The following is a 72089-nucleotide window of genomic DNA, read 5'->3' as shown; positions in this document are numbered from 1 at the left end:
AGACACAAACATATGAACAGATAATGTGATACGAGAACACTCATGGTACCCTCCCATTTGGCATAAATAAAGTTTTTCCCTCTCTAAATCCTTTTATTTTGTCATTCAGAAAGAAGCTCTGTGTAGTCAGCCATCCTGGGAGGAGAGGGTTGATAGCATGTCCAAAAGTGGAGAACAGATTGGTGGAGAGATGGGAAGCCTGTGAGCCTGCATAGAGTGGTTACTGAATATTCTGAGTTGACTTGGAGGAGCTTCTTCCATCTAAGGTTAGAAGCCAGTCACTGGGAAGAGTTCATCATAACTGAACTAGTGTACTGAGTAGAGAGGTTCAGAAAGGGAAAGGAAGAGAGTCTCAGAAAGTTATGGTGGAGAAAACCTTAGACAACATGCATGAAAGTGCATGTTAAACAGAAAAAAGTACAAAGTACATAAAAGGTGAAGATCATTGCATCACTAGTGGTCACAGTGATGGTAGCAGTTTGCAGGAGAGGTAGTGACATAGTATACCATTTCGTTGTTGTTGCTGCTGATAACTCTATTGACAAGGAGAATTCTGAATCTGTCATATATCTAAAGTACCAAGGGACCTTTTAGAAATAATATTAATAAATGAAAGGATTCTAATGACAGTAGAAACCTTGCTTGAGACAAGGAAGCAAAATTATCCAATGCAAGGATTTAAGTCCCATGAAGTTGAAGACGTCTACTTATTGGCTTATGGACTCCTACATTTGGAGTGAGCATTCCATGAATATTTGTCATATGGGAATTTTTATAATACACCTGAGGAGGATAGAAAGTGATAGTAGTGATAATTTTACAGTTGATTCTGAAAATCGGTGGTGGGAAACTTAAGTCACTGGGAGCAGCCTAAACATGTAATGATTTATAAGATTTTAGGATGTTGTCATATAAGCTATATTGCATATTAAAAACAATATAACAAATAAATCTTTGTGAAATAAACCTCAACCCCAATACACTCATTCTAAGTGCTGTCACAAGAAGTCAAAAGGATTTCTAAAAAAAAAACCATGTGTGTGTGTGTGTGTGTGTGTGTGTTTAAATTTTGAGGATATATCTGTATATCCTCAAACCCGTTCTCTTGGTCCTACATAGTCTGGTTCCTGGCTCTCTTCTCATAGCATGTGAACTACTGCTTCCCCATCTCATTAATTAATCTCATTAGTAATTAAGGTGATTATATTCATTCCTGAGATGTTTTTCAAAAAGGAAAAATATGAAGGACTTTTGGTGAAAAGGAATGAATTAGGGGGATAGTTATGGTAAAAGATACATTGTTAACTCAGTAACAGTGAGAAGGAAGAAAAATTGATTGAATCACAGTTTCTGAAGAGTAACCTTACTAAATTATTTTTTAATTTCCCTGTGGTGGTCAACCTCCATCACTAGCAGCATGGCACAGCATTATGTCATCTCCAATCCGATGTCTGTCATCAATTTGTAACTGATCTGGCTACATGTGCAGGTGCTGTCTTTAATATACCTTTGACAGTGCAAGCAGATTGTGGTTTTTGAATTCCAGTTGAATTATGTTACACTGATGATTAAAATCTTACAGTCTTTCCCATTGTTCCTCAGATAAGTTAAAGCCCTTTGGATGAACCACAAGGACCTACTTTCTGGTTCCTGACCTCCTCTCATCTCATCCACCGTCTGCCTTCGGTCTCAGCCCTGCTCATCCTGAACTATCACTCCTTCTTCTTTGCCATGTCATTCCCCACCACTCAAGTCTTTTCCAATCCTGTTCCATAAACCAGAAATGTTTTTCTCTCCCCAACTCACTCTTTCATTTATCAATTCTCATCCTTCTGCTTTTGATTTAGTTAATGCCTTCTCAAGAAATCATTCCCAGGAAACCCAGACCAGGTTAGTTAAGCCCCTAGGGCACAGTAACTGCTCTTTATAGTCCAGTTGCCACTTTCTGTACTTAAGTGATGTGGTCAGTGGTGGTCTTCTGGCTAGCCTATTTGACCCACAAGAGCAAGACCCAGGTTTATTTTGTCTGTCTAGCTGTTTGAGCACTAATACATGTACCCAGTGGTTACCTAATAATTAAGTGCACTTGAATGGAGACTTGATGAGTGTTTGGAACTGAAGAGAGGGAATATAAAGAAGAGGAGAGTACTGAGGATATCTCCACGGTTTCTTTCCTGGAACAGCCTATGCCTCACACCACCATGAACTAGGATTGAGAAAAACAGAAGAGCAATGGTTTCAGAGTACAGATGATGAACTTGGAACAAAGCTGATGAAAAAAGATGTGCCTCTATTACATCTGTGAAGTCATTTTGTAAGTGACTGATAAAGACTGGGGAAGAAGTCTGCTACAAGCATATTTGTGAAAATCACTAGGAAAAATGAAAGTGAGAGTCAGGGGAGTGAATGGAATCACAATCGTGAAAGATACTGAATGAGTAAGACTGGTCAAGGACAGACTGCTACTTAAGAGCAGAGGAAGGAAGACAGGGTAAACAAACTCCAGGGAGCATCTGAGGGTTAGACGAACAACAGGAAAGAGAAGTATTTTAAACCCAAGAGAGAAGAGCACTTCATGAAGATGAGAAGGATTTTAACAGCTTGTTCACGGTTATAGCTAAAATACCCTTGAAATTCTTAATTATTTCCTATGTTCAGACAGTGGAAAAAATGCAGAAAATGTGATGTTCAGTTTGACCACAGTTGGGAGATGATAATACTGTAAAGGTAGGTTAATTAGTGTTAGTGTCTTCAGTGTGATTTTATGAAATATCTACTTTTTTCCCTAGGACATGGGGCACTATGACCAGTTTCATTCTCATGGATCAGAAGTCAGCGAACTTTTTTTCATAAGGGTAAAGAGAAGAAAAATTTTTGACTTTGCCAGGCATACATTCTCACTGCCGTGTAGAGTCAAAGCAAGTGCAGACAATACATAAATTAATGGTAATGATTTTGTACAAATAAATCTTTATTAAAACTTTTGAGAATACACAAACAGTATGACTTTACTTCATGTAGAACCAGAGAAACAATAGTCGTACTCCATTTGTGTACAATGACTCAAAATAAAAAATAAAAAAAAAAACAAGTAGTGGGCCAAATATTATCCATGGACCAAAGTTTGCAACCACAAAAGTTGAAGATTTCACTTGCTTCTGTAATTACTCTGACTTTTTAAAAAATTATCTGAACATAAAACAGCAAAGAAAAGTTATCTTAAACTTTAAGCCTAGAAATATTTTTCTTCATTGATAAGAGAATTACTAGAAATTTCTCATTTGCTGAGTTTAATTATGACAAGATTACTCAGGTTATTGAGAGTTAATTCATTTTAACAATGTTAGTGGGCAAATTGAAATTCCTACACCAAAGCGCGTTAGTTTAGAACCTTAAGGGAACTATACTATTTTCCAAAGTTAATATTTTTTTTCTTTTTAGTTTCTATAGTTTCATGATAATTGTACAAAACGTTAGGATTCATTTTGACAGTAATAGAAATGCATGGAGTATAGATTGCTCCACTTCAGTTCTTAGTACTTGCCCTTATCTTTCCCTCCTCCTTCCCCTGTTCTCTTTTCCCTACCTTACTGATCTTTCGATTTATTTTCTTTTTTAAAAATTAGTATCATGTGGCATAATGGTGAGATTCACTGTAAATATTCATATGTGTACTTTGGAAAGTTAGATCAGCTTCATTCTACTGTTCTTCCCTTTTCCTGCCCATCCTCTCTCCCCTTCAATTCCCTTCTTTCAAAGCTAACATTTTTAAAAAATAGATTTCTTGTAATAAATATAGCTGTACAGTTAAAAGTAACAACCACTTGTTACAAAGCTGCATATCATAGAAGAGGACATGAATTTAAAGTCATAAAGAGCTGTGAAAATACACAATGAAACTTAAACATAAACCTTGCTACTTTTGCTAATTTTTTCCATTATGTTATTTTTCATAATCATTTATTTTATTTTTTAACTATTTTCTTTATTTGTTCTAATTATACATGACAGTAGAATGCATTTTGACACATCATAATAAATGGAATCTCCTTTCTCATTCTTCTGGTTGTACATGATGTAGAGTTACACAAGTCATGTAATCATATATGCACATAGGGTGAGTGTTCAATTCTTTCCACTATCCTTCCTAATCCCATACAGCCTCTCCTCCTTCAGTACCCTCTGTCTACTCCAAAATATGTCTATTCTCCCCCCTTATTGTGAATTAGCATATGTATATGAGAGAAAACATTTGACCCTTTGTTCTTTGGGATTAGCTTAATTTACGTAGCATGATATTGTCCAGTTCCATTCATTTACTGTCAAATGCCATAATTTCATTCTTCTTTAAGGCTCAGTAATATTTCATTATGTATATATACCACAAACTGTTTACCCATTCATCTGTTGAAGAGCACCTAGGTTGGTTCCACAGTCTAGATATTGTGCATTGAACTGCCATTAATATTAATGTGGAAGCACTCACTGTAGTATGCTGATTTTACATCCTTAGGGTATAAACCTAGCAGTGGGATGACTGGATCAAATGGTAATTCCATTCCAAGTTTTCTGAGGAATATTCATACTGCTTTCAATAATGGTTGCACCAATTTGCAGTCCCACCAATAATGTATGAGTGTACCTTTTTTTCGACATCCTCACCAACATTTATTTTTGTTCCATTGTGTTCTTAATCCCACAAAATTTAGTATTCCTTATTCCTTCTTATTGAACTGATAAGGAAAAATAATGGAGCTCTATAATTTTTTTCTGCTAAGATCTTTCTGCAGATTCCTCACTAATATAACTAATATTATTGGAATATATCACCTGTATCTTATTTCATCTTCATAAATAGCCTAGAGAAATTAAACATCTTAAGCAAATAATTGCATTACACCATTAGGAGGTATTATGATATAAGCAATTATGGTTGGTATTTCTTGAAGTATTTAGATTGGAGGAAGCATGAAAACTAGAAAACCATGCAGGACAATTTGGTAATAGCTCACATGAATCAAGTTAGTCAGGTGTTAAAACCATTAAAAATAAAAATAGGTAATACATAGATACAAATAGGAAATTTCAAAAATCAAACCAACAAGGCATTGTAACTATACCTGGAACAGCCCAAGATGTGGAACTGCTCATGGTATATCACTGCCTAGATACAGCTAGCCATTCTCTATCTATACCTCACCCATAATCCAGAGACCATCACAGAAACACCTTGTCAAGTTTCTAATGATGGCCTACCTAGGCTTATTTGCACACAACTAAGCACCACATCATTTTACAGCTTGCCTCCATGCCACAGAAGAAGTCACAGCCCAGAGAAGAACACAAGGCACCAGACTCAATTATAGTAAAGTAGCCGCCATCCAACTTATACATATTGTTCTCCATCACTATCAGAAACTAACTGCAGAATTAATGCAAACCGGATGTTCTCAGGCTGAGGCAAGTATTGAGCCTTGGTCTTGCTCTAACTTTTAAAAAGAGAGACATTGCCATTGCCACTTCCCAGGTGGTATGAAGGGATCATCCATTTACATATGTGGCATGAAGAAGATAGACTAGAAGATCAGAAATTATAAAAAGCCTCTGGAAAATATCTGGGAGCATTTAGTGGTTTCTGTTCAGCTAAAGAATGTAATGTGGAGAAAGATGAAATTGATCAGTTCTAGGAAGAAGCATTGTTTGCTTGGAGTTATGTTATAGCCTCTAATTATGTCAAAATTTCTTAATTTCAACCCATAGTTTATATCTAACCATCGGTTCTCCAATCCGCCACTTTTATTGGATTTTCTCCCACACAGCATCTTCCTAATATCTCAGGCATACTTTGCAACAATGTGTCATTACCCTGAACCACCTGATGGGCTGAGTTATCATCTCCACCATAATCACAGTGTCACAGTCTGATGATATTATACACACACACACAACATTCTCAGTTATTCTTTACATCCTCATTAATAATTAAAATTAACAGTGAATATTTGCTAATTGAATACCATATGCAGTTTCTTCCAGAGTGTCTGAAGGGAAAAAAGACATGAAAAATTCAGGATTATTGTGATATTTATAAATTTTCCACATGATTTTCTATAAACATGAGAGAAATATTTCAAAGTGAAAGTTTCTGTTAACTGTACTTGATATTCCCTTTCTAGGTCTCCTCTACTGTGTTGTGGAATTAAAGAATGGATTTTCTGTTTCTCCAAGAAATAAGCAACATGCTATGACGGAAGTCAGGGTCTGTCACTGGAAGCAAGAAAACTCCCGTCAGAAATGTGTCTATAGCCAGTTGCCACCAACATGCTTCTTATCAACAACACACGGCTCCACCTTTCCTCCTTTCTTCTGATGGGCATCCCAGGGTTGGAAGATGTGCACATCTGGATCCGCTTCCCCTTTTTGGCAGTGTACCTAATAGCCCTCCTGGGGAACATCATTATCCTGTTTGTGATTCAGACTGAGCACAGCCTCCACCAACCAATGTTCTACTTCCTGGCCATGTTGGCCTGCACTGATCTGGGCTTGTCCACAGCCACCATCCCCAAGATGCTGGGCATTTTCTGGTTCAACCTCAGAGAGATTGTGTTTGGTGCCTGCATCACACAGATGGACACCATCCACATATGCACAGGCCTGGAATCTGTGGTGCTGACAGTCATGGCCATAGATCGCTATATTGCCATCTGAAACCCCCTGAGATACAGCATGATCCTAACCCACAAGGTGGTAGCCATTCTGGGCATAGACATCATCATCAGGACTTTGGTGTTCATGATTCCGTTCATATTTCTTATCCTGAGATTACCTTTCTGTGGTGTCCGGATTATCCCCCATACCTACTGTGAACACATGGGTTTGGCAAAGTTAGCTTGTGCCAGTATTAGGGTCAATGCTATTTATGGCTTAATTGCTTTCTCAGTGGGATACATTGACCTTTCTGTGATTGGATTTTCCTATCTGCGAATTCTCCAAGCTGTCTTCCATCTCCCGTCCTGGGATACCCGGATGAAGGCACTCAGCACCTGCGGCTCCCACGTCTGTGTCATGTTGGCCTTCTACCTGCCAGCCCACTTTTCATTCATGACACACCGCTTTGGCCACAATATCCCTCACTATATTCACATACTTTTGAAAAATCTCTATGTGGTTGTTCCCCCTGCCCTTAACCCTGGGATCTATGGGGTCAGGACAAAACAGATAAGAGAGCAAGTACTAAGGATGCTAAATACTAAAAACCATTGACATTTAACCCCAAGAGGACCTTCCACAGTAGTCCCATAAGGCAATAAAGAGATCCCACCAGAGATAAAAATTAGAAATATTTTTGTTCAACTTCCATAATAAATCAATAATGAGATCAAAAATAAATTTAAAAAAATTTTGTTTAACTCCTCTGATATTCCCACACAAGCCAATCATATTATGTGTCCCTCCATGGCTCATAATTCCAGTACACCAGGCATATAACAGAGATTCCACAACAACCTCTTTACTCTAGTCCATGAAAAACAAAATAATGCTCATATTTAAACCTACTGATATCTCAGAATTCCTGAAGGGAGAAAGAGGTTTTACAAACACATGTTGCACCAACACATACCTTGAATAACTTCCATCCACATGCAGATTCTTCTCCATTCACATGTCAGGAGCTCAAGTTCATGAGTAGAAAAATGATGTGGGATTTCATGAAAACCAATCAGAATACAGTGGCCAAAGAAATTACCTGAGATTCATAAAATACACATTTAAATTTAGGCTCTGGTCTTATCTAGAAGGTTGACCTGAGAATTACACTTAAAACTCTTTAAGCATCAACATACCTGTCCATAAAATGTTACAAAACAATTGCAATTTGGTACTATGAACTTAAGAATACTGTAGTGAACATCTTCGCAACTTGCAAAACATTAGATGATTTGAGAAAAAGATAACCTACTAGTGTAGTGTTCCTTCCTTCTAGCATTCCTTCTAGACTTGACTTACTAAATCCAACACTAGTGCACAGTCCCTAGTCTAGCACAGGGGTCTTTGTGGACCTCCCAGTCCTTACCTCCGAGAGACTCTCAGTCAGGGGCTTGCAGGCCTCAAGAGTTTAGGGGGCTCTATCTGGGCTTGAGGGCTCAGAGAAAACCCTCATCTCACAGTCCTTGATGAGATGAGCTTCGAAAGAGACTCTAATCGTGGCTGCTACAAGAACATAAAGTAACTCTCACTATGGTGTGACAGCTTAATAAAACCATTGATTTGTTTGGGGATTCTAGGAGCTGCAAAAACATGAAACTGACTTCTAATTGGAAATAAGATCCTGGTTGAAACTCAGGGTAGGTTGAGCAGGAATACACAGAGAATGGGGCTAAGAGACAGTAATGTAAACAGAAAGAGGAAAAGTAAAGTTTGAAGAAATGGAAACTTATAAAAAGACAGGAAAAAAATATCCAGGAAATATTATCATTTTCAGTGCTGGGGATCAAACCCAGGGCTTCACACATCTCAGGCAAGGTCTCATCCCTAGCCCCACATTTTCTAAATGGAAATTTTGAAATAACAGAAAGAAGAGCTCAAAAGATTAGACAGATAACAGAACAAAGAATTGTTGCGCTCCCCGCCCGCAGAGAGACACGACACCTGGTTCTTTTCAGCCTTTTTATTGCGCGCACCCCCTTCCTCTCAGTTCTTTCTTTGTTCTCTTCTTTTGAGGAACTTACACTCCAATATAAACATTACTGTAACCAATCAGCATTTGAGCACGAGGGGAGAGCATGAACAGATACAGGCAGTAAATGCAGACATGCAGTGATCATGCACTGTCCACGAGGGAACTCAACCAATCCCTGGAACTTCCTCAAAATGATGTCAGTTGTTTGTGCAAAAGCCAACCATACTGGCAGCCTGCCAAGCGCCATCTTAGCCTTACCACACCTAGGGCCAGGGGTCCCGGGCACCCCGACAAAGAATGAAGATGACAGAAGAGTCATTTCATATTGTCTTCCAAATAAAATAGCATGCCAATATACCTTTGCTTTTTTTAATTGTTTGTTACATATTAATTACACCAAAGAGTAGGTTTCATTGTGGCATATTCACACATGTATACAACATAATTTGAGTTTCCTATACTACATTAGCTGTTCCACAGAAATAAAAAATTAGAAAATTTTCGAACTCAGTTTCAAAAACTAACATCATCCTTATGGCAAAATCAGATAAAAAAGAAGAAAAAAGAAGAATGAAACTAAGAAATTTTCAGGAGAAAAAGATACATAGGTTAACCCCTCATGCAAATGTGTTGAGAGCAGGGTGGTATCTGTGCTGCTAACTGTCTCAAGGACAAACAGGACTGCTGGGCCCCTGTGCTTTCCAAGGTTCTTAAGAGATATTTGTCCGAGGAATGTGCGGTTGCCTGGAGACCTTATTTGTCAAGGACGGGAGCAGGGCTTTTAGCCCCGACTCATCTCCTGCATAGTTCACCCCTTCCCTCCTCCCTTCTTCCACTAGGACCGTTCAGTTCTGGCAGGACCCAATGAGAATCAAATAGATTGGCCGGACCCAACCAGAGGAGGACTAATGTTTAGCTGTTCAAATGTTAACCAATTAAAAGAACACTGTAAAACTGCTTGCCTTTCATTATAAAAACCCTGCTAACGAGGGCTCGGGGCCTCTCTTAGCGTCACCGGTTAAGGACGCAGAGGACCAGGCTCGAGCTTGCTAATAAATGACTCTTTGCTGCTTGCATTGATCGTGGTCTCTGGTGGTCTTTGTGGGGTCTCGAGCCTTTGGGCACAACAAATGTAGACAAAATTATAAACTTGAAAAATCAATTTGCCTTATTTTTATTAACTCTAATTTTAATTTTTATATACCACCTCAATTTTACATGTTTTTGGATTAAAATGTGATATTTCAATACAAGTTTATATTTTCTAATGATCAGATCAGGGTAACTGATATATCTATAATCTCATTTATCATTTCTTTGTGTTGGGAACATTCACTATCTTCCCTACTAGCTGTTTTTAATATACAATTAAATGTTGTCACCATAGTTACCTTACTCTGCTGGAGATCATTTGACAGCATTCTTTTATACAATTGGACACCTGTACTTTTTATTTATTCTCTATCCATCTTCCCCAGTCTCCACCCTTCCCAGTCTCTACTAAGCACTATTCCACTTTCTACTCTCTATTTCTATTAGGTCAACATTTTTTATCTTCACATATAAGGAAGAGCATATAATATATGTCTTTCTGTACCTGGTTTATTTCACTTAATATTATTCCTCCAGTTGCTGCAAATGATAGAATTTCAGTATTTTAATGGCTGAATAATATTCCTTTGTGTATTTATATCACATTTGCTGTATCCCTCCACTCATCCATGAACATTTCTGTTGATTCCATGCCTTACATCATGAATAGTATTGCAATAAACATGTGAGTGCAAATATCTCATACAGATACAGATTTCTTCTCCTTTGGATATGTACCCAGTAGTGGAGTTATTGAATCCTGTGGTAATTTTCTGAGGAATTTCCAAACTGTTTTCTATAATGCCTCTACTAAGTTACATTCCCATCAACTGGGTTAAGAGAGATTCCTTTTCTCTGCATTCTTGACTGAGTTTGTTACTTTTAATCTTTTTGTTAATTCATTCTAATTGGAGTGAGATGATATTTAATTGTGGTTTTTATTTGTATACAAATTGTTTTAAATTAAGTTTATTCTTATTACAAAACCCAAAGAAAATAGATAGATTGTGGAATGTCTGGCTTTAAATGTTAACTACGTACCATGTGTACAATTGACTTTGAGGGGAATGAGAGGATAATTTCCAAGAGGTAGGCAATGTTCTACAAGAAATGAGCCTGGACTACAATCAGAGGCCCACAGGCAACTATTTTTTAAGATGCTATGAACAAAGGAAATTGTTTTTTTATAAAATAAGCACAAAACCAGCCATTATATGTATCTCTGCTCCAAATCCTGGGCACTGATTTGAGATAAAGATCTCGAGTAATTCTATATAACAGGCTCCAAACTGAATAGGAGCAAAGATTTAGTTATTGCTCATTAGAATCCCCCCCCCCAAATTACTGGGAAGCCTATTGTATAGTATTGGTAGTAATAATAACAATAATTACAACATCATAAGAACTACCAAGTGCTTTCCAAAAATGATCACATTTATTTCTTATAAAAAATAAACAAATAAGAAATATAAGATGCCAACAACTTATGCAACTTGTTAAATGGCAGACATGGGAGAAAATTCTGTCCTGCCTTGGATTCTTGACCACGAGGAAGGAACAGAGTCAGAAAAAAAAAAAATATTACCACAATTTCAGCCATATATTTTATCTGCAAGTTACTAATGGAGTAAATTATGGAAAAGATAAGAATAAGTAGTCTTTCTGGATGCACATACAAGTGGGGGATCAAATAAAATGTCTAATATAGACATGTGGACACAAGGGGTAACTGGAGGTGATAATGAGGGGAGAAGGGAGCAAATAGAAAAGAGAGGAACACATCAAGGCCATATAAAGAACAAGATTAGGACTCCTAATCTTGTTAGCATGCCAGTCAGGATTCCATTCCTAATACTAAAAGTCTGTTACTGGTTTCATTTGCTCTTGCAACAAATCTTGTGGCTTGCTTAAAAAACATGTCACAAGAGCAAAAACAGGATTCCTTGTAAATTTCATTCCAGTGATTCTATTTTGACAGGTATTGGAAAATTCAGAAGCTTCTTGGAATGTATTACAATTACTATGAGTTACCAGTATAGGAATTTACATGGTTGCATTTCTATGCATTGTGCCTACTCCTTATCCAATTTTTTTGGAAAATTGGAACTTGGTACCCACAGACGTTTGCACTAGAACCTTCTTGACTTAAAGTTTTGCTTTTGTGTAAATACTCACATATTTTTATTTCCTAAGTATCACATCCTCCTCATTCAACTAGTGCAAGGTGATCCACTCAGACTCTCCCTAAGACTTCAGTGGCACTAGTGACTGCTTTTTGAAGGATAGGACATAAAGAGTGAAGAGGAAAGCTTTCTCCCCCAAGAATAAAAAAAAGCTGGAATCCTGATTCTTCAGCCTCTTCAAGGTCAGCAAGAATACCTTTCCCTGGAGAAGCAGAAAAAGCTGAATTTAAGCATAATTTCTCCTTTCTGACATGCAAAGTATAGAATATTCAGTCAGATTCAGGAATATTTTTGCCTGGAAGAGTCTGGCAGCATGGAGAGATGAAGGCACCAAGTCACCACTATGATGCTAGACACCTGCCTACAACAGGGATTGTGGTGGGATGAGAGTGGGGTTTGCAACTGGGGAAGTTGTGTGGTTGAAGGCTGAGGATGGGGTCTTGAAGGCAAGTAGGGAAGAGGCCTTGGCTAGAGAGATAGTCTAAGTACGCTGAGGCGGCTCTGCTGTGAAGGAGCCCAAGTTAGTCATGTGGAGAAGCCTCAGCAGAGGAAGGCATCTGCCTAGCCATTTTGCTATTTTGAGCCATTCCAACCCAGGAGGCAGACTGATGAGTAAAGAAGTCATATTGGTCATTCCATCAACAGTAGATGCCATGGGGCCTAGAACTTCACTCTATGAATCTTGCTTTTAAAGAATGTGGGAAAACAGAAGAAATAAACGAAGCTGAAACAATGTGCCTGGGAGAAATTACGCAGTTAGGATCAAGAGGATCAAAAAGGCAAAAGACAGAAGGGGAAAGGACATGAGGATGAAATAGAGTCCACCGTATGCTGTGTTGCCCACCTCACCCCAGAAACAGCAGAAGCAGAGGTGGAAGGAGCTTTGGATCCCCAAACTGTAGTCCATGTTTCTCTGCAGGAAACTCAATGTTCTAGGGACCAGGTTCTCTTGGAATAATGTGTGCAGAGCAGAAGACTGGTTTCAGAGCTGGGATTCCACTCACTGAACCAGTTTCAATGAACCCTTTTCACCTTCCAGATTCAAGGTAATGGAATCCTACAAGGAATGGAATCCTGACTGGCATGCTACTCTGGGGTCATCTTTTTAGATCAACCACAAGAAATGATGATAAAGGTAAAGTTAAAGTTTAACATTCCCATAAACTAGCTTGCAGCCAAGATGGAATAAAAGGAACTGAATTCACCTTCCTAACTGAAACCAAGGAATCAAAACTGAGCGAAATGTACTGAGTAATGGTTTCTAATACACAAAACATCAGATAAGTAAGCGCAGGGAACCCTGGGGTGTGGGCAACAAGAGAGACCATTGTCCTAGTTTCCTGCCTTGACGGAGTTCCCAGGATACAGTGAAGGAGGAGGGATGGACCCTGGGTGGCATGCAGTGGAGTCCCTGAATTGGAGAGTTCTAGTTGGAAGCACATAAAGACTAATAAAGCTACACTCATAGGGCAGAGTTCTGGAGAAGAAAAAGGTGTACACCGAATGTTGAACATGTGCAGAGGTTCCTCAAGTGATAAGTGAAAGCATGTGAGGAAGCTTACAGGAGGTAGGGGGAGAAACGAGGATACCCTAAGGACTAGGAAAGCAAAATCCAGCTCTCCCATACAGCCTGAGAAAATACCTCTTCCATCAGTCAGAAAAGAAAAAAATTATAATTCATGGGGCTTGGAACAGAATTCTCAAAGGACTGTTTCCTCAGTTGTGAATCAAAACAAGTCTTAGAACAAAATTTGTTCTGGTCCCTCCTAACAAAGTCCAAAAGGGTTAAATTCTTTCCAAGTAACTTGCCTGCATTCACAGGAAAGCATAAGAATATTTTAAAACTTGAAATATGTAAAATACAGCATCTAACAAAGCAAAATCCAAAATGTATGATGTCCAGTAAAAATTTTCTAAATATGAATATAAGCAGAAAATAAAACCAAAAATAGGGTAAGGAAGGGAATTAATCAATCAAAATTAGCAATGGTTTTAGAATTAGAAAATAAGAATTTATAAACTATTAATATTTTGAGTCCCCTATATTAAAAAAAAATTAAGTAGAGTTGTAGAAGACATTCAAAGAATCAAGGTGAACTTCCAGAGATGAAAAGTAAGCTGACGGGATCAAGAGTAGATTGTCATTGCATTTGATAAAAAATAGGATTCGACTTCATAAAATTAAAACATTTCTATTAAATAACTTCCAGCATACACAAAAATTTCTCTTGCATTTTTATCATTAAAATTTTATGATAAATGCCATGGTGAGTTAACTTGGATTCACTCACTGGGGTAGGCAGTACCTATCCAATGAGCATTTGTGAGACTCCCACAGAACTTGTGAATGAGTTCACGGAATCCACAGAAGGGGCTGAATGTGCACGAACACATATGGATAAGTATGTAAGATCTGTACCCAGGAGGCCAACTGCTGCACACAGTCGACATAGGGTGGAATACCAGGGGAGAATTCAGAAAGAAAGAAAAACACTTTCTTTTTCCATCTGCCTGCTTGTCCTAGGAAGCCCTTTGGGCCCAGGGGGAAGGAGAATTGAGAAGTCCACAGAGGGTAGGGTCCCCGAGCCTCTAGAAGTATAACTGTCTGCAGAAACCTCTGGAACCAACCAGAGCTCCAGTGCCTGTGAACCTGACCCCGTGCTGCATCCCTTCTGAAGTCAATCTTGGCACAGGATGCTGAGGGGTGGCTGCACCAAGTTTAACCAGAACACAGAAGACCTGTCTCAGTCTGTGCTTCTCTTTCCTGAGTCAGTACTGCTGGAATAGTCTCAAAAGGGAGAAATACAGACCACCTCCACCTCAGGTTAGGAGGCACAAGTGAGGGTCTGTGCTCGGGGATCTTCACTCCTTTGTCCTCCTCTGGGCACTTTGGGGCACCATAAATATAGGGAAGCTGAAGTTTGTCCACTAGAGATTAATAGAAGGTAGAAGAACTGGGAAGATCATCTGGAACTCAGTTAAACAAATTTGGAGGTTTCAGTTATGAATATAGAAATTTAGGAGTCGTAAGACAAAGGATCTGCCTTTAATTATCCTGGATCATAGGGAAGAAATTAAATTTAGTCTATGTAACTTCAGAGGCAGGGTCAGAGACCACAACTGAGGGTCGTTGGCTTAAGAAAGTAGTAGTTCAACAGATTTCAGCACAATCCAGTCATTGGTGAAAGCTACTGCTGCCAAAAAAGGGAAATTATGCCAGAAAAGCAAGGAGCTACCTGTCACCACATGCACTCAATAGTAGCTCCAACTACATCTGTTGAGATGTCTTACATGCCTGAGTTTTATAAAACTGGATAATCTCTAACAACCTCTGAACCTCTCCAAACGAGGCTTCCCTGGTGCCAAGCTATGGGGATCCCACGCAGCCTGGGGAAATGCTTGAGCTTTGAGGACCTTGCTTTGATTTTAGACTTTCCACTTCCCCAGCTTCCTCATCCTGTCTCTGGCTGGAAACAGAGAACACAAGATCTTGGTCCTCAGCTCCAGTGCTGCACTGGCAAGCTTCCATTGCCAACCAAGACTAAAAGAGGAGGGGACACAAAAGCACAAGTACTTTCTCAGAAGCTTTGTTCCTAAGTCTGAGTAAGTTATTCAGTGCTTCTTAGATGGTTTATGAGTGAAGAACATGCAGAAATGTTCAGACAAAGAGAAAGAATGGAATTAGAAAATGTTGTCCTCAGAAACTCCATGCTAGTGCTAAAAGTAGTTAAGAGATGAAAAAAAAGCATATGTCACATTTCTTCCCCTAGGCTTCTCCACAGATATTCATGGCTGAAAAACCAGTCCTTCCATTTCACTTTACTCTCCGATAGCCATTTCCAGATCCTTTCTGATCATAACCAGGCAATTTTTCAATATTTTCAGGAATACTTCCTGATGCCTGGAGAAGAGAAGTTTGCAGGTAATAGTGTTTTTTTCAGGCTGTGATTCAGAAGAGGCAAATATAGAAATTCTGCAGATGATAATAATATTAGAGGATGAGCAAAGAATATGTGACAAATTTGCATGATGAATATAGTGTTCTGAGGGTATTTGAAATTATACAACCTGAAGTGTACATGTTAGGAATATAAGCAAAGTTCATAAGGACTGGGTCAATTGTGAAAAATCCTGGGCTTAGCAAGTTCTATTGGTTTATTCTTCAAAGTAACAAGTGAATATATTTCAAGAGCAAACTATGGACAGGATTTGGGGAACATAGTGCCCAGGGCACAGAGAAGGTTCTTTACCCCTCAACTCCAGACCAGAAGTATGTTCTATGGCTTATAATCTTAAGGACATTCTTCAGTTCTAGTATCTCTCACTCTCGATGGGTCACGCCATCAAGTACAGTGCAGAACTGCAAAAGAAGATAAAATGAGATGGGGGTGTAGGTATGTAGTTATAAAGTAGAAAATGAAATCAGAGAATGCAGCTATGAAAATATGTTTTGTAATTTTTATTGAACACTTAGGGTTTGCACTTAGAGGTTAAACCTAGGAAATCAATAAAAGAACCAATAAAAAAAGGTGGACTAAAGAGGAAATTGGACCCTTTGATCGGTGGGAACAGGATGGAGATATAGCTCCGTTGAAGAATGCTTGTCTAAGCACGTATGAGGCCCTGGGATCATTCCCAGGCACTGGGAATATGGCTAATTTGAACAGTGGAAGCAGGTGTCAGTGTTGCTACTGAGAGTCCAGATACCTAAAAACCATCCCTAGAATTGGGAGGCATAGAAAAATCTAAAAACATATAAAACAAGATGTCAAATAACAAGCACTACTAGACCACTGGTGACACAGGAAACAGGAGTCTTCATATTTTCACTAGATTTGAATCTGAAGAAATTACTTGCACTTCTATTTCTTCCACATTTGTATCCTATCACTTAAACCATTGAAAAGACACATAATACCACTGACTCCCAACTTACCCAGTGAAAGACAAATTACTAATATAGTCAACTTACCCAACCGACTTCAGAGCATCATGAGTCACAAACGAAGCAATATGTTAAAATTTAATTTGGATTTTCCAAAGACATTTCTAATATTCTCTATTATTAGCAAGAGAAAAAGAGTTGGGAGATGGTCTAAATTCCTTCTATGTATCAGGAGGAAGGCCATGGCTGGCAGACTTACTTGGGGAAGCAGAGGTGAAATGGAGAAGCCTAGGAAGGAATGTCCACCCTCCCTCCAGTGAGAGCAGCCAATGTGACTAAGAGTCTCCAGGATGAGGAGAAGCTGAGAGGAGTCAGCTCACAGACCTGGAACAGCATTTGGGGAAAGGAAATACATAACTGTAAAAATGTACTATTTGAATCTCTTGAATAAAGAGATTTATTTTTAAGTTCACAGTATAATTACAACTTCCTTGTCACCAAGAATCCACCCAACCTATTCCTTCTCTAAAGGATTCATTTTTTTATTGTAAACAAATGGGATACATGTTGTTTCTCTGTACATGGAGTAAAGGCATACCATTTGTGTAATCATAAATTTACCTAGGGTAATATTTTATTCATTCTGTTATTTTTTCCCTTCTCCGCCATACTTTGCACCCCTCTTTTTCCTCTATACAGTCCTTCCTTCCTCCATTCTTGTCCCCCTGCCTAACCCTAACCCTAAACCTAACCCTAACATTAACAATAACCCCTCCCACCCCCCATTATGTGTCATTAACTGCTTATCAGCAAGATCATTAGTCCCTTGGTTTTTTGAGATTGGCTTATCTCACTTAGCATGATATTCTCCAGTTTCATCCATTTGCCTGCAAATGCCATAATTTTATCATTCTTCATGGTGGAGGAATATTCCATTGTATATATATGAAACAGTTTCTTTATCCATCCATCAATTGAAGGACATCTAGGTTGGTTCCACAATCTGGCTATGGTGAAATGAGCAGCAATGAACATTGATGTGGCTATATCTCTGTAGTATGCTGATCCTAAGTCCTTTGGGTATAGGCCAAGGAGTGGGATAGCTTGGTCAAATGGTGGTTCCATTCCAAGCTTTCTGAGCAATCGCCATACTGCTTTCCAGAGTGGCTGCACTAATTTGCAACCCCACCAGCAATGTATGAGAGTACCTTTTTCCCCACATCCTGTCCAACACCTATTGTTGTTTGTGTTCTTGATAATTGCCATTCTAATTGGGGTGAGATGGAATCTTAGGGTAGTTTTGATTTGCACTTCTCTTACTATTAGGGATATTGAATATTTTTTTCATATATCTGTTGATTGCTTGTAGATCCCCTTCAGTGAATTGTCTGTTCATTTCCTTAGCCCATTGGTTGATTGGGTTATTTGTATTCTTGGTGTAGAGTTTTTCAAGTTCTTTATAGATTCTGGAAATTAGTGCTCTATCTGAAGTGTGAGTGGCAAAGATTTTCTCCCACTCTGTAGGCTCTCTCTTTGCATTGCTGATAGTTTCCTTTGCTGAGAGAAAGCTTTTTAGTTTGAATCTATCCTACTTGTTGATTCTTGCTTTTATTTCTTGTGCTATGGGAGTCCTGTTAAGGAAGTCTTATCCTAAGCCAACATGTTGAAGATTTGGACCTGCTTTACCTTCTATAAGAGGCAGGGTCTCTGGTCTGATTCCAAGTTCCTTGATCCATTTTGAGTTGATTTTTGTGCAGGGTGAGAGATAGGGGTTTAATTTCATTCTCTTGCATATGGATTTCCAGTTTTCCCAGCACCATTTGTTGAAGAGGCTAACTCTTCTCCATTGCATATTTTTGGCCCCTTAGTCTAGTATAGAAAATTGTATTTATTTAGGTTTGTGTCCATGTCCTCTATTCTGTACCATTGATCTACCTATTTTGCTGGCAATACCATGTCGTTCTTGTTACTATTGCTTTGTAGTCGAGTTGAATATCTGGTATTGTGATACTCCCTGCTTCGCTCTTTCTGCTAAGGATTGCTTTAGATATTTTGGGTTTCTTATTCTTCTAGATGAGTTTCATTATTGCTTGCTCTATTACTGTTAGGTACCTCTTTGGGATTTTAATTGGAATTGCATTGAATCTGTATAGCACTTTTGGTAGTATGGCCATTTTGACAATATTAATTCTGCCTATCCAAGAACATGGGAGATCTTTCCATCTTCTAAGATTTTCTTTAATTTATTTCTTTAGTATTCTGTAGTTCTCATTGTAGCGGTCTTTCACCTCTTCTGTTGGATTGATTCCCAAGTATTTTATTTTTTTCGAAGCTATTGTGAATGGGGTAATTTTCCTAACTCTCTTTCTGAGATTCATCACTTATGTATAAAAATGCATTGGAATTATGAGCATTGATCTTGTAACCTGCTACTTTACTGAAGAATTCACTTATGAGTTCTAAAAGTTTTCTGGTGGAATTTCCAGGTTACTCTAAATACATAATCATGTCATCAGCGAACAGGGATAGTTTGAGTTCTTCTTTTCTAATTCGTATCCCTTTAATTTCTTTGGTTTGTCTAATTGCTGTGGCTAGAGTCTCAAGGACAATGTTGAATAGAAGTGGTGAAAGAGGGCATCCCTGCCTTGTTCCAGTTTTTAGTGGGAATGCTTTCAGTTTTTCGCCATTTAGAATGATATTGGCCATGGGCTTAGCATAGGCTTAGCATAGATGGCCTTTACAATGTTAATAAATATTCCCACTATCCCTATTTTTTCTACTGTTTTGAGCATGAAGGGATGCTGTATTTGATTGAGTGCTTTTTCTGCATTTTCTGAAATAATCATGTGATTCTTAACTTTAATTCTGTTCATACGGTAAATGAGATTTATTGATTTCCGGATGTTGAACCAAACTTGCATCCCTGGGATAAAAACCACTTGATCATGGTGCACTATTTTTTTAATATATGTTTGTATGCAATTTGCTAAAATTTTGTTGAGAATTTTTGCGTCAATGTTTTAAGGATATTGGTCTGAAATATTCTTTCCTCGATATGTCTCTGTCTGGTGATATATCGATATATCAGAGTGATATTGGCTCCATAGAATGAATTTGGGAGGGTTCCCTCCTCTTCTATTTCATGAAATACTTTGAGGAGTATTGGAATGAGCTCTTCTTTAAAGATTTTGTAGAACTCAGTTGAGAACCCATCTGGTCCCGGACTTTTCTTTGTTGGTAGGCTTTTGATGACCTCTTGTATTTCATTGCTTGAAATTGATTTATTTAAGTTGTGTATGTACTCCTGGTTCAGTTTAGGTAATTCATATGTCCCTAGAAACTTCTTGATGTCTTCAAGGATTTCTGTTTTGTTCGAGTATAGATTTTCAAAATACCTTCTAATTATGTTTTGTATTTCAATCATGTCTGTAGAGATATTCATTCCGAATTTTAGTAATTTGAGTTTTCTCTCTTTCACTTTGTTAGTGTGGCTAAGGTTTTATCAATTTTGTTTACTTTTTCAAAGAACCAACTCTTTATTTTGTTAATTTTTTTGATTATTTCTTTTGTTTCAATTTCGTTGGTTTCAGCTCTGATTTTAACTATTTCCTATCTTCTACTACCTTTGGTGTTTGTCTGCTCTTCTTTTTCTAGGGCTTTGAGCTGTAGGGTTATATCATTTCTTTGTTGATTTTTTTTTTCTTCTTTTATTGTTTGCACTCCATGAAATAAATTTTCCTCTAATTACTGTTTCATAGTTTCCCAGAGATTTTGATATGATGTGTCTTTGTTCTCATTTACTTCTATGAATTTTTTAATTTCCCTCCTAATGTCTTTTTTATCCATTCATCATAGAGTAGTGTATTATTTGATCTCCAGGTATTGGAGAAGTTTCTGTTTTTTATTCTGTCATTTATTTCTAATTTCAATCCATTATGATCTGATAGAATACAAGGTAGTATCTCTGTCTTCTTGTATTTGCTAACAGTATCTTTGTGGAATAAAATATAGTCTATTTTAGAGAAGGATCCATGTGCTGCTGAGAAGAAAGTGTATTCGTTCTTTGTTGGATGGTATATTCTATATATGTCGGTTAAGTCTGAATTGTTGATTGTGTTATTGAGATCTATGGTTTCTTTTTTCAATTTTTGTTTGGAAGATCTATCCAGTGGTGAGAGAGGTGTGTTAAAATCACCTACTATTATTGTGTTGTGGTCTGTTTGATTTCAGAATTGAGAAGGATTTCTTTGATGTGCATAGATGAGCCAAAGTTCGGAGCATAGATATTTATGATTGATACGTCTTGCCGATTTATGCTTCCCTTAAGCAGTATGTAATGTCCTTCTTTATCCCTTCTGACTAGTTTTGGTTTGTCATCCACATTATCTGAAATGAGGATGGATACTCCAGCTTTTTTGCTGTGTCCATGTGCATGGTATGTTTTTCCCATCCTTTTACTTTTAGTCTGTGAGTATCTCTTTCTATGAGATGAATCTCTTGCAGGCAACAAATTGTTGGATCTTTCCTTTTAATTCAATCTGAGAGTCTATGTCTTTTGATTGATGAGTTCAGGTCATTAAAATTCAGAGTTATTATTGTGATATGATTTTTATTCCCAGTCATTTGACTCATTTTTGTTTTTTGACATGATTTGGTTTCACCTTTATTTGGCTTTCCTTTAGTCTAGTTCCTCCCTTTCCTGATTTGAGTCGTTGTTTTTCATCTCTTCCTCATGGAATATTTTGCTGAGAATGTTCTGTAATGCCAACTTTCTTTTTGTAAATTCTTTTACCTTCTGTTTATCCTGGAAAGATTTCATTTCATCGTCAAATCTGAAAATAAATTTTGATGGGTATAAGATTCTTGGTTGGCATCCATATTCTTTCAGGGCTTGGTAAATGTTGTTCCAGGCCCTTCTAGCTTTTAGGGTATGGATTGAAAAATCTGCTGATATTCTTATTGGTTTTCCCCAGAATGTAATTTGATTCTTTTCTCTCGCAGCCTTTAAAATTCTGTCTTTATTTTTATGTTAGGTATTTTCATTATAATGTGCCTTGGTGTGGGTCTGTTGTAATTTTGTGTATTTGGAGTCCTATAAGCCTCTTGTACCTGGTTTTCCATTTCATTCTTCAGATTTGGGAAATTTTCTGATATTATTTCATTGATTACAGTGTTCATTCATTTGATTCATTTCTCTATGCCTTCCTCAATCCCAATAATTCTTCAATTTGGCCTTTTCAAGTTATCCCATAATTCTTGTAGATTCTGTTCATGATTTCTTACCATCTTCTCTGTTTGGCCAACTTTGTTTTCAAGATTAAATATTTTGTCTTCAATGTCTGAGGGTCTGTCTTCCAGGTGTTCTATCATATTTGTTATGCTTTCTATTAAGTTTTTAACTTGGTTTATTGTTTCCTTCATTTCAAGGATTTCTGTTTGTTTGTTTTCAGTATCTCTAACTCTTTATTGAAATGACCTTTTGCTTCCCATATTTGCCCTTTGAACTGTTGATTGGTACGATCATTTATTGCCTGCATTTGCTCTTTTATCTCTTCCATCAATGCCTGTATTTGCTCTTTCACCTCCTCATTTGCTTCCTGATTATTTTATTATGTATATTCTGAACTCCCTTCTGATATTTCTACTGCTGTGCTGTCATTGGGTTTTATTGATATAGTATCTAGGTTGGTTTGGGACATTTTCCTCTCTTGTTTCTCATATTGGTAAGATATCAGTGGGACTCTGAGATATTGCAGATTTCCTCTATTGCCTTATAGTGTCCCTGTAGGTTTCCAGTATATCACCTCCCAACCTTCAGTAGCCTGAGGTCTTGGAGGAACTTGATAATGCAGTGCTTCCGAGGAAAGCTGCCCCTAGCCCACTACTGGTCCAGGACTGGGGGCTGAGTCTCCTTGGAAATCCTCTCACTGAGCTGGCCTGCTCCTAGAAACTGGTATAGACAGGGCCTGCCCCTGCCTGAGGGAGTCGGGCTGCTTGTGGAAAGTCTCTCCCTCTCCTGCCTTGGTCCCAGAAGCCACCTGTGTGCTGGGGCCCACCACTGGGTTCAGGGCTTAGGGTTGGCTCTGTGCAGAAAAGTTCTCACTGGGCGGACCTACTCCTAGAAGCTGGCTGTGGATTGCGCCTGATGCTGGAGGGAGCAGGGCTTCTTGGGAAAGACTCTCACTGCCTTGTCCTCCTCCAAGAAGCTGCCCACTTTCCAGGCCTATCGCCCGGGCCAAGCTTCACTTGTTGTGAGAGACTCACCCCATGGCTCTATGTTGTTCCGAGTCTCTCAATACCTCCCCTTCTTGAATCCTGAGTTCTGGAGCGGCGAGAGATGCAGTCACCATCTAGTCCACCATCTTGGATATCCCAAGATTCTATTTTATAAATGAATTGTTGCATCATGGGTGAAGTCTGCTTCCTTTTTTATAAGATGAATGGGAAAGCATATTTTCATGGAATTCCTTGTTTAAAGGAGTTCTGGAAATTAGTAGTATCCAACTTTCTGCATAAAGTGGGAATGCGATTAGAACAGTACAGCATGGGTGCTTACCAACCTGGATCTTGAGATCTCAGTCTCCTTATTTATAAATACAAATTTAATAATTCTTGATAATAAGGTATATTTCACTAGATATTGATGATTCCATGTGATAAAGTCCTAGAATATTTGAACACATTTCCCAAAAATAATAAGGGTTCCAAAAATAGCTATATAATTTTAAGTTGTGTTGGCAAGCCTGATGAAAAAGAACGAGGACAGTTTTTAAATACTCAGTGGAAAAGAACTTCTAAATCCACAAACTAATACTTCAGTAGATACTCTGTCCCAGTGAACAGACTTAGGCACAATGGACTGTGAGATTTGGAAGAACCCAGAAAGACCTGACTTGTACTTTTGCCAAGATGCAGCATTCTTTGTGATCTCCTTAACAATTTAGGTACAATTCCTCTTCTCCAGCCTATTCCCCGGGACAGCTAGCCATCCCTCCCCTTCCTTCTCATGCTCATTTGTGCATATTGTTATTGTTGCTCATATTCTTTTTTCTCATTACTACCCATCATCCCCCAGAATTGTTATTGTTTTACTTCTGGACAGTAAGAGAGTTTCTTATTCAATTTGTGACCCTACTACATGACAGAATGCCAGGGGGAATGATTAAGTCAAAAGAAAATAGTTGCAATATGAACTGCTGTCTGGACAGTGAGAAACATGTACATGGTTCTTGACATTAGAGATGGAAAAGGAGCATGAAGAAGTGATAGGAGGCTGGAGAGGTGGGCTCCAGCATCCGCGAATGATTGCAATTAAAAGATGCAACTGTTCATCTTGATCAATGACATGTACTGCTGCCTCTGCTATGTGGAATTGCTCGTTCTCTTTGAAACTTGTTTCTTCCAAAAGTTGGGCATTCATTACATATGAAGATCTATGTAAGAAGTAGATGGTGGCAATTATGTGATAGGGTCTATTTTTACCAATTAAAAAAGACATCTTAGAAAAATGGAAGCTAACTTTATTCTTAGTATACAACAAAAAAAATCTCTAAAGCAAAAAAATGAAACAAAATCTCATAATGTAAGTGGCATGGGAACTAGGGACATTATCTAGTTTCTTTTATGTCAGACTCTACTAGGCATACCATAAGAGTTAAATTGAACATTTGATCATTTATGTTGCTATAAAAGAAAACACAGGAAACAATTATAGATACAAATTGAGAATCTCATCAGTCTCCAAAGTGTTAACTAAGTGTTTTTTTCTTTCCTTTGAAATTTCTGAAATACCCAATAATTCTATTGAAAGTATAAATGGAGCAAATCAAGCATGTAAATAAATCACATAATCTCAGTTCTCCACACTGTTCAAAGGGATAGGAATAAACCACATGGCGTGGCACCATGGAGAAACACATAATTCCGTTGGCCTGGATAATCTGCCATAAGTTGCGCCCAGGTGTAGAAAGTTGCTGTCTTCGGGCATGTGGAGTCATTAGTTGATTTTTTTTTATCCTAATTTTACAGATCACTAAAAGAAAGTTGTAAAATACGTGACAAAATATGGCAGCACACCAAAACGACACCAACCCCACAGGAATTTCAGACTTCCTTCTGAATTGTTTTGTCAGGTCTCCCCGCTGGCAACTCTGGCTGTCCCTGCCCCTCAGCCTGCTCTTCCTCCTGGCCATGGGGGCCAATGCTATTCTTCTGATCACCATCCGCCTGGAGGCCTCTCTGCATGAGCCCATGTACTACCTGCTCAGCCTCCTCTCCCTGCTGGACATGGTGCTCTGCCTCACTGTCATCCCCAAGGTCCTGGCCATCTTCTGGTTTGACCTCAGACCCATCAGCTTCTCTGCCTGCTTCCTTCAGATGTATATCATGAATAGCTTCCTAGCCATGGAGTCCTGTACGTTCATGGTCATGGCCTTTGATCGCTATATAGCCATCTGCCACCCACTGAGATACCCTTCCATCATCACAGACCAATTTGTACTCAAGGCTGTCATTTTCATTGTGGCCAGGAACATCTTTATGTGTGGGCCCATCCCCATCCTCTCAGCACGACTCCATTACTGTAGGAGAAATGTCATCGAGAACTGCATCTGTGCCAACATGTCTGTCTCCAGGCTGTCTTGTGATGATGTCACCCTCAATCGCCTTTACCAGTTTGCTGCAGGCTGGACTATGCTGGGATCTGACCTTATCCTCATTTTTCTCTCTTACTTCCTCATACTGCGAGCTGTGCTGAAGCTCAGGGCAGAGGGTGCCATGGCCAAAGCCCTTAGCACTTGTGGTTCCCACTTCATCCTCATCCTCTTCTTCAGCACCATCCTTCTGGTCTTTGTCCTCACACATGTGGCTGAGAGGAAGGTCTCCCCTGATGTGCCAGTCTTACTCAATGTCCTCCACCATGTCATCCCTGCAGCCCTGAACCCCATTGTTTATGGGGTGAGGACCCAGGAGATCAAGCAAGGAATCCAGAAATTACTGAAGAAAGGGTGGTAACAAAGGCAACTGTCTCTCTTCATTCCTCATATAGGAAGACTGATTCATCAGGTTTTGGGAACTTGGGCTGAGAACCATAACTGGGAGGTCAGATTTCAAAAAAAGAATAGTAAGTACTAGTTCTGAAATAAGTTCCTGACTCCCTCTTTACACCCCAAAAACTTCTTCTAACACACACATGCCAAAAAAAAAAAAAATAATAACTCTTACATCTTTGTTTCTTTTCAATTATTACCCAATATTTATGATTCTATTTCTGTCTAAAATGTAAGAACTCAATAAATGAATACCATAGTGGAAAAATAACTCACAGTTAATTCTAAAGTTACATCTTTGAACATTGAAATTTTTCAAAATACAACTGTGGATATTAGTGGCCTTGATTATGACTTGGTATTCTAAATATAACTGTTATTATGCCATCTGCATAATGCAATTGTGAAAAGACCATGGTAATTTAAATGTCAGCATTGAAAGTGGTTGGAATTCATAGTCTCTTTCACTTACCTCCAACCAAGCCAATGCCTTTTTTCTATCTCTCCCCCATTTTTCGAGCAAAGTCCCTTGTTGAGGGCCATCTTGGACAAGATGGTTCCTGGCAGTGAGCCAAAGGGCACTGGCTACCAAAATAAGGAAGTACCCAAAAAGGCTGCTTGCTTACTAGTTCCTTGGAGACTTATGACATGTTAACGCCAAGCTCAAGGATTGGCTGTCTAATAGCATGCCACGCATGGACAGCTCATGATTTATATAGTGTTACACTGACATTCCTCTGCATGCTCTCCTGCGTGAGAGAAAGGTTTGCTATAATTGACTCATAAGCTAGGAGCCTGGGGGAGTAGAGAGGGAGAGAGTAGGAGAAGGGAGATAGAGAAAGAACAAAAGAGGCAGAAAAACAGGGAGGACGCAATAAATCTCGTCAACTAAAGATTGGTGTTGTCTCCTTTCTCCACGCCGGTTCCGCTGGATGGAACAAGTGGTGGCCAGTACAGGGAACTTCTTTCTCCTTCTTTGTCCTCCCAGGTAAGTAACTTAAGGTAAGCTAGGGGGAAAATAAGCAATTTAAAGTAAGCTATAGGAAAAGTGTAGGATAAAGTCCCGGAAATCTTTGGCCAGAATGTATAAGGGGGAGGTCACACAGTCCCGGAGAAGGGACCCCACAGTTCCTGTGAAGAAACCCCACAGTCCCAGTGAAAGGGACCCCACAGTCCTAGTGAAGGGGAACACATATCTCAGTAACGAGCGTCTATATTACCCCAGTAAAGGAGGTCGCATAACTCCAGAATGGGTTCACAAGTGTCAGAAAATCAAATGATAATAATCATACAAGATGTACTTAAGGCTAATGGGACTGCCATAAAATGATCTACTGTAACAGCATATGTAACCACACTGGTCAAGTTTATTCCTTGGTTTTTGGAAGAGGGAGTCCTGAATATTCCACAATGGGAACATCATAAAGAGGACCTTATCAAAGCAGAAAAGCAATCCCCGTTACCTAGAGGTACTTTTACCATGTGGCAGCTCATTAAGGAATGTCTAACATCTGAGAAAGGCAGAATAAAAACTTTAGTAGAAGAAGGAAATATGTGTCTGGAAGAGACAAAGGAACAACTAAGTGTAACTTCTCATAAAGAGGAAGAAGAGGAGGAGGGGCTTACCAGGGAGGAATTAGAAAGAGCATCAGGGACACAGTAGCCCCAATCAGTAATGCCAGGAAGGAACACCAATCACTTCCTGGAGGCAGCAGCTCCCCCCCAAGGCAGCCAGCCCCCTATATCCCCCAAAGTACCCTTGGGAGGAGTTAGCACATGCTATAAATCAGATAGGTTCCTCACCCTGGGGAGAGGAAACCCCCATTAAGGAAACCTCAGCAGTCCCACAATTTTTCCCTGTGCTAGAGGACCAAAATAGACAAAGATTCCACCAACCTCTAGATTTCAAAACAGTAAAAAATTTTAAGGACGCAGTGCCTATGTACGGTCCACAGGCCCCATTTATAATTAGTATGTTGGAATCAGTAGCAGGGCTAAATCTAGTGCTGGAAGATTGAAAAAGGCTATGTAAAGCTATACTATCAGGGGGGCAGTACCTAGTGTGGAAAACTGCATGGCAGGAAGCCTCATTAGAAATGGCATGTTGCAACGCTGCCACAGGCTTTCCCCAAAGAAATGTAGAAATGCTAACAGGAGAAGGAAACTATGAAGGTATTCAACTTCAGGTTACTTACGATCCTGGGGTGTATGCACAAATTGCTGCCGCTGCCGCTAAAGCCTAGAAATTAATTCACGGAACAGGAGATTTACAGGGATACTTGTCTAAGGTAATTCAGGGAAGTAACAAACCATTTGCAGATTTTGTTGATAGATTAATCCAAACTGCTTCTAGAGTATTTGGGGATTCAGAACAAGCAATGCCTTTAATAAAACAATTAGCTTATGAGCAAGCAAATAAATGGTGTAAAGAAGCTATAAGATCATGGAAAAATAGATTTAAGTACCAATATAAAGGTCTGCAGGGATATCAATGATGCAGTCATTACAGGACAAGTAATAGCTGCTGCCCTTCATGGGCCAAATCAGGGTCAGTCAAGAGCTAGAGGAATAATATGCTTTAGTGTGGGCAAAAAGGGCATTTCAGAAAAGACTGCCCCAAAGGACCCATAGGATTAAAGCCCAGGGGAACACCTAAGACTGGAGTACAACAAGGGGCAAATCAACATGCCCCAGGTCTATGTTCCCAGTGCCAAAAAAGGAAGGCACTGGGTGAAATATTGTACATCAATATCTGAGAGCCATAAATTCCGGTATGCAGATTATGGGCCCGGTGCAACTGGGTCTCCCCTCATTAGCTGCTATTCCAAAACATTATCATATCATCTCTATAGACATAAAAGATTGTTTATTTCCATTCCTGTTCATCCCGAGGATAGCCCTCTATTTGCCTTTTCTGTTCCTTCTTTAAATAAGGAAGGGCCTAATACTAGATACCAATGGGTGGTCCTTCCCCAGGGAATGGCAAATAGTCCCACTATGTGTCAAATATATGTTGACCAGGCTATATAACAGATTAGACAAAATTGTAAAGAACTTTATTGTCTCCATTATATGGATGATATTCTTTTGGCTCATAAGAAATGGGAGACTTTATTAGGAGTATTTGACAATATTATTGAAACCCTAGAAAAATGGGGATTACGTGTGGCCCCAAAAAAGATACAAACCTGCAGCCCTATTACCGTTCTAGGGCATCAAATATTAGATACCTGTGTTAGGCCACAAAAGATTCAATTAGCCACAAAAAAGCTTAAGACTCTAAATGATTTCCAAAAATTATTAGGTGATATAAATTGGATAAGGTCAAATTTGGGAATCACCACTGGTCAACTTAAGCCTCTGTTTGATATTCTCCAAGGAGATTCAGACCCTATATCCCCCAGAAATTTAACTCCTGAGGGTAAAAAAGCCTTAAAGTTAGTAGAACAAGCTTTAGAAAATGCTCATAGTGATAGAGTTGATCTATCCTTGCATTTTAACCTCATAGTTTTAGATTCTGAATATACTCCTACAGGTCTATTGTGGCAAACTGAACCCCTGATATAGATCCATTTGCCAGTGTCCCCCCAGAATATTGTTTCCCCATATCCTGTGATGGTAGCAAATCTAGTTACATTAGGACTTAAGACAGTCCTTCAAATTTTTGGAGTTCATCCTCAGACAGTTATTGTCCTGTACACGGCAAAACAGATTGAAATACTAGTTAACAATAATGAAGATTGGGCAATTGTCTATTGTTCTACAATAGACACATTTGATAATCACTTGCCAAGTTCACCTATTGTCAACTTCTTCAAGAGACATCCTGTTATTTTCCCTCAGGTTGTTAAGGCTCAACCTATCCCAGTAACAAAAACAATCTTTACAGATGGCTCCTCCTCTGGTACAGCTACAGTAGTTTCTGATAAAGTACAGACTATTATTACTTCTCATAAGTCTGCTCAAAAAACTGAACTAGAAGCAATAATAACTGCATTACAAACATTTCCTGAGGAACCTCTAAATATTTATACTGACAGTCTCTATATTGCCCAGCTTTTGCCACTGCTTGAGACTGCTGGACCCATTAGTCCTCAATCTACCTTAAAACAATGCTTTTATCGAGTACAAACTCTTCTGTGGGCTCACAAAATAGCTTTATATATAGGCCATATCAGAGCACATTCAGGCTTACTTGGGCCTTTAGCTCAAGGAAATTCTACTGCAGACTCAGCTACTCAAGATCCTCATGTGTTTAATATTGTGCAAAAAGCAATTAATTGGGGTTTTTCAAGATGGTGGACTAGAGGGCGTCTGCATTTCACGTTGCTCCAGGACACAAGATTCAAAAGAGGAGATAGTGAGAGACTTGGGACCAACTCAAAGCCACCGGGTGAGTCTCTCCCATTGGGGAGGCATCCCGGATGGGGCAGTAGCCCCGGAAAGCAGGGATCTTTGTGAAGTAGAGTTGTTCGGCGAGACGCCCCTCCCCCCGCTAGAGCGGTGAACACGGACAACTGGGATCATCGTAGAGGAGGCGGCTCAGCACAGCGCTTGGACTTGGGGCGACCACTGGGGCTCCGGGCGGCTGCCTGAGGAGGAGCTGAGTGGTGAGCTGTTTGGACTCAGAGAAATTGCTTCTGAACAATGGGGGGTTGCCCGGAGGAAGAGAAGAAGCATGGCGGGTCGCTTGGTCTAGGAGTGACTGCATCAGAGCCACAGGTGGTTGCCAGAGGAGGAGGCGAGTGGTGAGTTGATTGGACTCAAAGCAACCGCTCCTGAACACCGGGGCCCTGCCTGGAGGAGGAGCACGGTGGGTCACTTGGTCTCGGAGCCACTGCTCCTGAACACCCAGGGGTCTACCCCGAGGAGGAGGAGGTGGAACAGGGTGGGTCACATGGACTCGGAGTGACTGCCTAGGGCTACGGGCGGTTGGCGGGAGGAGGAGACACAAAGTGAGTTGCTTGGATTCCTAGTGACTGCGTTGGAACACCGGGCGGCTGTCGGGAGGAAGAGGTGTGTGGCGGGTCTCTGGGTCTCGGAGCTATTGTACGGGGCTCCAGGTGGCGGCTCAGAGGAGGGGCCGCATAGCCAGGCGATTAGGTGCAGAGCAGGGTCCCAGGACCTAGGCGACTTCTTGCTGGAAGAGCCGCACAAAGACACGCCTAGGGCCAGGACTGTGGGCAGATTCTCTGAGGACAGGCAGCCTAACAAGACTCATTTGCGAAGGGTGAGGCTCCCAGGCCCAGGAGGTAGGTCCGGGCCACTGGGAACGTTCCAGAGGAAGACAGCCCAACCCAGGTAGCAGATGTACATTGAGGGGAACCTCTAGGAGGGGAACTGACCAGCAAGACCTCCCCACTGGGTGAGTCTTCCCTGCCAGGTGAGGTTTTCCCACAGGGACGGTAAAACCAGAGACACAGATCCAAACAGGCCTTGCCTCAGCCCAAAGCCTAGTTCCCCGTTGGGTTACCATTGGTCAACAAGTGGAGGCACCTCTGCCCACTAGCAGGGAATATACCCAACCTGAGGGTCACCAACCCTAGAGAGGCAGCTTCTTCATGGAGCTCCGCAATACCAACTTCCTCCAAGACTTCAGGCTACTGAAGGATAAGAATGGATATACTAGCAATCTTTGGGGACATTATAACTCAATAGAGGAAATCTGCAATATCTTAATGACCCACTGATTCCTGAACAATATGAGAAAAAAAGGGAAGAAAATGCCCCAAACAAATCTAGACGTTCTATCAATAAAATCGAATGACAGCATGACAGAAGAAATGACAGAAAGGGAGTTCACAATGTACATAATTAAAATGATCAGGGAAGCAAACGATGAGATGAAAGAGCAAATGCAGGCATTGAATGATCACACCAATCGACAGTTAAAAGAGCAAATACAGGAAGAAAAAGATCATTTCAATAAAGAGTTAGAGATATTGAAAAAAAAACAAACAGAAATCCTTGAAATGAAGGAAACAATAAACCAAATTAAGAACTCCATAGAAAGCATAACCAATAGGATAGAACACCTGGAAGACAGAACTTCAGATATTGAAGACAAAATATTTAAACTCGAAAACAAAGTTGAATAAACAGAGAAGATGGTAAGAAATCATGAACAGAATCTGCAAGAACTATGGGATATCATGAAAAGACCAAATTTGAGAATTATTGGGACTGAGGAAGGCTTACAGAAACAAAAAAAAGGAATGAACAACCGATTCAATGAAATAATATCAGAAAATTTCCCAAATCTGAAGAATGAAATGGAAAATCAAGTTCAAGAGGCTTATATGACTCCAAATACACAAAATTACAACAGACCCACACCAAGGCACATTATAATGAAAATACCTAACATACAAAATAAAGACAGAATTGTAAAGACTGTGAGAGAAAAGAACCAAATTATATTCAGGGGGAAACCAATACGGATATCAGCAGATTTTTCAATCCAGACCCTAAAAGCTAGAAGGGCCTGGAACAACATTTTTCAAACTCTGAAGGAAAATGGATGCCAACCAAGAATCTTATACCCAGCAAAACTTACCTTCAGATTTGACAATGAAATAAAATCCTTCCATGATAAACAAAAGTTAAAAGAATTTACAAATAGAGAGCCAGCATTACAGAACATTCTCAGCAAAATATTCCATGACGAAGAGATGAAAAACAAAGAAGCAAATCAGCAAAGGGTGAAATTATCCTAAAGGAAATGTCAAATAAAGGAGGAACCAAGTTGTGTCAAAAATAAATAAACAAATAAATAAATAAAATTTTAAATATGAACCAAATGACCAGGAATACAAATCATATCTCAATAATAACCCTGAATGGTAATGACCTGAACTCATCCATCAAAAGACATTGACTGGCAGATTGGATTAAAAAGAAAGATCCTACAATATGTTGCCTGCAAGAGACTCACCTCATAGAAAGAGATATCCATAGACAAATGGTAAAAGGATAGGGAAAAATATACCATGCACATGGACTCAGCAAAAAAGCTGGAGTATCCATCCTCATTTCAGATAATGTGGACTTCAAGCCAAAGTTAGTCAGGAGGGATAAAGAAGGACATTTCATACTGCTTAAGGGAAGCAAAAACCAGCAACATATAACAATCATAAACACCTATGCCCCAAACAGTAGCTCATCCATGTATATCAAACAATTCCTTCTCAATTTTAGAAACCAAATAGACCATAACACAATAATACTAGGTGATTTTAACACACCTCTCTCACCACTGGACAGATCTTCCAAACAAAAATTGAAAAAAGAAACCATAGATCTCAATAACACAATCAATAATTTAGACTTAACAGACATTTATAGAATATACCATCCAACCAAGAGTGAATACACTTTCTTCTCAGCAGCACATGGATCCTTCTCTAAAATAGACCATATATTATGCCACAAAGCTAATGTTAGCAAATAAAGAAGATAGAGACACTACCTTGTATTCTATCAGATCTTAATAGATTGAAGTTAGAAATAAATGAAAGAGTGAAAAACAAAAACTACTCAAACACCTGGAGATTCAACAATATGCTATTATATGATGAATGGATAACAGAAGATATTAGGAAGGAAATTAAAAAATTCTTAGAAGTCAATGAAAATGAAGAAACATCATATCAAAATCTCTGGGACACTATGAAAGCAGTACTTAGAGGAAAATTTATTTCATGGAGCGCATTTAATAAAAGAAGTACAACTTAACAAATAAACGACCTAACACTACAGCTCAAAGCCCTAGAAAAAGAAGAACAGACCAACACCAAAAGTACTAGAAGACAGGAAATAATTAAACTCAGAGCTGAAATCAACAAAATTGAAACAAAAGAAACAATACAAAAAGTTGACAAAATAAATAGTTGGTTCTTTGAAAAAATAAACAAAATTGATAAACTTTAGCCACACTAACAAAGAGAAGACGAGAGAAAACCCAAATCACTAAAATTCGGAATGAACAAGGAAATATCAAAACAGACATGTCTGAAATACAAAACATAATTAGAAGCTATTTTGAAAATCTATACTCCAAAAAATAGAAAATTTTGAAGATATTAACAGGTTTCTAGAGACATATGAATTGCCTAAACTGAACAAGGAGGACATACACAATTTAAATAGACCAATTTCAAGTAATGAAATAGAAGAAGTCATCTAAAGCCTACCAACAAAGAAAAGTCCAGGACCAGATGGGTTCTCAGCCGAGTTCTACAAAACCTTTAAAGAAGAGCTCATTCCAATGTTCTCAAAGTATTCCATAAAATAGAAGAGGAGGGAACCCTCCCAAACTCACTCTATGAAGCCAATATTACCCTGATACCTAAGCCAGACAGAGACACATCAAGGAAAGAAAATTTCAGACCAATATCCTTAATGAACATCGATGCAAAAATTCTAAACAAAAAATTAGCTAATCGCATACAAAAACATATTAAAAAGATAGTGCAACATGATCAAGTGGGTTTCATCCCAGGGATGCAAGGTTGGTTAAACATCAGGAAATCAAGAAATGTAATACACCATATCAACAGACTTAAAGTCAAGAATCACATGATTATTTCAATAGATGCAGAAAAAGCATTTGATAAAATACAGCACCCCTTCATGCACGAAACACTAGAAAAAATAGGGATAGTGGGAACATTCCTTAACATTGTAAAGACCGAATCCCATGGCTAATATCATTCTAAATGGTGAAAAACTGAAAGCATTCCCCCTAAAAACTGGAACAAGGCAGGGATGCCCTCTTTTACCACTTCTTTTCAATATCGTCCTTAAACTCTAGCCAGAGCAATTAGACAGACCAAAGAAATTACAGGGATACGAATAGGAAAAGAAGAACTCAAACTATCCCTATTTGCTGATAATATGATTGTATACTTAGAGAAACCAGGAAACTCCACCAGAAACTTTTAGATCTCATAAGTGAATTCAGTAAAGTAGCAGGACATAAGATCAATGCCCATAAATCTAAGGCATTTTTATACATAAGCCATGAATCTTCAGAAAGAGAAATTAGGAAAACTACCCCATTCACAATAGCTTCAAAAAAACAAAATACTTGGGAATCAATCTCACAAAAGAGGTGAAAGAACTCTACAATGAGAACTACAGAACACTAAAGAAAGAAATTAAAGAAAACCTTAGAAGATGGAAAGATCTCCCATGTTCTTGGATAGGAAGAATTAATATTGTCAAAATGGCCATACTACCAAAAGTGCTATACAGATTCAATGCAATTCCAATTAAAATCCCAATGATGTACCTGACAGAAATAGAGCAAGCAATTATGAAATTCAGCTGGAAGAATAAAAAACCCAGAATAGCTAAAGCAATCCTTGGCAGAAAGAGTGAAGCAGGAGGTATGGCAATACCAGATCTTCAACTCTACTACAAAGCAATAGTAACAAAAACGGCATGATATTGGTACCACAATAGAAAGGGGGATCAATGGTGCAGGATAGAGGACACGGACACAAACCCAAATAAATACAATTTTCTCATACTAGACAAAGGGCTCAAAATATGCAATGGAGAAAAGATAGCCTCTTCAACAAATGGTGCTGGAAGAATTGGAAATCCATATGCAACAGAATGAAACTAAACCCATATCTCTCACCATGCATGAAACTAAACTCAAAATGGATTAAGGACCTCAGAATCAGACCAGAGACCTTGCATCTTATAGAAGAAAAAGTAGGTCCAGAGCTTCAACATGTCGGCTTAGGACCAGACTTCCTCAATAGGACTCCCATAGCACAAGAAATAAAAGCAAGAATTAATAACTGGGATAGATTCAAACTAAAAAGCTTTCACTCAGCAAAGGAAAGTATCAGCAATGCGAAGAAAGAGCCTACAGAGTGGAAGAAAATCTTTGCCAATCATACTTCAGATAGAACGCTAATCTCCAGAATCTATAAAGAACTCAAAAAACCCTACACCAAGAATGCAAATAATCCAATTGACAAATGGGCTAAGGAAATGAATAGACACTTCACAGAAGTAGATCTACAAGCAATCACCAAAATATGGAAAAATGTTCAACATCTCTGGTAATAAGAGAAATGCAAATCAAAACCACCCTAAGATTCCATCTCACCCCAATTAGAATGGCGATTATCAAGAATACAAGCAAGAACAGGTGTTGGCATGGATGTGGGAATAAGGTACACTTATGCATTACTGGTGGGGCTGCAAATTAGTGCATCCACTCTGGAAAGCAGTGTGGAGACTCCTTAGAAAACTTGGAATTGAACCACCATTTGACCCAGCTATCCCACTCCTTGGCCTATACCCAAAGGACTTAAAATCAGCATATTACAGAGATACAGCCACATCAATGTTCATAGCTGCTCAGTTCACAATAACCAGATTGTGGAACCAACCTAGATGTCCTTCAATTGATAAATGGATAAAGAAACTCTAGTATATATATACAATGGAATATTACTCAGCCATAAAGAATGATAAAATTATGGCATTTGCAGGCAAATGGATGAAACTGGAGTACATCATACTAAGTGAGATAAGCCAGTCTTAAAAAACCAAAGGACAAATGATATCGCTAATAAGTAGATGATGACACATAATGGGGGTAGTAGGGGTTCGTGTTAGGGTTAGAGTTAGGGTTAGGGAGGGGGGCAAGAATGGTGGAAGGAAGGACTGTATAGAGGGAAAAGAGGGGTGAGTAGGGTGGGGGGAAAGGGAAAAAAGTAACAGAATGTATCAAACAACATTACCCTATGTAAATTTATGATTACACAAATGGTATGCCTTTACGTCATGTACAAACAGAGAAACAACATGTATCCCATTTGTTTACAAGAAAAAAAAGAAAAAAAAAAGAAGCAATTAATTTCCATAAAGATTTTCATGTCAGTGCAACTACTCTCAAGATAAAATATAACATTACAAAAGAACAAGCCAGAAATATAGTCAAACAATGTCCCGCCTGTGTGCCTCATTTATCTGTTCCTTATCTTGGAGTGAATCCTAGAGGACTCCTTCCAAATCATCTATGGCAGATGGATGTCACCCATATCCCTTAATTTGGTACTTTAAAATTTGTACCTGTAACTGTAGATACCTACTCAGGCTATATATTTGCTACCGCCCATACAGGGGAAAAGACAAAAGATGTAATCAGTCATTGCCTTCAAGCCTTTGCTACAATGGGAAAGTCAAAATCTGTTAAAACAGATAATGGGCCTGCATATACTTCTTGTTTTCAACAGTTTTGCTCAAAGTTTAATATCTATCATTCTACAGGATTGTCCTACAATCCACAAGGACAAGCTATCAAGGAAAGGGCTAATCAAACATTAAAAGTCTGCTTAATGAAACAAAAAAGGGGAAATACGGACATTAGCCCTCCCCAAGAACAGACTTAACCTTGCTTTATTCACCCTCAATTTCTTAAATTTGGATGCTATGGGCTGTACTGAGGCTGATAGACATTTTAGAGAAAAGTCTGGTGGCCAACCACAAGCAATGTGGAAAGACATCTTGACTGGGTCCTGGGAAGGACCTGACCCAATATTAATTTGGGGGAGAGGATCTGTTTGTGTTTTACCTCAGGACCAACAACAACCTATCTGGGTCCTGGAGCACTTGGTAAGAACTATCCTTAAGAAAGAAAATGGCACCGAAACACAAAATGATGGTGGTGGTGGTAAGCCTGCTGTTGTTAGCTCTTCCTAAAGCTTTTGGGGATATATTCTGAGGACTGCTATCCATTTGGCCTATTCCCTTGCCTATTACTCATGATGCACAAGTTTTCCCTCAATTATTTCCTAGTACAGAACTTCTAGGTATCTTTTACCTATCAGCTGATTCCACTGGAAAGCCACTTAATACAAGTCTAAACTGCAAGTTAAGGGGTAGTCTTTGCTTCCTCTGGTTGGCCACCTCAGAAACCACCATGATACAGGGAGGAAATCTCTCTCTCATTCAATAAAGATGCAGTCAAAAGTAAGCCTATATAAAGGGAAGTAATACACCTGCTTATAGTTATACAGGGTGCGAGGCCAATTACTCTTCCTTTTATCAATCTTTCCCCCCTACTCCCACATGTGTCACGTCTCCATTTGTGCTCATTCAGTCTAATAGTTCTAAGTTTAATATTAACATTACTAATAACAATGATAATGATACTGAGGTCCTTAACTGCGCTAACCAAGAGTGTTATGTGTCTAGTTGTTGAAATGCTTCATTATTTCCTCTGACTGTGATTGCCAGGATTCCTAAATTTATTCCAGTCCCAGTGACCTTAAATCATAGTGAGTGGAATTTCCTACCCGTGAGAGCAAAAAGAGATTTTGGTATCTCAACCATTATAGCCATCACTGTTCCTGCAGCGGCTGCTGTGGCTGCTGCCACTGCTGCTGGACTTGCCCTAGGAACTGCCATACCTACTGCTCATGCCCTCAACAATCTGTCACAAGCCACTGCCAAAGCATTGACAGCCCAGGAAAACATCAATACACATCTCACCATGGGAATCCTGATTCTAAACCAAAGAGTGGACTTACTACACGAACAAGTGTACATGTTGACTGTTACCACACAGACGGGCTGTCTAGTGCATGCCCAAGCATTATGTGTTACCCGTATACCCTATTCTAATATTACTGCTGCTGCAAATCTGTCCAAAAAGTTTGGAAGCATGCTTAATGGGACATGGACTAAAGAGTTTACTAATTTGACTACCCTATTAAGAAATTCTATATTTGTGGTAAATAGTACTCAGGTCAAGGTCCTGGGTATGCCAGAAATCATTACTTTCTTATAGTCAGCATTACAATTTGATAAACAATGGATGAGAATTTTGCTATGATGGGATTGTTGTTCTTGCTGTTATTATTGCTGCTCAGATATCTGTTGTCTCTAAGGAGTCAACAGACAGCAAGCCTTAGTGGTACAGCAAGCCCGTATGGCCATGGACCAAGGCTCTAATCTGCAGATTTGGCTCTCCCAATTACAGGACTGGTAGTCAAAGACAGGTAAGCACAGGGTGGATGTTATACCAACCTAAGACAGGGATCAAAGCATGCCAAAAGCTCTTTGACTCCTAATGACAGGTAAGGAAAAAGTCTGACTCTCGCACCTAAGACAGACACAGTCACTGTCCTTTTCTTTTTATAATAAAAAGGGGGAGCCTGTTGAGGGCCATCTTGGACAAGATGGCACCTGGCACTGAGCTAAAGGGCGCTGGCTACCAAAATAATGAGGTACCCAAAAAGGCTGCTTGCTTACTAGTTCCTTGGAGACTTATGACATGTTAATGCCAATCTCAAGGATTAGCTATCTAATATCATGCCGTGCCTGGACAGCTCGTGATTTATGTAGTGTTATGCTAGCATTCCTCTGCATGCTCTCCTGCATGAGAGAAAGTTTTGCTATAATTGGCTGATAAGCTAGGAGCCTGGAGGAGGAGAGGAGGAGAGAAGGATAGGGAAGAAGAAGGAAGATAGAGAGAGAACAAAGGAGGCAGAAAAACAGGGAGGACACAATAAATCTCGTCAACTAAAGATTGGTGTTGTCTCCTTTCTCTGTGCTGGTTCCACTGGACAGAACAATCCCTCTTCTGTTGGCAGAACCCTGAAAGAAATAAGATGCATGTAAAAATGAAGGACATGTGGAGCAGTGGGTTTTACTGGGTTAGAAGGAGTTACCTTATAAAGCTTCTCCTGAGTGATTTTGCACAACACTCTGCTTGAAGATCACAAGCAAGATTCACAGTGACTACATTTGTGATCTGTGCACAGGGCTCTGCTGAAGCATTCTCATATGTCACAATATCAGAAAACACCCTAGTAATGACACTTAAGTATAATGGGTCAATATTAATTGGGCAAAGATTTCCGAAAACCACTTCTTTCTTCCAAGAACTTGGTTAGGGAAATTGATAGGACAATTTGTAGTCATTGAGAAACTCATATGGTATTTAGGCAAAATATAAACCAATCTGAATCCTACAATTGTTAAGGAATGCTTTCTTCTACAAGTAAAGAACTGGGAGAAACAAGGTATACACCACACCATGATGCACTCCTGATGTCCCAGATACATGGGAGGTTGAGGCAGGAGGGTGGCAAGTTCAAGGCCAAGACACTATCTCAAAATTAAGAGAAATGAAAATAGGTACACATATATTCAGGGAATGACTTGAAAAAGAGAAAACCTGAGATATGAAAGGAGTAGTGACAGGCTCTGCATTCTGGTCCTTGAACAACCATAGATGACATTTGCACCTGGGATTAACCCAGGAGCATCACTCAACTTGAGGATCCTCATCTGTCACATGAAAGCTGAAAATTAAATGTTTTTAAATACATTTCTGCTTCTAGGAGTCTATGCCACACTTCACTATCTTTTTAATTATTCATTTATAAATTGTTTTACAAACTGCATTTTGATTCATTTTACAAAAATGGGGTACATCATTGTTTCTATGGTTGTACATGATATAGATTCCAAGACAGGCATCACTCCCACTACTGTGTCTCCTCCATACCTTTTCCCTTTAACATTGATATGAACATTTCCCACATTCTCTGAATGAAACTTGAAATCAAGTAGGAAAACTAACAGCATATTAGGAATAAATTCCAAATGCTAAAATTTTTGAGTTTTGTTCAGAGATCAAAAATCCAAGATTGGCTGAGGGATTACTTATATATCTATATCATTAACAGGCCATCTTCATGTAACTACCCAGAAAAAAGTTATGGTCCTTCATGATGGTTGGACTTCATGTATATTTAATTCTGGGTCTAATAGATTTAAGCTCTCAATAGACCTAGAATTTCCCTATGATGTGATACTTAAGTCTTAATCTTGCTCTTGGGATTGACATCCTACCAGGACTACTGAGGAAAACAATATATATATATCAATTCCATTCCAGAAAGTCCCACTAAACCCAAAATCATGCATCTCTACCTTCTGACCCCAAAATGAAAATGTTTCTATATCCACAATCAGAACAGTTGCCAAAGTCTGGGTCAGTTACCCTGAGAAAAATATATTTCATGAATTACTGATATGTTTACTTATAATGTCCCATATATTTTCAACCTCTCTAATTTTCTGTCTAATAACAAGAATAAATTATACTTGAGTATTTCCCTGTGGACTTTGATTTCACACTTGCAAGACTCCTTTCAAGCATGTGCTTGATAATGAAAGTGCATTTATATTTCCTTAAATAATAAGCAATAATCAGTTAAAATTCTGTTCACATAATGTTCACTATCATAAAGATCAGTATACCTAACAAAAATCTTACTGTTACAAATATTCCTATTTCAAAAAGACTCAATTTATTTATAACTCAATACTAATGAGAAATATTCTCAAAATAGAAGTAAAAATCTGCTCCTGAATCAAACTTAAGCCCCTAAATTTGTGAAATACATGATTGCATGAAACCTCTCAACAATAGTTTTCAACCATTACCCATCAATGTTATACAAATGACTAGGTCTGATTGTGACTCACACCAATGTACCTTAAAGCAAATCCCAGTGTTTCCAAAAACTGGCTTAACAAACTTGAAAGTGTTTCCCAGAAATGAGGAATTGATCATAAACTATCTGCTAAACCACAGCTTTGAAAGTTTTAGATTATGTAAAACTCTGCATTTTGTCTAGTTCATCATTTTTTAAGTGTTGGGGGGAAACGCTAAATTAATTTATTAAAAGTGTGCCTAATTTCCATGTGAAAAGCAGATAATACAGAAGCACAGTAACTCTATCCCACTTTAACCAAGTGATGCAAAACAGGGTTTTCTCCAGTCACTAATGTGAAAATTTAAGAAAATGCTTGGGAAACCTAGTTAATTGAAAGAAAAATGTTTACTCATAACATCTCTCATGGGCTTTGTTCGCCACAAATATAAAAGGAAGATAGGGAGTTACAAAGAGTATGGTAACTTCTTCACTCCAAAACACTGAACAGCAGCACGTAAAATATTAGGTAGCATGGTGAGAGGGTTAAAATGGCAGAAGACTTTCTTACTAACTTTCTGTCAGGGGCAGGCTCTGAGGGCCCCAGAGCCGCACCGTGGCCTGATCTCTAAGATGGCGCCTGGCAGCTTGCCAGACATAGCTGCACTCATATTCAAGTTTTAGGAAGTAACTCTGGTTGGCTCTTGTACATGAGGCAATCCTGGTAATTCCCTGGAGACTGTTCCTTGATAGGCTGACTTTTTTGGTAGTGTACTCTCTGATAGGCTGATGTTCTCAATATAAGTCTGAAACTTGTAGAATAAACCCCTTTTTGGCTCCTGTGATCAAGAAAGGTGTATGCGTTGTGATCGCCACGAGTTAAAGGTCGCAAGGTAAGCAACGAGTTAAAGTTTGCAGGGTAAGCGACGAGTTAAAGTTTGCAGGGTAAGTGACAAGTTAAAGTTCGCTGGATAAGCGACGAGTTAAAGTTCGCTGGATAAGTAACGGAGTTAAAGTTCACTGGATAAGTGACGGAGTTAAAGTTCGCTGGATAAGCGACGGAGTTAAAGTTCGCGGGATAAGCAACGAGTTAAAGTTCGCGGGATAAGCGACGGAGAGCGACGGAGATTGAGTGTAAGTGTTTTCGCTTTTGTTTTGCTAGTTAAAGTGCATTGCACTCTGTTAGTTTAATAGAGAAATATGGGCACTGAAATGTCACGAATGCGCATGGAAGGTCCCTTAAAGGATTTGCTCCAGGCCAATGGAATTCCTCTTGAAACTAAAACAGCCCGAACCAAATGCAGAGAGGCCATAAAACAAGGGGAAGAAGTTTTGGAGGAAATAAAAGAGGAAAGGTCTAAAGCATCAGAAATGGCATCAATAAGATCAGAGACAGACAAGGAAAATGAAACTGGGTGTGAGGATAGTTCAGATGAAGAGGAGGATTTACTATGTAAAACAAAAAATCTTGCTATTACAGGATCTACTAAAGAAAAGATGGGGCAAACACACACCACACATGGTGACCCTGCGCTCTCAGCTCTTAGACTCATGCTGAAGAGTAGCAGCCTTGAGTGGTCTGATACACAGGCGGAAAAAGCCTGGGACACCTTTAAGAGGGAAATCAGTTTAGGGGAGGGTCCCCCATTTGGAGTCTGCCCTACATTATCCACCCTTAAGGCCTGCTTCTCTCCAGGATCTCCCAAAGGGGGCTCCAGGTTTCTCCCCAAAGAGCTGCTGCCTAAAGTACCACCGGCTCCTCCCGTTGCATCTCCTTCCAGAAACTTGCCACATAGTAAACAACGTTGGGAGACCTTTAATGAGGAGCCCAATCCATCTCAATCCGCTCCTCCCAAGGTTGAGGAACCATGAGGGCAGCCAGCCTCTACACATAGGGAGGGCCCACTACCGCCCCAGGGAGGATCATTGCTGCCCTCTTGTATTCTGGGGCCACATCAGACTCCAATGAAAGCCCTCACCCTCCTCCTTCCGGATGGCAGGAAATCTTCCCGGTGGCCATTTTATGATACTGGGCAAGAACTCACAGACTCTAACCTCCCCCCTCCTTGTATGGCCTTCCAGTAAATGTTATAAAGTTAGCTTGGGAAGGAATGACTACCAATCACAAATTGTCCTGTGCAGGGATGAAAGATGGCTCCATGGGACAGTGGATTGTGGCTACCAAAATATTGGCACACAGTCTCCGCAAGCCAGCGGGCAGATGGAAAGGGATTCCTTATCTTCAAGTCTCTTCTTTCTTGCGCTTCTATGCTAATTCCTTCTCCTCCTCCAACTTTGCCTCACCCAGCCCACCTAGTCCTCTTGCCATGAGGTCCCACGTACGCCCATGGGGAGGGAGTAACCAGCCCAACCATCAGTGGCATGTCCTAGTAAGGAGTATGATATAGTAGCCCCAGACCCCACAAGTATTGGGAGATAATTGTTTCATAATTTTCTGCGTCCAAACCTGAATTGATTACTAACCAGGATTAAGGGTTAAAATGCCCTAGGCATCAAGTTTCTGCTGGAACATTTTCTCCCCTTTCAGATCCAAATCTCAGTCAAGGCTTACATTGAAATGTAAATAGAGAAAGCCTGAAGGCTCAGTAAAAAAGAAAAAGAGAGCAAAAAGTCTTACCTGAACTCCAGCAAAAGTAAATTTTATGGTGCTTTACTAAAGTAATTAATGGCCGTATCATTTTTCCAGGACTCTTGTTTTTTTTGAATTCTACATTTTTTTTTTTTGAGCTCATGACTTTTTTGATCAGTTCTATTTTTTTTTACTCAACTAGAGTTTTTGAACATCTCTTACATTGCAATGGAGATTCACCTATAAAGTTTCAAGGCCTTTGATTTTGTGTTATGTGTATGTTGTGCTGTCTGATGTCATGTTTTGTCTGTATCAAAATTGAGTGCTCCTAAAATTAAAATTTAAAAATGGATCCAAATATTTTTAATTCACGTGATTTAAAGAGGTTCAATTTACATTGGGTAAACTAATAGAAGTAAAATGTCTTAAAAATAACTCGAGAGTCTCTAGGTGGTCAAACTAATAAAATGTTGATGTAGAGTACTATAAATAACAAAATATTTAATCTTATTAAAATAGAGTAATTTTTTTAAATTTAGAAATTTCATAAGAGTTGTTTCAGAATGTGAACAAAAAGGGGTCAACAGGAAAGAGAAAATAAAGGTTCTGGGTATGAAAATATATTTAGTAAAAGGGAAAAGGAAATGTTTCTGGGTAAGAAAGTGCTTGTGTGATGAAATAAATGAGGGTCTAAGTAAGTGCTAAGAAAGTCTATATAAAGGGCAAGTTTCAACAAGTTTGCATGTAACTAAGTTGGTTGTATGTATGTGAAACATTTAAAGCTATTTAAGGTTTTTCCTAACGTGAAATACTAATGTTCTAATATAAACCAAAGTTTAATCTATATGGTAAAATGACATGGTAAAATAACAAGGATTTCTTAGAAACACTAATTTACTCTTAACTTTGTGTCTATTAAGTTTTATTCTTTAGAACAATTAGTCTTAAAAATAGGGGTTTATACAATTATGGTTAAGCAACTGTTAGAGTATTGTACTATGTTATAGAGTCTAAATTTTTCTTTAAAAACTAAATTTGGTAAGAACCAATTTCTCACTAAATTTGAAATAACTCTAACCACAGGTATACCTTATAACCCACAAGGACAAGGTATTTTTGAACATGCACATCTCACCCTCAAAAATACTCTTTATAAACAAAAAGGGGGAATAGGGGAGACCTTCAGGTCCCCTAAAGATAAACTTTTTCTTTGCCTCTTTATTTTAAAAATTTTTAACTCTGGATAATGAGGGTCACTCTGCCACTGAGAGACATGGCAATCATAAACAACATGATAGAGCGACAGTAAAATGGAAGGATGTTCTTACAGGACAATGGAATGGCCTGGACCCAGTGCTTTACTGGAGCCGCAGCTTGGTTTGTGTGTTTCCACAGGATAAAACATCGCCTATCTGGGTTCCTGAGTGACTAACTCGACCAGTGCCAATGCTACTAACAAGTAACTCAGACCAACATACTCCTGATGACCATGATGCTCGTAGCCCCCCTTGAACTAACTTACAACCTCTTTTTAGTCTCTTAGGATGCTATCTCTCTCAATGTTGGAATGCTTCTAGGTTCCCGCTGGCAGTCTTAATGTGTGTTCCTACCTTCCTACCAGTCCCAGTCTCTGTTACAGATGTGGAATTGCCAGTGTTACTATCAAGAAACAGGAGAGATTTTGGCATCACAGCGGCCATGGTCGCCACGGTAGCAGTCTCTGCAGCCGCAGCTGCAACCGCAGCAGCAGCATTGACACAACCATACAGACAGCAACAACAATCACTTGGCTGAAAATACAGCTGCAGCCTTACAGACTAAAGAGACCCTAAACCAACATCTAACAGCAGGCATACTCCTTGTAAATCAAAGAGTGGACTTACTACAAGAACAAGTGGATATCTTGCAAGAACTTTTGGGACTGGGATGTGTTTATCCTTTAAGAGCAGTGTGTGTCACCCCTATTGCTTATAATAACCTTAGCTCTGTGGTTATGTTATCTAAAATTCTCTCTGTCTACCTTACTGGTAATTGGTCATCTACATTTGATACTCAGAGTCAATGTCACCAGGGTTCAAGTTGCATCGGTATCCGAGATGTTCTCTTTGTTAACAGTGGGCTGGAATAGTAGCTGTTCTGATATTATCTGCTTAGGGATAGCCTATGTTATACGCAGCAAAATCAGATCTCGCCAAGATGCCCAATGTCATCAACGGGCTATAGTACAGACTTTGACAGCCATTGAGACAGGCACATCCCCCCCTAGTATGGCTAAGCATGCTGGACCAGTAGTCAAAGACGGGTAAGATCCGTGGAAATGCATACCAACCTAAGACAGGGTTCTGACGCCTAGAGGTCAGAATTCCAATGACGGGTAAGGATGTAATTTGCCATGGACAACCTAAGACAGGCATGGTCCCAAGTCATCTTTTTCTTTATTTAAAGAATAAGGGGGAGATGTCACGGGCAGGCTCTGAGGGCCCCAGAGCCGCACCGTGGCCTGATCTCTAAGATGGCGCCTGGCAGCTTGCCAGACATAGCTGCACTCATATTCAAGTTTTAGGAAGTAACTCTGGTTGGCTCTTGTACATGAGGCAATCCTGGTATCTCCCTGGAGACTGTTCCTTGATAGGCTGACTTTTTTGGTAGTGTACTCTCTGATAGGCTGATGTTCTCAATATAAGTCTGAAACTTGTAGAATAAACCCCTTTTTGGCTCCTGTGATCAAGAAGAGTGTACGCATTGTGATTGCCCACCGCCTGCGGTCGGTGGGCGATCATAACTTTCTGCATGTTAAACAGGTCAAAAGGCCTAGCGGTGTTGATAATGAGCTACATTTGAATCCAGGGAAATGTTACATTCTAATCAATTGTATCAGTCAATAATAAGACACAAGAGCCTTACAGTAAGCTTTCATTAAGCTAACAGTGTACCAACAAGGAAATAGTTGCATCCTAATATTTATGTCTTCCTTCAAATCTTACCTTAAACAGATTTTCACAATTCTATACATCAACATCTGAAACTGGTTAATTTTAATTTTAATAAAAAATTTTCACAGAAGTCCCAAGACATATGGAGCATTTTATAACCTAGCATTCAATAGGAAACAGAAATAGAAAATCTGATCCTGATAAGGGTGGATTCCTGGACTACAAGACTGGAGTCAGGCCTAAAACATTCCAGGAGAGTGCTTTCGGGAGTGGCCCTGTGAAGGAGTTTGATGGAGATTAGGAATTACATCCCTGGCACAGTATTGAAAGCAGAGGGGGAGGTGAGGGATGAAGAAAAGAGAGCAAGGAATGCATGTGGAAGGTTAATACAGAAATCAGCCTTCTGGGCCATGCGGGTTCTAAGGCCTGTTTCTTCTCACGAATCCCAGCAGAAGACAGACGGACCAGTCCTCAGGGTGGATGACTTCCCCTGCCTGAACAGAAGATGGGATAGTACCTGGATTCTGCCCATCACTACCCTCTGAGCTTAGTAAACCAGCTGAATGAAGGGATGTAATAGACATCATTCAGGGAGGGACATTGAAGTCTGCAGTGTGGGGGGGAGGGGCTTGGACACACCCATTCCCCCCAGACTCCTCCTCCTCAGAGTTCTTTCAGCCATGGACTTTGGAACTGGATAAGAGGAAAAAACTGCACTTTGGTGGATTTGATTTGGATTCCCAGTTTTGAAAATGGAGTGTTGGATGGGGATTTCATGATCTCCAGAGAAGCAACTGAGAGAAGAAAGGTACATGGCTGCTTCCTAGTCCCATATTCTGGAGGAAGCAACCCTAGAACTGGGTGAGAGAGCCAGGAAACCGGGCAGCCTTGAGTCCTCTGTTTGCCCGCCCTCCCCTGTGGGGGCCAGGATGCTGAAGAAGCAGTCTGCAGGGCTTGTGCTGTGGGGCACTATCCTCTTTGTAGCCTGGAACGCCCTGCTGCTCCTCTTCTTCTGGACATGCCCAGTGCCTGGCAGGCCGCCCTCGGACAGTGCTTTTGATGATGACCCAGCCAGCCTTACCCGGGAGGTGACCCGCCTGGCTCAGGATGCTGAGGTGGAGTTGGAACGTCAGCGGTGGCTATTGCAGCAGATCAGGGAGCACCATGCTTTATGGAGCCAGCAGTGGAGGGTGCCCACTGTGGCACCTCCTGCCCGGTCTCATGTGCCTGTGACCCCACCGCCAGATGTGATCCCCATCCTGGTCATTGCCTGTGACCGCAGCACTGTCCAACGCTGTTTGGACAAGCTGCTGTATTATCAACCCTCAGCTGAGCACTTCCCTATCATTGTCAGCCAGGACTGTGGGCATGAGGAGACAGCCCAGGTCATTGCTTCTTATGGCAGTGCAGTCACGCACATCCGACAGCCTGACCTAAGCAACATTGCTGTGCAACCGGACCACCGCAAGTTCCAGGGCTACTATAAGATCGCCAGGCACTACCGCTGGGCGCTGGGACAGATATTCCATGAGTTCAAGTTCCCAGCAGCTGTGGTGGTGGAGGATGATCTAGAGGTGGCACCAGACTTCTTTGAGTACTTCCAGGCCACTTATCCACTGCTGAGGGATGAACCCTCTCTCTGGTGTGTATCTGCTTGGAATGACAACGGTAAGGAACAGATGGTGGACTCAAGCAAGCCTGAGCTGCTGTACCGCACAGACTTTTTTCCTGGCCTGGGCTGGCTACTGTTGGCTGAATTGTGGGATGAGCTAGAGCCCAAGTGGCCTAAGGCCTTCTGGGACGACTGGATGCGCCAGCCTGAGCAACGGAAGGGCCGGGCCTGTGTGCGCCCTGAGATCTCAAGAACGATGACCTTTGGCCATAAGGGTGTGAGCCACGGGCAGTTTTTTGACCAGCATCTTAAGTTCATCAAGTTGAACCAGCAGTTTGTGCCCTTCACCCAGCTGGACCTGTCATACCTGCAGCAGGAGACCTATGACCAGGTCTATGACTTTGCCCGTGTCTATGGCACTCCTCAGCTACAGGTGGAGAAAGTGAGGACCAATGATCGGAAGGAGCTGGGTGAGGTGCGAGTGCAGTACACAGGCAGGGACAGTTTCAAGGCCTTCGCCAAGGCTCTAGGTGTCATGGATGATCTCAGGTCAGGTGTTCCCAGGGCTGGCTACAGGGGCATTGTCACCTTCCAGTTCCGGGGCCACCGTGTCCACCTGGCACCCCCACAGACTTGGGATGGCTATGATCCTAGCTGGAATTAGCAGCTCTTCCTCTTTGGTTCCTTCCTTGTCATATCATGAGCTGAGATAGGATAGCAGTCCCTGGGCTGCATCATCCTGTCTGTGTTTTCCTCTTGGGTCCATTTTATCCTTTTTTTTTTTTTTTTTTTTTGAGTGGCATTCAAGTGCACAAATGATAAGGTGAGCATTTATTCTCCCCGTTCTTAAGGGAGTCAGATGGGAACCATTCTGGGGCATGTAGGGGGGTGTTAAGCAAGAAACCACTGTGTGGTAGTGGGAGACTTGGGCTTGTTGGGACTAGGAATGTCTATGTCCTGAGTTTTCTCCAAGTCATCTATAGAGAGGTTGGCAACTAATTCTCTTGATCAAGCCTCTTCTCTCAGCCAGGGCGTGAGCCCTCCTGTACTATTCTCCTCCTCCACCTACTCCCAATGTGGGACTGGGTTATGTGAGAAGGGAACATATTTGTGGCCAAAAGGAGACTAACAAAAAGAATTTCATTATGAGGGGTAGGGTAGAGAGTTATTTGCTAGGGTTTACTGCCTCCAGCTTCCAGCTCTCTCTCCTTACCCTGACTTCCTCTCAGCTCTTCATTCCCTGCAGCCTAACAATCTATGATTTCTAAGATGAGAAGTGGAAGAGGGAAGAGCAAAACCCTTCCTTAGCTCATGTCAGGGCAAAGGTGTAAGAGGAAGCCTCTGTGAGACTACCTTCTTTTTGCTTCAAAGAGACCCTATCCTTCCCCCTTCTTTTAAAAATCACTCCCTTCCCTGTTGCTTTAGGAGGGTTCCATGCTGGCTTTGGTGGGAGACAAATGAGCTCTTTGTGTCCTTTTCTCCCTGGGGTTTGGTGCACACCTCCCCTTTGAAGGCTTTGGCTTCTGGTGGCTCTCTCCATGTGAGTTAGAGTACCTGAGACCAGGACAGCCCTATCCATGGATCAGATTCTGCTGAGCCTCCCCCAAATATTGTCATGTCCTTACAGATCAGGATGCAGATGGCAGGTTGGAAAGGAATTTGTGTGTTTTATTTCTTGCCTGACCTCCATTTCACGAAAGAAAGTGGAATCTACAGAATTATTTTCAAAAATAAAGGCTGAACTGTCTGAAAAAAAAAAAAAAGAAAGAAAATCTGATCCTTTGAACCATGGCACATCTAGATAATGTTAAGATGAACGACTTGTCAGCAACTTTAACATTACCCAGCATTAGCCACTCTTCCCCTATCTCCACTATGTGCGTCAGACAGATATCTAAGGAGATCCTTCACTAGAGAGTGATCAAGGAATATATTGATCAAGATGGCAAAGTGTCCACAACACAGCAGTGGCCCTACAGGATAAATCTGGGGAACAGTTAATTCTTTCTCCAATATTTATTCATACTGGTAAGTGTCACACATTCTATGTGCTGAGTATAGGGTGATGAAGAAGACAAGATATGTGTATATTCTGAAAAAAAATTCAAGATATTAAGTAAAGAAACAAATTTTAAAATATTCCAGAAAGTAGTAAGTGCTTTAGGAAAAAAATAAAGATGATATAATCTCTCTTCCCATGAGAAAAGGTGGAAGAAGGACACTGCCATAGTTTCACCCTTCCTCCTTATGACTGAGTAAAACTTCATTGTGTAGATATGACAAGTGAATTTTATACATTCACCTGTTGACTCCTATCTTCCCAATAAATTGATGGAAATGGAGAACATCATGCTAACCAAAATAAGCCAAACTCAGAAAGACAAGGGTCAAATGTTTTCTGACACATGTGGAAGCTAGAGAAAATAAGGAAAAAATGGATGGGGAAGGAGGGCACCAAAAAATGGAAGTGAAATCAGTGGTGTGGAGAATGGGAGGGGTGAGAAATAGGAGGAACTGTGGTATTAAGTTGACAAAATCATGCTGTGTGCATGTGTGAGTGGACAATGGTGAATTCCAACTGTATGTACACCTACAAAGTACCGATTCAAAAAACAATAAATAGATGGAGGAGAAGAATAGTGAAGAAGAGAAGTGGAGATAGGGAGGGAGGAGAGAGAGGGAGGAGGTTCTGGGAAATTAAATTGGAGCAAATTATAATTCATGCATATGTGATTATGTGAAAATGAACCCCATGAATACTTACAGCTATAATGCACTGCAAAAAAAAGAAAGCCATTTTTCATGTGTCTATTGAGAGTGTGATATCTGTCTGTCTACTATAAGATAACTACTTATATGGCTTTTTCTCTGTGTTTTTTATGCTGCATCACTGGTTCACATTTCTGTTTCGGTGCCAATACCATGCCATTTCTATTACTATAGTTCTGTAGTATAATTGAAGTTCTGGTATTGTTAGACCTCCTGCTTCACTCTTCTTGCTAAGGATTATTTGTCTATTGTGGGTCTCTTCTTTTCCAATTGAATTTCATGAGTGCTTTTTCTAGTGTATGAAGAACATCATTGGAATTTTAATAGGAATTGTATTAAATCTGTAAAGAGCTTTGATAGTATGGCCATTTTGACAATATTAATTCTGACTATCCAAGAACAAGGTAGATCTTTCCACATTCTAAAGTTTTCTTCAATTTCCTTATTTAGTGTCATGTAGTTTTCATTGTAGCAATCTTTCACTGCTTTTGTTAGATTGATTCTCAAATATTTTATTCTTTTGAGGATATTGTGAATGGAGTAGTTTTCCTAATTTCTCATTCAGTTGATTCATCACTGATGTAGAGGCATGCTTTTGATCTATGGATGTTAGTTTTATGTCTTGCTGCTATTGCTGAATGAGTTTATGAGCTCTAGAAGTGTTCTGGTGGAGCTTTTTTTGGGTTTCAAAATATAGAATCATGTCAATGGCAAACAGGGATAGTTCAAGTTCTTTTTTTTTTCATATCCCTTCAATTTCTTTCTTCAATCTAGTTCTGGCTAGAACTTCAAGGACGAGATTGTATAGAAGTGGTGAAAGAGGGCATCCTTGTCTTATTCCAGGTTTGAGAGGGAACACTTTCAATTTTACTCCATTTAAAATGATGTTGGTCTTGGTCTACCACATATAACTTTTACATTATTGAGGGTGTTCCTACTATGCCTAGTTTTCTAGTGTTTTGAACATGAATGAGTGATGTACTGTGTCAAATGCTTTTTCTGCATCTTTTGAGATAATCATGTGATCATTGTCTATTGATGTGATGAATGTTGATAGCACCTCAATTCATAATAGGTAAACTATGGAACAAAACTAGGTGCCCTTCACCAGATGAATGGATAAAGATAATGTGGTGTATATATACACAAAGGAATTTAAATCGGCCATAAAGAAAAATGAAATTATGGCATTTGCTGGTAAAGAGATGGAACTGGAGTCTATCAGACTAAGGGAAATAAGCCAATTCCAAAAACCCAAAGGATGAATATTCACACTGATATGTAGATGCTAACACACAATGTGGGCAAGTGGGAATAAAAGTACTTTGCAATAGACAAAGGGGAATGAAGAGATGGAAGTAGGATTGGGAGTAGGTAAGTGAGTAGAATGAATCAGACATTACTTTCCTATATTCCTACATGTTTATATATGAATATGCAAACAATGTAATTTCACATCATGTAAAATCAGAAGAATGGAAAGTGGTACTCCATATATACTGTATGTATTATATAGATATACACATATATATGTATGAAATATATCAAACTTCATTGTACTGTCCTGGATAAATAAAACAAATTTTTAAAACATCTGATCACTTTGAAAATGATTTTTGAATCAAAATCACACACGTTGGGATGTTGATCATTTTCCACAGAGTCTTTTCCATTCAGATTCAATTAGAACAGTAAATTCAGACAGCAAACCTAGAATAAGTGGAAGCGTAAAGAGTAGTGGACATCCCAACAGGATGATAGGATACAGACAAGGGAAGGCAAAGGCAGAAGACCAGCTCAGTGGATGCTGAGGAATTCTGACTACAGTGAACAGGTCCACTTTCTCTGAAGAAAGTACCACAATCATGAGAAGGGGACTATCAAATTACAAGCCTGGCAGATGACTGAAGGTCAAAGCAGAATTATAGAATAGGAATGTGACTAAGAACCAAAACAGACACCCCATCCTATGAACCAGAACCCATGAAAAAGAAAAGACTGGCCCTTAAAATCCATATCCCTATGGTCATATTAGTACTAGGGAAGGACTGCTATAACCCAGACACATTATTGTTGGCTAAGTTTGATTGTAATGGTGCTCAGCTCTAAAGCATTTACCTCAATGATTCCATCCTTATTACTCCTTGAATGGATTCTTCAAAAGGCACATCTCAACCAAAAGTAAAAAATCATTCAAACTGGCTAGTGGCTGTAACTAAAACAATCATCATCCAAATATACTTTGCGAGGGATTTTTGGATGGAGGGCATGGGAAGGAATAGGGGTATACATTCATCCCTGTGAATGAGAGGTTTCTTAATTTCTTTCTGTTGAATATGTATGTAATAAACCTTTCCTGTTGGATTCACTTTAAATCTTGCTTAAAAAGCGTATCCTCCATTTTAAATATACAAAGTCCATTTCTTTGACAATTTGGAGTAATCAATACTTTCAGTCATATAAAACAACATGTTTTAATATGTTTACAAAAACCAGCATATGAAATGTCATCAATAAGCAGCCCTGTCTTTTAATATCAGGTTCTATAGCCTAGAAGCTCTTTGGTGAGGCCAAATGTCTTGGGAGAGGAAAAATCACTTATTAAATAATTGAAGGAGCATCTACTTTGTGCCAAATGCACAGCTAGATGAGCAGATACAAAGAATAATGAGCTCACAATCTATTGTGAACAATTGTGAATTCAGGGTATGCAACAGTTGAAAAAGTTTCTTGAAGGAAGGGAGGGAAATTAGTGGAAAATTAATGATCTACAAACCAAACTTCTAAAAGGTATACAAATGACATCTATATCCTGATGAGTCAAACTTCTATAATAAGCCTTGATCTGACTCTGGATAAGTACTAGTTGCTTACTTTTACCTCTTCACTCAGATTAGTAATAGTCATTTCAAACGTGCAGTCATAGGAAAGAATTGGTACAGAATGAAGTTCATCGAGAGCTGACCTTCTGATATTACATACCAAGGTAGCTCATCAGTTAATGGCAATTGTACTATTCCACTTGGTCTTGCTAAAAACTCAGTATCATCCTTTAATCCTTTCCAGCTTTTATACTCCTCAGGTGACTCTCTATATATTGTGAACACATAACTTCAATTTTCACTCACCACCTTAACCAAAGCCATTATCATTTTTAACCAGATGGTTGTGAAAAAGCCTTCATTGTTTTCCCCAATCCTGTTCATATCTACCCCATGTTCTGCTGAAAGTGCTTCTTCATCATTGCCTATAAAGAAAATGTGACACAGAATGTAAAGACTGAGAAGAACCTAGAGAGTGTCAAATACTTATTTAATGACTAATTGAGAAATTGTGGTGGTACAAAGAGGAATGAAGAACATAGTGGACACTCAAAGGTGGCTTCAGCACATATTTGGAAAGGGTGAGTGAGGAGGAGTATTTTGACAGTAGCTTAGAAGGTTTGGGTTCGAGATGAAGGTAGAACCATGGATGCCATGTGGTATCCATAGTGACATTCGGATGAAACCATCAAGACACGTTCAGACTTCTAGTCCATGATTTTTTACTCCTATCTCTCCAGGCTAGTATTTGAGTAGTTTGATAATCCCCTGCTTGATTTCCTGGGTACGAACTCCATAAACAATGGGGTTGAGGGTTGGTGGGATGAGGCGATGCAGGACATTGAGAAGAATAGGTACCTCTGAGGGAATCTTCTTTCCTGCCTTGTTTGTGAAGATGAAGACGAGCAGCAGTGTATAAAAGAAAAGGATAAGAATGAGATGTGAGCCGCAAGCCAGGAATGTGCTGGTGAAGAAGTTGTCAGGGTCTTGTGTGTTCTCCGAGGAAGCTCAGGAAAGCATTTCTTATGGTTGGATTTGGGAGGTTATGTTGGTATGGGCACCTAGGATGTAAGATGCAAAATATTTCCCAGAGTGTGAAGCTCTTGTTTTACTCTCAAGCGTATAGTGTGGCATCTCTTCAGGATTTTTTTTTTTTTTTTTTTTATCTAGAGAAGCAGATCGCAAATGTGAGTGCTTACCAGATTCACCCAAGAAATTGGGAAAGACACTGATTTCTGGGCACAGCCCAATTCTGTGGATAGAGGGTGATAACGGCTTTCTAACAAATTCCTAGGTACTGCTGAAACTGCTTTGCAGGGATAGCACCTCAGGAATGACAGGGTTATCCCAAACTGTGACAGTCGACGTGACCTGACCTCTGATTTAGCTTACCCTTAATCCAAGACTGCTGTCTCAGTTCAGGGAATCCCTGACACAGTTCTGTTCAACTTCAGGTACCAAGTTGGCCACCTTCCCCTTTACCTTCACTTCTTACAGTACAATTCTGGTCTTCTGATTTGAAAGCTGCCTTCCTCCCAGGGATTCTCTGAGAATTTTGTAAATTCCTTTTCATGGTTTTGTCTCTCAGCCTGGTTCTATACATCTTAGCCATCTCTCTCAGCAGGATCAAAGCTCAGTAAGATAGAGGACAAGGAATCCTTCCTGTTCCTTTCGGTCAGTTGGTACAAATTCAGCTGCTTGCATCATGCCTCTAATAATCTGAGAAGGAGTCCTTCTCTCCCATCATCCTCCCTGCCAGCAACAGAGCATGACCCACATTGGCACATACTCAGGAATTTCTAACATCACTAATTTCTACAGAGTGCAAGAACATTCTCTGAAATAAATATTGAAGAAAGACAAAGAACAAACTAAAAGTGTCACTCACACTTGGATTTTCAACGTACTGGTCCCAAAAATACTTAACGGAGAAAGTCTTCTCTAGACAGCAGTTTTCACCATCCAGTGCTTTTGGCAGTGTGTGGCTCCTCAGCTTCTCACTGGCCCTGTGCTTGTGGCTTTGGCCTCAGGGTTCCTCTATGAAAATATCAAAAATATCAAGCTATTCTCCTGCGACCAGAAAGACAAAGCATTGGTTTTGGAATTCTGCTCCCTTGGGTTCTTTTCTCCTTACAGATACACAGACATTTCCAAGATATAAAGGGAAATTTCTACATTTATATTCAGGTGGAGTAAGAGAAGGAATAAACTGAGAGTCTTCCTGGAGGTGACTGAGAGTTACATAAACTGTTGCAATGGAAGGCATGTCACCCAGGAACTTTGAGGACAAATTTCAGTAGACTTACAAAACTCACCTCATCTTACACATAAGCTGCCTTCTTTAGAAAATTTTTTAAATGATGCCTTTATGATCACTTACTTTATCATTAATAATTACTAAGTTCTATAAATATCTTTTCAGAGGGAAATATATGTCACTACAGGAAAATAATTTTACAGAACCCTGAACATTGCCTTAACCTGCATATATTTAGTTAGATGACAATATTTCAATGTTATAAGTTGTTATTGCTAAGGTTATCAACAATGAATAGTAAAATACTGAATTAAAAACTGGTTAAACCATTGCTCCTGGGATGCAAATTAGTGCAACTACTATGGAAAGCATGGAAGCATGCTGCCTCTGAAAACATGGAATGGAACCACCATTTCACTTGGTTATCCCACTCCTCAGTTTATACCCCAAGGACTTAAAATAACCACACTATAGTGACATGGCCACAATAATTTTTATAGCGGCTCAGTTCACAATAGCTAAGCTATAGAACCAACTTAGGTGCCCTTGAATACATGAATGGATAAAGAAAATGTGGTACATATACACAATGGAATATTAGCTATAAATAAAATGTAATTATGGCAGTTGCAGGTAAATGGATGGAATCAGAGGCTATAATGCTACGTGAAATAAGCCAGTCCCTAAAAAACCAAAGACCCAGTTTTCTCTCTGATATGTAAATGCTGACTCATGATAGGCAATGGGGAGGGTGTAGTGGAGGTTCACCAGATTGAACAGGGATAATGGAGAGAATGGGGGATGGGAATGGGAAAGACAGTAGAATGAATCAAAAATAACTTCTCTATATTCATATATGAATACACCACCATTGTAACTCCACATCGTGTAAAACCACAAGAATAGGAAGTTATGCTTCACGAATATTGTATGATATGTCAAAATACATTCTACTGTCATGTGTAACTAAAAAGAACAAATAAAACATTATTTTAAAAAGTGGTTAAGGCACTTAGCTCAGTGCCATCACTGGTTGGTCGCAGTCACAGAGCGAGCTGCTGGGTGAGCTAGGCCATCTACATCACAGAGGTAGGTGGCAGGCAGATAACCCGACAGTCATCAGCCCAAGGACAGACGTCATAACTGAGCGACCTCGCCTGACCCCAGCACCCAGGTCCATGCCATCACTGGTTGATCAAGGCATGGAGTGAGCTTCAGGGCGAGTCAGGCTGCTTGCATCATGGAGGTAGCAGGCGAGCACCCAACCAGACTGCCTTGCAGAGCTGGGCAGTGGGTAACCAACCCATTCAACCACCAGGCCAAAGACAGACACCATCACTGAACAACCCCACCGGACCACCACGCCGAGGTTTGTCGCCATCACGGAGTTAGCCAGAGGGTTCTTTATAGGCTGGTGCAGGCATTTTAAATATTCCCGAGGCCATGACCATCATCATTGGAAGGGTAACTCCCTTCCTGAGACACCTACAAGAGGCTAGAGGAACTATAACAAGACCCAGGATACAAGAAGTGGAGATATTGAGAGACTCGGGACCAACTCAGAGCCACCAGGGAATACACCCCACCTGAAGGCCACCACCCCAAGAAGGCCAACTTCCTAGTGGAGCACGGCAGTATCAAGTTCCTCCAAGACTTCAGGCTACTGAAAGCTAACAGGTGAGTTATTGGAAATCTAGAGAGACAATATTAGTCAATAGAAGAAATCTGCAATATCCCACAGTATCACTATTAGAGAGACAGATTCATGAACAATATGAGAAAACAAGGGAAGAAAAAGTCCCAAACAAACCTAGATGGTATAGCAATAATATCCAATGACATCATGGCAGAAGAAATGTCAGAAAGGGAGTTCAGAATGTACGTGATCAAAATGATCAGGGAAGCAAAGGAGGAGATGAAACAGCAAATGCAGGCATTGAAGGATGAGATGAAAGGGCAAAGGCAGGCATTGAATGATTGCACCAATCGACAGTTAAAAGAGCAAATACAGGAAGCAAAAGATCATTTCAATAAAGATTTAGAGATATTGAAAAAAAAAACAGAAAACCTTGAAATGAAGGAAACAATAAACCAAATTAAAAACTCCATAGAAAGCATAACCAATAGGATAGAACACCTGGAAGACAGAACCTCAGATATAGAACACAAAATATTTAATCTTGAAAACAAAGTTGACCAAACAGAGAAGACGGTAAGAAATCACAAACAGAATCTAGGAGAACTATGGGATATCATGAAAAAGTCAAATTTAAGAATTATCAGGATTTAGGAAGGCTTAGAGAAACAAACCAAAGAAATGAACAATCTATTCAATGAAATAATATCAGAAAATTTCCCAAATCTGAAGAAAGAAATGGAAAATCAAGTACATGAGGCTTATAGGACTCCAAAATACAAAATTACAATAGACCAACAGCAATGCACATTAAAATGAAAATACCTAGCATACAAAATAAAGACATAATTTTAAAGGCTGAGAGAGAAAAGAATCAAATTATATTCAAGGGGAAACCAATACAGATATCAGCAGATTTTTCAATCCAGACCCTAAAAGCTAGAAGGGCCTGGAACAACATTTTTCAAGCTCTGAAAGAAAATGGATGCCAACCAAGAATCTTATACCCAGCAAAACTTACCATCGGATTTGACGATGAAATAAAATCCTTCCATGATAAAGAAAAGCTAAAAGAATTTACAAAAAGAAAGCTGGCATTACAGAACATTCTTAGCAAAATATTCCATGAGGAAGAGATGAAAAACAATGATGTAAATCAGAAAAGGGAGGAACTACCCTAAAGGAACAAACAAATAAAGGAGAAATCAAGACATGTCAAAAAAAAATGAGCCAAATGACCAGGAATACAAATAATATGTCAATAATAATGCTGAATGTTAATGATCTGAACTCATCAATCAAAAGACATAGACTGGCAGATTGGATTAAAAAGAAAGATCCAACAATTTCATGCCTGAAATAGACTCGTCTCATAGAAAGAAAATCCCACAGACTAAGATGAAAGGATGGGGAAAAACATACCATGCACATGGATACAGCAAAAAAGATGGAGTATCCATCCTCATATCAGATAATTTGGACTTCAAGCCACGTTAGTCACAAGAGATAAAGAAAGACATTTCATACTGCTTAAGGGAAGCATAAATCAGCAAGACATAACAATCATAAACATCTATACCCCAAAAAGTGGCTCATCCATATACGTCAAATAAATCCTTCTCAATGCCAGAAATCAAATAGACCACAACACAATAATACTAGGTGATTTTAACACAACTCTCTCACCACTGGACAGATCCTCCAAACAAATATTAAAATAAGAAACCATAGATCTCAAAACCACAATCAATAATTTAGACTTAACAGACATTTATAGAATATACCACCAAACAAAGAGTGAATACACTTTCTTCTAAGCAGCACATGCATCCTTCTCTAAAACAGATGATCTATCATGCCACAAAGTTACTGTTAGCAAATACAAGAAGATAGAGAGAGTACCTTATATTCAGATCATAATGGATTGAAATTAGAAATAAATGAGAGAGTAAAAAACAGAAACTACTCCAACACCTGGAGATGAAATAATATGCTATTGTATGATGAATGGATATCCAGAAGATAGCAGGAGGGAAATTAAATGAGAACAAAGAAAGTACACATCAAAATCTCTGAGACACTATGAAAGCACTTCTTAGAGGAAAATTTATTCCATGGAGCACATTCAACAAAAGAAGAAAGAATCAACAAATACACAACCTAACACTACAGCTCAAAGCCCTAGAAAAAGAAGAACAGACCAACACCAAAAGCAGTAGAAGACAGGAAATAGTTAAAATCAGAGCTAAATAAATGAAATTGAAACAAAAGTAACAATCAAAAATTGACAAAATAAATAGTTGGTTCTTTGAAAAAATAAACAAAATGGATAAACCCTTAGCCACATTAACAATGAGAAGGTGAGAGAAAACCCAAATTACTAAAATTCAGAATGAACAAGGAAATATCACTACAGACACGAGTGAAATACAAAACATAATTAGAAGCTATTTTGAAAATCTGTACTCCAACAAAATAGAAAATCTTGAAGACATCAACACGTTTCTAGAGACATATGAATTACCTAAACTGAACGAGGAGGACATACACAGTTTAAATAGACCAATTACAAGTAATGAAATAGAAGAAGTCATCAAAAGCCTACCAACAAAGAAAAGTCTACACCAGATGGGTTCTCAGCCGAGTTCTACAAGACCTTTATAGAAGAGCTCATTCCAATACTCCTCAAAGTATTCCATGAAATAGAAGAGGAGGAAACCCTCCCAAACTCATTCTATGAAGCAAATATCACCCTGATACCTAAACCAGACATAGACACATCAAGGAAAGAAAATTTCAGACCAATATCCTTAATGAACATTGATGCAAAAATTCTCAACAAAATCTTAACAAATCATATACAAAAATATATTAAAAAGATAGTGCACCATGATCAAGTGGGTTTTATCCCAGGGATGCAAGTTTGGTTCAACATCCAGAAATCAATAAATGTAATTCACCATATCAATAGACCTAAAGTGAAGAATCACATGATTATTGTGATAGATGCAGAAGAAGCATTTGATAAAATATAGCATCCCTTCATGCTCAAAACACTGGAAAAAATATGGATAGTGGGAACATTCCTTAACATTAAAAAGGCCATCTATGCTAAGCCCATGGCCAATATCATTCTAAATGGTGAAAAACTGAAAGCATTTCCCCTAAAAACTGGAACAAGGCAGGGATGCCCTCTTTCACCACTTCTATTCAACACCATCCTTGAAACACTAGCCAGAGCAATTAGACAGACCAAGGTAATTAAAGGGATATGAGTAGGAAAAGAAGAAATCTATCCCTATTTGCTGATGACATGATGATATATTTAGAGGAACCAGAAAATTCCACTGGAAAACTTTTAGAACTCAAAAGTGAATTCAATAAAGTAGCAGGGTACAAGATTAATGCTCATAAATCCAATGCATTTTTATACATAAGTGATGAATCTTCAGAAAGAAAAGTTAGGAAAACTACCATATTCACAACAGCTTCAAAAACATAAAATACTTGGGAATCAATCTCACAAAAGAGGTAAAAGACCTCTACAATGAGAACTACAGAACAGTAAAGAAAGAAATTAAAGAAAACCTTAGAAGATGAAAAGATCTCCCATGTTCCTGAATAGGCAGAACTAATATTGTCAAAATGGCCATACTGAGTTTTCAAGATGGCGGACTAGAGGGCGGCTGCATTTCATGTTGCTCCAGGACGCAGGATTCAAAAGAGGAGATAGTGAGAGACTTGGGACCAACTCAAAGCCGCCGGGTGAGTCTCTCCCATTGGGGAGGCGTCTTGAATGGAGCGGTAGCCCCGGAACGCAGGGAACTTTGTGAAGTAGAGTTGCCCGGTGAGACGCCACTCCCCCCACTGGAGCAGTAAACATGGAACACTGGAATCATCGTAGAGGAGGCAGCTCAGCACAGCGCTTGCACTCGGAGAAACCACTGGGGTTCCGGGCGGTTGCCTGAGGAGGAGCTGAGTGGTGAGCTGTTTAGACTCAGAGAGATGGCTTCTGAACACCGGGGGGTTGCCCAGAGGAAGAGGAGAAGCGCGGCAGGTCGCTTGGTCTAGGAGTGACTGCATCAGAGCTACAGGCAGTTGACAGAGGTGGAGCTGCGTGGTGAGCTGTTTAGACTCAGAACGACCGCTTCTGAACACCAGGGGCCTGCCCCAAGGAAGAGGAGAAGCGCGGTGGGTCGCTTGGTCTAGGAGTGACTGCATCAGAGCCACAGGCGGTTGCCAGAGGAGGAGCCGAGTGGTGAGTTGTTTGGACTCAAAGCGACAGCTCCTGAACACCGGAGGGTGGCCTGGAGGAGGAGCGCAGTGGGTAGCTTGGTCTCTGAGTGACCGATCCTGAACACCCCGGGGATACCCCCGAGGAGGAGGAGGAACAGGGCGGGTAACTTGGACTTGGAGTGACTGCCTAGGGCTACGGGCAGTTGGTGGGAGGAGGAGACGCGAAGTGAGTTGCTTGGACTCCTAGTGACTGTGTCAGAAACTGGGAGGCTGTCCAAAGGAAGAGGTGTGTGGCGGGTCTCTGGGTCTCGGAGCTATTGTACAGGGCTCCACGTGGCAGCTCAGAGAAGGGGCCGCATAGCCAGGTGATTAGGTGCAGAGCAGGGTTCCAAGACCAAGGTGGCTTCTTGCTGGAAGAGCCAAAGAGAGACATGGCTGGGGGTGGAACAAAGTTTCCAGGACTGCGCGGGCAGATTCTCTGAGGAGAGGCAGCCTATGGAGACTCGTCTGCAAAGGGAGAGGCTCCCAGACCCAACAGGTAGGTCCGGGCCCCTGGTAACGTTGCAGAGGAAGACAGCCCAGTCCAGGCGGTAGTTGTAGATTGAGGGGAACCTCTAGGAGGGGAACTGACCAGCGAGACCTCCCCATTGGGTGAGTTCCCTGCCAGGTGAGGTTTTCCCACAAGGATGGTAAAACCAGAGACACAGGCACAAACAGGCCTTGCCTCAGCCTGCAGGCTAGTTCCCCGTTGGGTTACCATTGGTCAACAAGTGGAGGCACCTCTGCCCACTATCAGGGAATATACTCCACCTTAGGGTCACCAACCCTAGAGAGGCAGCTTCCTTGTGGAGCACCGCATTATCAACTTCCTCCAAGACTGCAGGCTACTGAAGGATAAGAGGGGATATAGTAGCAATCTCCAGGAACATTATAAGTCAATAGAGGAAATCTGCAATATCTTAATGACCCACTATGTCCTGAACAATATGAGAAAACAAGGGAAGAAAATGCCCCAAACAAATCTAGATGTTACATCAATAAAATCAAACAACAGCATGGCAGAAGAAATGAGAGAAAGGGAGTTCACAATGTACATAATTAAAATGAACAGGGAAGCAAACGATGAGATGAAAGAGCAAATGCAGGCATTGAATGATCGCACCAATCAACAGTTAAAAGAGCAAATACAGGAAGAAAAAGATCATTTCAATAAAAAAAGATATTGAAAAAAAAAACAAACAGAAATCCTTGAAATGAAGGAAACAATAAACCAAATTAAGAACTCCATAGAAAGCATAACCAATAGGATAGAACACCTGGAAGACAGAACCTCAGATATTGAACACAAATATTTAACCTTGAAAACAAAGGTAAACAAACAGAGAAGATGGTAAGAAATCATGAACAGAATCTCCAAGAACAATGGGATATCATGAAAAGGCCAAATTTGAGAATTATTGGGATTGAGGAAGACTTAGAGAAACAAACCAAAGGAATGAACAATCTATTCAATGAAATAATATCAGAAAATTTGCCAAACCTGAAGAATGAAATGGAAAATCAAGTTCAAGAGGCTTTTAGGACTCCAAATACACAAAATTACAACAGACCCACACCAAGGCACATTATAATGAAAATAACTAACATACAAAATAAACACAGAATTTTAAAGGCTGTGAGAGAAAAGAACCAAATTACATTCAGGGGGAAACCAATAAGAATATCAGCAGATTTTTAATCCAGACCCTAAAAGCTAGAAGGGCCTGGAACAACATTTTTCAAGCTCTGAAAGAAAATGGATGCCAACCAAGAATCTTATACCCAGCAATACTTACCTTCAAATTTGACGATGAAATAAAATCTTCCATGATAAAAAAAAAGCTAAAAGAATTTACAAAAAGTACGCCAGCATTACAGAACATTCTCAGCAAAATATTCCACAAGGAAGAGATAAAAAATAAAGAAGCAAATCAGCAAAGGGAGGAATTATCCTAAAAGAACTGCCAAATAAAGGAGGAACCAAGGTGTGTCAAAAAATAAATAAATAAATAAATAAATAAATAAAATTTAAAAAATGAACCAAATGACCGGAAATACAAATCATATCTCAATAATAACCCTGAATGTTAATGGCCTGAATTCATCAATCAAAAGACATAGACTGGCAGATTGAATTAAAAAGAAAGATCTAACAATATGTTGCCTGCAAGAGACTCACATCATAGAAATAGATACCCATAGACTAAATGTGAAAGAATGGGGAAAAACATATGATGCACATGGACTCAGCAAAAAAGCTGGAGTATCCATCCTCATTTCAGATAATGTGGACTTCAAGCCAAAGTTAGTCAGAAGGGATAAAGAAGGACATTTCATACTGCTTAAGGGAAGCATAAACCAGCCACATATAACAACATAAACATCTATGCCCCAAACAGTGGCTCATCCATGTATATCAAACAAATCCTTCTCAATTTTAGAAACCAAATAGACCATAACACAATAATACTAGGTGATTTTAACACATCTCTCTCACCACTGGACAGATCTTCCAAACAAAAATTGAACAAAGAAACCATAGATCTCAAAAACACAATCAATAATTTAGACTTAACAGACATTTATACAATATACCATCCAACCAAGAGTGAATACACTTTCTTCTCAGCAGCACATGGATCCTTCTCTAAAATAGACCATATATTATGCCACAAAGCTAATGTTAGCAAATACAGGAAGATAGAGACACTACCTTGTATTCTATCAGATCATAATGGATTGAAACTAGAAATAAATGAAAGAGTAGAAAACAGAAACTACAACAACACCTGGAGATTGAACAATATGCTATTATATGATGAATGGATAACAGAAGATATGAGGAAGGAAATTAAGAAATTCTTAGAGGTCAATGAGAATAAAGAAACATCATATCAAAATCCCTGGGACACTATGAAAGCAGTACTTAGAGGAAAATTTATTTCATGGTGCACATTTAAGAAAAGAAGTAAAACTCAACAAATAAATGACCAAACACAACAGCTCAAAGCCCTAGAAAAAGAAGAACAGACCAACACCAAAAGCAGTAGAAGACAGGAAATAGTTAAACTCAGAGCTGAAATCAATGCAATTGAAACAAAAGAAACAATACAAAAAATTGACAAAATAAATAGTAGGTTCTTCGAAAAAATAAACAAAATTGATAAACCTTTAGCCACACTAACAAAGAGAAGACGAGAGAAAACCCAAATCACTAAAAATTGGAATGAACAAGGAAATATCACAACAGACACAAGTGAAATACAAAACATAATTAGAAGCTATTTTGAAAATCTATACTCCAACAAAATAGAAAATTTCGAAGACCTCAACAGGTTTCTAGAGACATATGAATTACCTAAACTGAAAGAGCAGGACATACACAATTTAAATAGACCAATTTCAAGTAATGAAATAGAAGAAGCCATCAAAAGCCTACCAACAAAGAAAAGTCCAGAATAAAATGGGTTCTCAGTAGAGTTCTACAAAACCTTTAAAGAAGAGCTCATTCTAATACTTCTCAAAGTATTCCATAAAATAGAAGAGGAGGGAACCCTCCCAAACTCATTCTATGAAGCCAATATTACCCTAATACCTAAACCAGACAGAGACACATCGAGGAAAGAAAATTTCAGACCAATATCCTTAATGAACATCGACGCAAAAATTCTCAACAAAATTTTAGCAAATCGCATACAAAAACATATTAAAAAGATAGTGCACCATGATCAAGTGGGTTTCATCCCAGGGATGCAAGGTTGGTTCAACATCAGGAAATCAATAAATGTCATTCACCATATCAATAGACTTAAAGTCAAGAATCACATGATTATTTCGATAGATGCAGAAAAAGCATTTGATAAAATACAGCAGCCCTTCATGCTCAAAACACTAGAAAAAATAGGGATAGTGGGAACATTCCTTAACATTGTAAAGGTCATCTATGCTAAACCCATGACTAATATCATTCTAAATGGTGAAAAACTGAAAGCATTCCCTCTAAAAACTGGAACAAGGCAGGGATGCCCTCTTTCACCACTTCTATTCAATATCGTCCTTGAAACTCTAGCCAGAGCAATTAGACAGACCAAAGAAATTAAAGGGATACGAATAGGAAAAGAAGAACTCAAACTATCCCTATTTGCTGATGATATGATTGTATACTTAGAGGAACCAGGAAATTCCACCGGAAAACTTTTAGATCTCATAAGTGAATTCAGTAAAGTAGCGGGATATAAGATCAATGCACATAAATCTAAGGCATTTTTATACATAAGCGATGAATCTTCAGAAAGAGAAATTAGGAAAACTACCCAATACACAATAGCTTCGAAAAAAATAAAGTATTTGGGAATCAATCTCACAAAAGAGGTGAAAGACCGCTACAATGAGAACTACAGAACACTAAAGAAAGAAATGAAAGAAAACCTTAGAAGATGAAAAGATCTCCCATGTTCTTGGATAGGAAGAATTAATATTGTCAAAATGGCCATACTAGCAAAAGTGCTATACAGATTCAATGCAATTCCAATTAAAATCCCAATGATGTACTTTACAAAAATAGAGCAAGCAATTATGAAATTCAGCTGGAAGAATAAAAAACCCAGAATAGCTAAAGCAATCCTTGGCAGAAAGAGTGAAGCAGTGGGTATCGCAATACCAGATCTTCAACTCTACTACAAAGCAATAGTAACAAAAACGGCATGATATTGGTACCACAATAGAAAGGGGGATCAATGGTGCAGGATAGAGGACACGGACACAAACCCAAATAAATACAATTTTCTCATACTAGACAAAGGGGCCAAAAATATGCAATGGAGAAAAGATAGCCTCTTCAACAAATCGTGCTGGGAGAATTGGAAATTCATATGCAACAGAATGAAACTAAACCCATATCTCTCACCATGCACGAAACTAAACTCAAAATGGATTAAGGAAATCGGAATCAGACCAGAGACCTTGCATCTTATAGAAGAAAAAGTAGGTCCAGATCTTCAACATGTTGACTTAGGACCAGACTTCCTCAACAGGACTCCCATAGCACAAGAAATAAAAGCAAGAATTAATAACTGGGATAGATTCAAACTGAAAAGCTTTCTCTCAGCAAAGGAAACTATCAGCAATGTGAAGAAAGAGCCTACAGAGTGGGAGAAAATCTTTGCCAATCATACTTCAGATAGAGCGCTAATCTCCAGAATCTATAAAGAACTCAAAAAACTCTACACCAAGAATGTAAATAATCCAATTGACAAATGGGCTAAAGAAATGAATAGACACTTCACAGAAGAAGATATACAAGCAATCAACAAACATATGGAAAAATGTTCAACATCTCTAGTAATAAGAGAAATGCAAATCAAAAGCACCCTAAGATTCCATCTCACCCCAATTAGAATGGCGATTATCAAGAATACAAGCAACAACAGGTGTTGGTGAGGATGTGGGGAGAAAGGTACACTCGTACATTGCTGGTAGGGCTGCAAATTAGTGCAGCCACTCTGGAAAGCAGTGTGGAGATTCCTTAGAAAACTTGGAATGGAACCACCATTTGACCCAGCTATCCCACTCCTTGACCTATACCCAAAGGACTTAAAATCAGCATATTACAGAGATGCAGCCACATCAATGTTCATAGCTGCTCAGTTCACAATAGCCAAATTGTGGAACCAACCTAGATGTCCTTCAATTGATGAATGGATAAAGAAAATGTAGTATATATATACAATGGAATATTACTCAGCCATAAAGATAGATAAAATTATGGCATTTGCAGGCAAATGGATGAAACTGGAGAATATCATGCTTAGTGAGATAAGCCAATCACAAAAAACCAAAGTAAGAATGATATTGCTAATAAGTGAATGATGACACATAATGGGGGGTGGGAAGGGTTAGTGTTGGGGTTGGAGTTGGGTTTAGGGAGGGGGGCAGGAACGGAGGAAGGAAGGACTGTATAGATGGAGGGGAGGGGTGGGAGGGGTGGGGGGGAAGGGAAAAAATGAAGAATGAATCAAACAACATTACCCTATGTAAATTTATGATTACACAAATGGTGTGCCTTTATGCCATGTACAGACAGAGAAACAACATGTATCCCATTTGTGTACAAAAAAAAATAATAAAAATTAAAAAAAGATTCTTTTGTAGTAATTAAATGGCATTGTAGATTAGTAACTTTGTTTCAGTCAGCTTTTTCATCCCTGTGACCAAAAGACATTAAAGAGTGCAACACAGAGGAGGAAAAGTTTATTTTGGATCACAATTTCAGAGTTTCAATCCATGGTCAGGGAACTGCATAGATCTGGACCAAAGGTGAGGTAGAACATCATGGAGGAAGAATATGGCAGAGGAAAGCAGTTCAGAACTTGGGAATCAGGAAGCAGAGAGAGGTTCACTTACCAGGGACAAAACATAAACCCCAACAGCATGCCCCCAGTGACCTACCCCCTCTAAGCACACCTTTCCTGACTACAGTTACCACCCTGCTAATCCATCAGTGGATTCAACCATCTATTAGATTATATCTCTTTTTTTTTTCTTTTTCTTTTTTATTTTCATTGTAAACAAATGGGATACATGTTGTTTCTCTATTTGTACATGGAGTCAAGGCATACTATTTCTGTAATCACAAATTTACATAGGGTAATGTTGTTTGATTCATTCTGTTATTATTTTTCCCTTCCCCCTCACCCCTTCCACCCCTCTTTCCCTCTATACAGTCCTTCCTTCCTCCATTCTTACCAACCTCCTTATCCCTAACCCTAAACCTAACCCTAACCCTAATGCTAACCCCTCCCACCCCCCATTATATGTCCTCATCTGCTTATCAGCGAAATCATTCATCCTTTAGTTTTTTGAGATTGACTTATCTCACTTAGCATGATATTCTCCAATTTCATCCATTTGCCTGCAAATGCCACAATGTTATCATTCTTCATTGCGGAGTAATATTCTATTGTATATATATGCCACAGTTTCTTTATCCATTCATCAACTGAAGGGCATCTAGTTTTGTTCCACAATGTGGCTATGGTGAATTGAGCAGCAATGAACATTGATGTGGCTGTATCTCTGTAGTATGCTGATTTTAAGTCCTTTGGGTATAGCAGGGTCAAATGGTGGTTCCATTCCAAGCTTTCTGAGGAATCTCCATACTGCTTTGCAGAGTGGCTGCACTAATTTGCAACCCCACCAGCAATGTATGAGTGTACCTTTTTCTCCACATCCTCGCCAACACCTATTGTTGCTTGTGTTCTTGATAATCGCCATTCTAATTGGGGTGAGGTGGAATCTTAGGGTAGTTTTGATTTCCATTTCTCTTATTACTAGAGATGTTGAACATTTTTTCATATATCTGTTGATTGCTTGTACATCTTCTGTGAAGTGTCTGTTCATTTCCTTAGCCCATTTGTTGATTGGATTATTTGTATTCTTCGTGTAGAGTTTTTTGAGTTCTTTATAGATTCTGGAAATTAGCGCTCTATCTGAAGTAAGAGTGGCAAAGATATTCTCCCACTCTGTAGGCTCTCTCTTCACATTACTGATAGTTTCCTTTGCTGAGAGAAAGCTTTTTATTTGAATCTAGCCCAGTTCTTGATTCTTGCTTTTATTTCTTGTGCTAAGGGAGTCCTGTTAAGGAAGTCTGATCCTAAGCCAACAAGCTGAAGATTTGGACCTACTTTTTCTTCTATAAGATGCAGGGTCTCAATGTCCTTGATCCATTTTGAGTTGAGTTTTGTGCAGGGTGAGAGATACGGGTTTACTTTCATTCTGTTGCATATGGTTTTTACAGTTTTCCCAGCACCATTTGTTGAAGAGGCTATCTTTTCTCCATTGCATATTTTTGGCACCATTGTGTAGTATGAGAAAATTGTATTTATTTGGGTTTGTGTCCATGTCCTCTATTCTGTACCATTTTCTACCTGTCTATTTTGGTACCAATATCATGCCATTTTTGTTACTATTGCTTTGCAATAGAGTTGAAGAACTGGTGTTGCGATACCCCCTACTTCGCTCTTTCTACTGAAGATTGCTTTAGCTATTCTGGGTTTTTTATTCTTCTAGATGAATTTCATAATTGCTTGCTCTATTTTGTAAGGTACATCATTGGGATTTTAATTGGAATTGCATTGAATCTGTATAGCACTTTTGGTAGTATGGCCATTTTGACAATATTAATTCTGCCTATCCAAGAACATGGGATATCTTTCCATCTTCTATGGTTTCCTTTAATTTCTTTGTTTAGTGTTCTTTAGTTCTCATTGTAGAGGTCCTTCACCTCTTTTGTGAGATTGATTCCCAAGTATTTTATTTTTTTCGATGCTATTATGAATGGGGTAGTTTTCCTAACTTCTCTTTCTGAAGATTCATCACTTATGTATAAAAATGCATTGGATTATGAGCATTAATCTTGTAACCTGTTACTTTACTAAATTCACTCATGAGTTCTAAAAGTTTTCTGGTTGAATTTCCAGTTTCCTCTAAAAATATAATCATGTCATCAGCGAACAGAGATAGTTTGAGTTCTTCTTTTCCTATTCGTATCCCTTTAATTTCTTTGGTCTGTCTAATTGCTCTGGCTAGAGTTTCAAGGACGATGTTGAATAGAAGTGGTGAAAGAGGGCATCACTGCCTTGTTCCAGTTTTTAGGGGGAGTGCTTTCAGTTTTTCACTATTTAGAATGATGTTGGCCATGGGCTTAGCATACATGGCCTTTACAATGTTGAGGAATGTTCCCACTACCCCAATTATTTCTAGTGTTTTGTGCATGAAGTTATGCTGTATTTTATCGAATGCTTTTTCTGCATCTATTGAAATATTCATGTGATTCTTAACTTTAAGTTTGTTGGTATGGTGAATGACATTTATTGATTTCCGGATGTTGAACCAACCTCACATCCCTGGGATAAAACCCACTTGATTAAAAAAAAAAAAAAACCCACTTGATTGTGGTGCACTATCTTTTTAATATGTTTTTGTATGCGATTTGCTAAAATTTTGTTGAGAATTTTTGTGTCGATGTTCATTAAGGTTATTGGTCTGAAATTTTCTTTCCTCAATATGTCTCTGTCTGGTTTAGGTATCAGGGTGATATTGGCTTCATAGAATGAGTTTAGGAGGGTTTCCCTCCTCTTCTATTTCATGGAATACTTTGAGGAGTATTGGAATGAGCTCTTCTTTAAAGGTTTTGTAGAACTCGGCTGAGAACCCATCTGGTCCTGGACTTTTCTTTGTTGGTAGGCTTTTGATGACCTCTTCTATTTCATTGCTTGAAATTGATTTATTTAAGTTGTGTATGTCCTCCTCGTTCAGTTTAGGTAATTCATATGTCTCTAGAAACTTGTTGATATCTTCAAGGTTTTCTGTTTTGTTGGAGTACAGATTTTCAAAATAGTTTCAAATTATGTTTTGTATTTCAGACATGTCCGTTGTGATATTTCCTTGTTCATTCCGAATTTTAGTAATTTGAGTTTTCTCCCTCTTTCTCTTTTTTAGTGTGGCGATGTGTTTATCAATTTTGTTTATTTTTTCAAAGAACCAACTCTTTATTTTGTTAATTTTTCTGATTGTTTCTTTTGATTCAATTTCGTAGATTTCAGCTCTGATTTTAACTATTTCCTGTCTTCTACTACTTTTGGTGTTGGTCTGCTCTTCTTCTTCTAGGGCTTTGAGCTGTAGTGTTAAGTCGTTTATTTGTTGATTTCTACTTCTTTTGTTGAATGCGCCCCATGAAATTAATCTTCCTCTAAGTACTGCTTTCATAGTGTCCCAGTGATTTTGATATGATGTGTATTTGTTCTCATTTACTTCTAAGAATTTTGTTTCCTTC

General features: G+C 39.3%; 2 protein-coding genes and 1 pseudogene across 2 annotated transcripts; all 3 read left to right on the top strand.

Moving 5' to 3' along the window:
• Window positions 1–6321: 6321 nt before the first annotated feature.
• On the top strand, window positions 6322–7310 carry LOC124960005 (olfactory receptor 52E5-like; annotated as a pseudogene).
• Window positions 7311–24904: 17594 nt separating this feature from the next.
• On the top strand, window positions 24905–25852 carry LOC124960455 (olfactory receptor 56A3-like). The gene has a single exon (XM_047519224.1). It carries the CDS (start codon window positions 24905–24907, stop codon window positions 25850–25852), a length of 948 nt encoding a protein of 315 aa, XP_047375180.1.
• Window positions 25853–47661: 21809 nt separating this feature from the next.
• On the top strand, window positions 47662–49286 carry LOC124960213 (alpha-1,3-mannosyl-glycoprotein 2-beta-N-acetylglucosaminyltransferase-like). Its single transcript, XM_047518845.1, has one exon. It carries the CDS (start codon window positions 47816–47818, stop codon window positions 49160–49162), a length of 1347 nt encoding a protein of 448 aa, XP_047374801.1. The 5' UTR covers window positions 47662–47815; the 3' UTR covers window positions 49163–49286.
• Window positions 49287–72089: the final 22803 nt, after the last annotated feature.

This window comes from Sciurus carolinensis, chromosome 11 (genome assembly GCF_902686445.1).
Source record: "Sciurus carolinensis chromosome 11, mSciCar1.2, whole genome shotgun sequence".
NCBI classification, from domain to species: domain Eukaryota; kingdom Metazoa; phylum Chordata; class Mammalia; order Rodentia; family Sciuridae; genus Sciurus; species Sciurus carolinensis.
Note: the sequence above shows the minus strand (reverse complement) of the source record. Positions and strands in the feature narration are given on the sequence as shown.

What these genes read in the sequence shown, in the direction of transcription:
- LOC124960455 (XM_047519224.1), top strand. Translation starts at nt 24,905, where the DNA reads ATGGCAGCACACCAAAACGACACCAACCCCACAGGAATTTCAGACTTC.
- LOC124960213 (XM_047518845.1), top strand. Translation starts at nt 47,816, where the DNA reads ATGCTGAAGAAGCAGTCTGCAGGGCTTGTGCTGTGGGGCACTATCCTC.